At 34.6% G+C, this 70370-nt stretch overlaps 5 protein-coding genes across 11 annotated transcripts; 2 read left to right on the top strand and 3 right to left on the bottom strand.

The window, feature by feature from the left end:
* Positions 1-25399: 25399 nt before the first annotated feature.
* Positions 25400-28058, top strand: LOC141723406 (uncharacterized). Of its 2 annotated transcripts, XM_074525197.1 has the most exons (4): positions 25400-25780; positions 25889-26094; positions 26561-26785; positions 27807-28058. In XM_074525197.1, the coding sequence occupies exons 1-3, from the start codon at positions 25770-25772 to the stop codon at positions 26755-26757; spliced, it is 414 nt and encodes a 137-aa protein (XP_074381298.1). In that variant the 5' UTR covers positions 25400-25769; the 3' UTR covers positions 26758-26785; positions 27807-28058. The 2 variants fall into 2 exon arrangements, with proteins under 2 accessions (XP_074381298.1, XP_074381299.1); XM_074525198.1 differs by lacking the exon at positions 27807-28058 and having other exon boundaries at positions 26561-26786.
* Positions 28059-28380: 322 nt separating this feature from the next.
* LOC141660347 (uncharacterized) lies at positions 28381-29208 on the bottom strand. The gene has a single exon (XM_074467325.1). It carries the CDS (start codon positions 29206-29208, stop codon positions 28381-28383), a length of 828 nt encoding a protein of 275 aa, XP_074323426.1.
* A 6472-nt stretch (positions 29209-35680) lies between these two features.
* On the top strand, positions 35681-38431 carry LOC141724437 (uncharacterized). 2 transcript variants are annotated; one of them, XM_074526593.1, is made up of 4 exons: positions 35681-36070; positions 36179-36384; positions 36851-37075; positions 38099-38431. In XM_074526593.1, the coding sequence occupies exons 1-3, from the start codon at positions 36060-36062 to the stop codon at positions 37045-37047; spliced, it is 414 nt and encodes a 137-aa protein (XP_074382694.1). In that variant the 5' UTR covers positions 35681-36059; the 3' UTR covers positions 37048-37075; positions 38099-38431. The 2 variants fall into 2 exon arrangements, with proteins under 2 accessions (XP_074382694.1, XP_074382695.1); XM_074526594.1 differs by lacking the exon at positions 38099-38431 and having other exon boundaries at positions 36851-37076.
* Positions 38432-41777: 3346 nt separating this feature from the next.
* On the bottom strand, positions 41778-44058 carry LOC141661498 (uncharacterized). Of its 2 annotated transcripts, none has more exons than XM_074468521.1 (3): positions 43926-44058; positions 43058-43743; positions 41778-42734 (listed from the first exon to the last, which is right to left on the bottom strand). In XM_074468521.1, exons 2-3 carry the CDS (start codon positions 43221-43223, stop codon positions 41815-41817), a joined length of 1086 nt encoding a protein of 361 aa, XP_074324622.1. In that variant the 5' UTR covers positions 43224-43743; positions 43926-44058; the 3' UTR covers positions 41778-41814. The 2 variants fall into 2 exon arrangements, with proteins under 2 accessions (XP_074324622.1, XP_074324623.1); XM_074468522.1 differs by having other exon boundaries at positions 41778-42731.
* Positions 44059-56649: 12591 nt separating this feature from the next.
* On the bottom strand, positions 56650-60870 carry LOC141724436 (uncharacterized). 4 transcript variants are annotated; one of them, XR_012576665.1, is made up of 4 exons: positions 60740-60869; positions 58221-58313; positions 57663-58111; positions 56650-56927 (listed from the first exon to the last, which is right to left on the bottom strand). XR_012576665.1 is itself a non-coding variant. In XM_074526592.1 (4 exons), the coding sequence occupies exons 1-3, from the start codon at positions 60794-60796 to the stop codon at positions 58060-58062; spliced, it is 225 nt and encodes a 74-aa protein (XP_074382693.1). In that variant the 5' UTR covers positions 60797-60870; the 3' UTR covers positions 56650-56927; positions 57663-58059. The 4 variants fall into 4 exon arrangements, 3 of the variants coding, with proteins under 3 accessions (XP_074382693.1, XP_074382692.1, XP_074382691.1); XM_074526592.1 differs by having other exon boundaries at positions 58198-58313; positions 60740-60870; XM_074526591.1 differs by having other exon boundaries at positions 56650-57005; positions 57663-58121; positions 60740-60870.
* Between the last annotated feature and the right edge of the window lie 9500 nt (positions 60871-70370).

Below are 70370 nucleotides of genomic sequence, written 5' to 3'. Positions count from 1 at the left end.
AAACACTTAAGCCCACTATAACCCAAAGCATTAGTTTTTAACCTAAGGTTCTCTAATGTAAGTTCATCGAAAGAGTCGTAAACAGTGAGTTGGCCCCCAACGTATTCACTAACATGGAGCCAATTCAACTTTCCACCATAAAATATCCTAACACTAATCATCTCATCACCTACATATAAAAACAAAACAAATAATATATCGAAATAATTCAGTATATTAAGCTTTTACAGACATACCCATAACGCAAATATGCATAAAGTACTCATAATTAATATGCAAGAACTGAAAGATAATATGAAAAATACAAGATTGTTCGATGATGGGTCAAGGTTGAAAGTACCCGGAGGAATTTGATCACCCATGAAAATACACCCAATTCTATCCTTAAAACTCAAAACTATGCCTTGTTCTTCATAGTTTGTCTTTACCTTTTTAGCTTAGGGTTTTAAAGATTACTGATATTTGTTATCTTAAGTACTGATATTTGTACAATTATTGGCGTTAAGCTGCATGGATACATGGCACTCTGTTAAGCTGCCAATTACAATTATCAGTTACAAGTTCATAACTTGCTAAAGAGGTTTGAACTAGAAATCTTGACCCTCCTGACCAAGTGACATGACCAGTAAGGCAGCAACACCTTTCTTAAGTTCATTGTTTATATCCCGTCTATCAATAATTCTTCTCTAAATCAAAGGCTAGTATTAATTCAGCTAGGAATCAAGGTGAGCTATAAGATTCTTCACATGCCACCTAAATCAATATCTAAATATTTGGATATTATTATGAATTAATTTTAGGAAATTAGGTATTTACTCGTATTGTCAAGAAACAGATTGCAATCGCAGGATCGTAGGGGATTCCTGGATACTTTTGTAACTACTTTACTTTTTTAATTACTAAATTTTTGTATTCGACTGCGGGCATGTGACTTCAATGTTGCTATTATTTATGTCAAAAAAATGTTAGCTTTGATTTTAAATTCATTTTAAAAGCCTACTTATTTAACCTATTAACCATCCTATAACTTTTATTTGCACATCTAATTGCATAAATACAAATTCTAATTAATATCTATAATTCTCGCTGAAAGACATCTTGAATTGGCATTTATTTAATTTTTTTGTAATAAGACTAATTATGTTATTAAAACTATAAATTTTAACACAAATATATAAAAATAAAATATAAAATATTAAAATGCAAACAAAGTTTTATATTTAAAACTCACCCAGTATTGTACACATTTATGTACAAAAACTAAAAAAACAAGATTATATAAATGATAAGAATTTACGCTTTATTTTACACCAAAATCAAAATTAAAAATAGGATAAAAGGAGAAAATATGGGTTATGTATTTTTTTTAAATCAACAAAAAATCAATTTAGCTCAATTCAATGGTTATGAACTAAATTGTCTAAAAGAGAAATGTTACGTTCCCGAAACGTCTTCGAATGATTAGTTTTTTTTGAAAATAATTTTTGAATGATTAGTTGTGATCGTGCAATTGAACGTAGACTAATATATGAAATGAACCTCTCGTATGTTAGTATATTAATATGAATTCCATGAATTAAAAGTGACAACTGTTATATTGAAAAAGTTGTTGATAATTTTTTTGGGCATTCCGAAAAGATATTACCCCTTGCTAGCACATAGCATCTCCAAGGGCATTAGATTAACTTGTTGCTAAGATTTGTTTAACGTGTAAGTATTTATGTTCCTATGATATTAGGTATATTCATTAGTTATATCCATTTTTTTTTAATTTTAAATATATAATTAAAATAAATTTAAGTTAGTTATATTCAATACAATTGAAAATAAAATAAGTATTTAAATCAAAGATATTTAATGAAAATTATTTTTTTATTTTCATGGAAATATTTTAAAATAAATATTATAAAATCAAAAATTATTTTAATTATAAATATAATAACATATTTAAAAATGACAAAAATAAAATTAACAAACATTACCTACATATTTATAAAATATTTAACTGAAGCATAGTTTATTAAATTATAATATTATAATTTTTAATTTTGGTTAACAATTAAATAGTATTTAAAATTATTTAAGGCAATATGTTATTTGTTATATAAAAAAATTAAAAAGAGGATCTAGGATAGCATTACGACCATATTTCAATCGGGAGTGTATTGATTTAGATGATGAGAGTAAATTCAATAAATGTAGCGTGCTATTTTCCCGTCATCTAAAAATCTAGCTCCTGTCTCGTTGAAATGAAGGTTGTTAGGAGCCGAGAAATTGAACCCGAGTCTTTACATTTACAAACACATCACATTATCACTACATCACACTGTTACTTAAATTTTTTATCATACGCATAAAATGTGAGTGTCGTAAATAGGAACAATTTATTTAACTTTAAACATGATTACTAAAATATTTGTAGAGTTAATTTTAAACAATTAAATTTAAAATATAAAGTTAAGCATAGCATATAAACAGATCATTCCCTTATTTATTAAACAATTTTTAATTTGAAAAGTATGTCTCATACATTTTTAATATATATTTTTAAATAAAAAATATATTATACATATAATTAATTTTTTTATATGTTAAAAAGAGACACACTTACATAAATAATATATATGTGTACTACATATTTTGATAAGTTATAATTAGCGTATTTCGATTTATTTCGAATTCAAAATTAGAACTTGACCCATTTTTTTAAAAAATACTCGAAATTTGACTAAATGACCTGCCCGTAAATACCACTTCACTACCTAGGTTTAATTTAAATTACGAGTTCGACTAGAAAATCTTACCAACAAAGAAAAGTTTTGTGATCTCTTATATTGGTAAAAATTAATATCTTTGAGATTTTAATAGAATCAAGTCAATTGATAATATGTATCAAAATTACTAGCTTCAAAATCAGAATTTTATCCATTTTTAAAAAATACTCAAAATTTGACTACATGACCCAGCCGAAAATACATCATCACTATCTAGGTTTAATAAATTTAAATTACGAGCTCGACGAGGATATCTTACCAATAAGGATAAATTTTGTAATATCTTATATTAATAAAAATTAATATTTTTGAGATCTTTATACGATCAAGTCAATTAATATTATGTATCAAAATTACTAACTGATTGGTTTTACATTATTACATCTCGAACTTGACCCAATATTTAAATATATTCAAAATTCGACATGAGATGTCACAAGCTCCGTTAAAACTACAAAGATATACTAAATCGATTTATTTATTAATATTTCACTTTAAAAAAATTAGGTTTAAAATATTATTCAATGATGGTGAATTTATAAGGAGGTGCTCCTAAAGTCCTATTTTTTTCATTCTCTTTAGAAAAAATTAAACTACAACTATAAAGTAAAATTAATAATTTTCTTTAACATGTTATTTGAAAAATGGTAAGACATTTGATACTTCTTCATAAAAAATAGTTTATTTATTGTACTATTTGATAAAGATATATTTATATTCAAATATTTATGTGACAAATCCTAAATTTTATAATATTCAATTTGATATGGTTATTATAAGTAATCATATACATAAAAATCATATACATAAAGTCCCTTTTTTTGTAGAGTTCTCGAGTCTAAATTCTTAACTTTATATTACAATCCAATCTAATGGTTCAAGTTTTATGTTTCTAATAATTTAAAAACTAAAATAATAAACTACATGATATATAATTAATGTTCAACAAGTTGAATATTTACGTGTTCTACAACGTGAATACGTATGTTTTTCATATGATCATGTTTCAAAAAATCATATAATCTACAATCTTCAACTTGTCAAATGTATGATATTTGCAAGATATTTATTAAAATAGTAATATTTGTAGAACATGATTCACATTATATTACATTTTACAAAAATTTTTATACTATTTTACTTGCAGAACATATATGAACTCCTGTACTCAACTAAAAACAAGAACTCAATAGAACTTAACTTATATATATATATATATATATATATATATATAAGAAACTTGAAAAATTATAGAATTCAATATTTTGAAAAAAAAATATTTAAAATTAATTATAATAAATTTATAAAATAAATATTTAGTGTTGGAAAATATTGTACAACTATTTTTAATTATTTAAAAAAAGGTTAATACTGTAATATATTGTACTATTTGATTTAATCCATGTTATGTTATCTAAATAAAAAAATTAATATTATTCGATATTTAGAAATGATTAACAAATTCAACTAATATTTAAAACAAATCATCAAACTGAAAATATTTAATTTTAGAAAAATAATATATAATGTTATCAAGAAGTTACTACAAAAAGAAATATTAGAAACATAAATGAAAGAACCTTCAAAATTGATTTGAATGATGATATTAGTACAAATTTATCTTCATATTTTTGTAAAACAAATTAGTCTTTACATATATGAATTATTTTTACGTCACATCCATGACTAATTCTCTGTTGAGTAAAAATAGATATTATTTGATTTCCATTGCTACTACGATTACGATATATAAATAATTGTAATTTATTTATTATATAATTACAATTTTTGAATAATCATAAATACATGTTATTTGAGTAATTTACTCAATAATAATTAGATATATACATGACCAAGATATCTAGCATATAAATAAACGAGACCAACATAATTTACTGGAAAATATAATAAATAATAATTTACATACATACACACACATGTGACTTTATCTTTACCAATATTAAAAAAATTAATTTTAATGGTGTATTTCAGAGTTATTGATGTATATACTAAAAGAAAATAACAATACTCTTTTATATTCTGAAAATAAGAATGATCAATTAAATTTAAGTTTTTTCAATGTGTTAAAAACTAAATATATTATGTCAATTTTAATTTATGAATTATCTGACATCATATAAAATTAAATTTGTATAATTGAGAGGATTAAAAGCCAAGTACACGGCTGAGATCAACTTTAGTTAATAAATTAAGACATTAGCAATGATATTAAATCAACATAAACATTGAATTAAAAAAATAATATTTTTCTTAAAAAATAAACTTATATTAATTGTAGTGTAAATTATACTTTGTTGAATATTATGATTGCACAACTTTAATTATGCATTACTAATTCTTTTAAATTAAGCAAGCTAATTGTAAATTAGTAATGACTTTAGTAATAAAATATCTCATTACTCCCGGTTTATTTGACCAAAACTCAAAAAATTTACTCGACTCTGCAATATACATATATGTTAATTTTTAGTTTTTTTATAAACATATTGAAAATATTTGATAGATTAACTTCAATCTTTTCCTTTTACACGACCCTGCTTATATTCATTGAGTAAATACAAATTACACGACACAAATAAGAAAATATGTATTATGATTAATGAGATATATTAAAAAACGTTATGAACATTATTAATGTTTTACATGAAAATTATACACATTTATAAATACTCAACTTGTATTTGATATATTTTAGACGTTATACAATATTTATCAATAAGAAAATGATCAAGAATTTTACTAATATATTTATATGATGTACAAGAAAAATTTAGAAAATGACATGTGACTCGCACAAGTTATTATGCTAGTTAATATGGAAAAGGTAAACATGATTCTTTTTAAATAAATTATTTTTTCAAAAAAGTGTTTTTAAATAAAAATTTAATATTTAAAGTTTAATAAAAAATTAAAAGTTAAATTACAGAATTATATTTTCTATTTACCTTAAAATACCTATCTAGTGTTGAAATAAGAGAAAAATCCCAGTTGCCAAAACATCAACTAGTGCGGCCTATGATGGTCCCCATCGGCTACAAGTAAATTTGTAACTAACAGTAATAAAAAGGGGATTTGTATAATATATCCCAAATTAGTATGGTACTTTACAGATATATCCCCTTTTGTTTAATAATTATTAAAATATCCCCAGGTTAATATCTAACTCTTATATAACTCATATACATATAATTAGTTTATATATTTGTTTACTTAAATTAACTAATATATCCCCAACATTTTACAGATAAGTTAATAAACTAGAGATTAGTTTTAAGTAATCACGTAACATGACCCGCCAAAATTTTTTATGTTAGGTGTCTACTCCCGCCTTTACCAACCACTTATTTTTTTTATCAGGTGTCTACACTCCCGCGTAACACACATCCCCTACCTCCACTCAGTATTTTCTCATCACTTGTGTTCTCTCATAATTATGGAGAAGGAGAAGAATCAAGAGATTATATCATCCAATCCTATGAGGTAATATTTCTTGATTGTTTACTTGTTATTCTCTTTTTTAAAATTTAACAGTTCTAATTGATTTAATAATATAATTGTTTTTTGTTAATTTTAATAGAGATTCAAGATCAACCTTGATCTGTAACCCACAAATTAGGTGTGTAACACCTAATAAGTTGATTTGTCAACCATCCACCAAAGTATACACTCCAAGAAAAAGTCCACGTTTGATTGAAAAGGCTAACATACTAAAGCAAAATATTTTAAAGATGGTGGGGGATTTTGAAAGTCATGTTGAAAAGTCCAGTCTAATGTCTGAAACTCGTGTTGCGAGTAATCAAGATTTTATGAATATGGATGTTGATGGCCTAGATCCGAATTTCTGGAATTTGGTCTCTGAAAAGTTGATAATGTTGAAGAAGCATTCAGTGTATTTCAAGAACCAATTATACAACTTGAGAATTTTGGAGAAGATGATTGTCATCCTGAAGATCAACCATGGAGCCAACCACTTATGTCTAGTAAGGGTGAAGATGACAGAGAGTGGGATGAGTTTCTTCATCATTTTAGCATGAAAAACAGAAGTGATGATGAAGATAATGAGAAAGAAGTTGAAGGTAATATTCCTACTTTAACAAATCATAATGTTATAGTTAATGACAATGTGCCATCTGAGAACTTTTCTAATATTCCAAAAAGTAATGTAAGTATTGGGCCATTGTTGAATGATAGTGATTTTGATGATTTTTTTGCTGCTGATTTGGTGGATCCCGAGTTGTTTTCTAAACCAGAAAATAATGAACAAGTTATTTATGATAAAATTGAAGTAGGTTTGTAATTTTTGGACAAGACTGATTTTCAAAAAACATAAATATTGTGTATCTAATAGGATAATATGCAAGTTCATAAATATGACAATATTAGGATCAAGGCTGTGTGTCAAAATTTTGGACAACCGATCATGTGTCCCTGGTTTGTATACGCACCGAAGATCCCTGGTGAGCCAAGGAGTATAAGTAAAATGCGACCTACATCACACTTGTGTTGGAGATCCTAATGGAAAGAATTCAAGTGCAAATCATGAGTTTGTGGCTGCGTATTTGATTGAAAAGATGAAGAAATCACATAACAAAATTATACCCAAACCTAATGAGATTGCTGATGAGTTCTGGGCTAGTCACAACACCTTAATTCCCTATTGCATGGAAGGACACAAACAAAACAATGTTTTGGAGAAAATTAATGGCAGTTATGATGAAAGTTTCAAACTAGTACCAAGCTTATGTTAAATGATTACCAGAACCAATCCAAAATTAATTGCAACTTACACATATAACAATTACATTTTTTAGTTTATGGTATTCTCTGTTTTTAGTTTATGATAATTAATACATATATAAGTGTTTAATACTGATTTAGTTTTAAAATTAGTAGATACTTTTTTTTCCAGACAAATTAACTTCAAATATTAGTACAATATTGTTGTAACTTTTAAATTTTATTACATGTTTTTTCCATGCAAATTAGTATATATGTAAGTGTTAATATTGCTCTGGTTTAAAAAAAATTGTACCTATTTTTTTTCTTTTTCACTAACTAACACATGTTGTAGTATAACACTACTTTAGTTTTAAAGAATATGTACATATTTGTTACTAATAAATTATCACGTATTTAAGTGTTGATAATATTTTAGATTTAAAAACTAGTACATAATTGTGATTTAGCATTCAAAATTAATAAATATTTTTTTATTTACTACAAAATAATATATATTTAAGTATTTAATATTGATTTAGTTTTAAAATTAGTAAATACTTTTTTTCTTTCAGACAAATTAACTGCATATTTTAGTACAATATTGTCGTAATTTTGAAATTTTACTACATATTTTTCCATACAAATTAATATATATATATATATATGTAAGTGTTAATATTGCTCTGGTTTTAAAAATTTGTACCTATTTTTTTTCTTTTTAATAAAAAATAAATGTTGTAGTATAGCACTAATTTAGTTTTAAAGAATATCTACATATTTGTTTCATATAAATTAGCACGTATTTAGTTGTTGATACTAATTTAGATTTAAAAACCAGTATATATATTTTAGTATAATTGTGATTTAACATTCAAAATTAATATATATTTTTATTCTTTACTGCAAAATAATACATATTTAAGTGCTTAATATTGATTTAGTTTTAAAATTAGTAGATACTTTTTTTCAGGCAAATTAACTTCATATATTAGTACAATATTGTTGTAATTTTAAAATTTTACTGCATATTTTTCCATACAAATTAATGTATATGTAATTGTTAATATTGCTTTGGTTTTAAAAAATTTGTACCTGTTTTTTTCATTTTTACTAATTAACATATGTTGTAGTATAACACTACTTTAGTTTTAAAGAATATGTACATATTTGTTTCATATAAATTAGCACGTATTTAAGTGTCGATACTACTTTACATTTAAAAACTAGTACATATTTTAGTATAATTGTGATTTAGCATTCAAAACTAATACATATTTTTTTTATTTACTACAAAACATTACATATTTAAGTGATTAATATTGATTTAGTAGATACTTTTTTTTCTTTCAGACAAATTAACTGCATATTTTAGTATAATATTATTGTAATTTTAAAATTTTACTACACATTTTTCCATATAAATGAATATATATTTTTAGGTAAAGTTACTAATACTCATAACTTTAAATTATGTGTGTTTTAACTTTTCTTTTTCTTGTTTATAAAACTTTTGAGTCTGTAACAATATCTTTTGATGCACCTATAATGATTGTAGAAATGTGGTTGGTCGTGACGGATGTCACCTTAAGGGGAAGTATGGTGGTTGCTTATTATCAGTCACTACTCTGGATGGACAAAATGGTTTGGTGTCTTTAAGAATCATGATTTGTAAAAATGAGTGTGCTGACAACTGGTTCTTGTTTTTAAAACATCTAAAGCCGAGGTTGGATGAGCATCCGGTAGAGGCCATCAACTTCATATCTGACAGGCAAAAAGGATTGAGGGAAGTTGTTCATAAGTTATTCCCCACTTCATCACACAGGTTTTGTTTTAGTTTTGTAACTACATTTTGATATTTCTTGTTACCTAACCCTTGTAATACGATTTTGTAATAATTTTTGAATTGATCACATACATATGTTTAAGAACTTCAAATCACATTTCAAAGGTTCTAAGTTTCACACTATGTTCAGGAATGCTACCAGATCTTATAAAGCTAAACACTTAGAGGTGATGTTCTTCATTGATATTTTATTATGGATTCTAATAGTTTTCATTAATTAAAGATTGCTAGATAAATACTTTTAATTATAGGCACACATGGATAGTATGATGGTGGAAAATGTTAATGCTTTTGAGTACTTGATGGGAAAGAATCCTAAAAACTGGTGTAGGGCTTTCTTTGATCATAACAGCTCTTATGAATACTTGAGCAACAATTTTTTTGAAAGTTTTAATAATACGATTACGAAAATTAGGGAGAAACCTGTTTGTACATTGATATTAATGTACGGTCAATTGGTCATGGGGTTGTTTTTCAAGAGAAGAACTGCATATGTTGGTTGAAATTCTGGAGATTTGGTTCCTAGCGCCAAGAAATTACTAAAAATAATGTTCAAGAAAACAGGAGAGTATAAAGTAGCATGTGTGACACCCCCAAATCCGGGGTCAGGATTGGGTGTCATTACACAACTTTAAATAATAATAAAAACCTGTATATTAAAATAAATATACAGATAACCCCTCATATTCAGGATCACTTACAGTTTATAGTATGAAACAAGAATCTAACCTTCAAAAATTTACATTGTCTAAATACAATTTCATTACCTCATTAATAATTTCCTTGTATTGATCACTCCGACATCTCCAAATTTCTTCAGCTGGAATCTCACCACTTTTGCTGTCTATTAAAAGCTATTTACTTTGCCCTCATTTGATACTGAAAGAAATAAGAGTTCACAAAGCAAGAGTGAGCCAAAAATGCCCAGCAAGTATCGTAAATGGTTTCCAGGTATCAGATCAGAAAACTCCTGGAAACGATTGTTGAATGATTTTTAAAACATCTTTACATATTTAAATAGTTGAGTGACTAAAACATCGGCCCTCATTGGCCTTTAATCATAAATCACATTTTTCCGTAGATGGACAATAATCGTATTAATATTTCATCCTTTTGAATTAAATCTTTGTGTGAGTTTGTAATTATGAACTACTCGGAAATGAATGCCGTTAATGGTGATCAACAATAAATTAGACTGGACACTATAAACCAACATATGCACTATAACCTGCTGATCAGTCAGGAGATAGTGCGGATCTATACCCAACTGCATAGACCCAACCAACATATGGGGTACCCAGGCAACTATGGCCTAAGGGTCCGGTCCATCTCCGGCCCATAGGATCCAGCTCATCACTGGTCCTCATAATAATCGTCCAGCCCGTAGAGTATTTTGATGTCAAATCATTTTGATTTCAAAACATCCCTAATCAGGGTTCGCAAATAACCCGAACGAATGGGTATTTGCTCAAGAGAGCAATCAATAATATAGGAACAATAATGAAAAGAACTGGCATAATAAGAGTAATTGTAGCGAAATATAAAACAGTTAACTATTCTGAAATTAGAATATGAGCGAATAAATATTTGCAGTATTTTAGGAGAAAGGTTAGGAATACTTGCCTTGATAAGCTATAATCATTGTAACAGGTTGACTTCGGTCCGACCTGAACGTTCGACTTTATCGTCAAACCACTAGCCTATCCTGGACACAATTCTATCCCTTTATATCCTTCAATTGGAATCTTGCTAGCTTGATGACTAACCACTAGATCGTTCTTAATCCGATGTCAATCCTCGGGTCTTCCGACTAGGACCATGAATCAGTCGAGAGAGAAACAATAAGGGAAGGGAAAGAAGATATATGGGCGAGAGAAGAGATTGGTGAGAGGTTGAGAAGGAGAGTTTAAGAGAAAATATAAGAGAGTGAGAGATGAGAGAACTGTAAGAGAGAGATTGGAGGTCGATTGGAAAAAGAAAAAGAAAAGGGTTGAATTGGGAGAGGAAATGATAGATTTCATTGTAATTATCCAAATTCAACACCGATATTTTGCGTTTTAACGAATAACTCACGAGTAAGGATAGCTCGAAAATTCGCGAATATAATTTTTAAAATCTGAGGTTAATATAAAACTATTAATATAAAATTCTCGTGATTTTTGAATTATTTTTATGTCACACAACGGACCCGCGTTTTACAAATTAACGAATAGACGGGCGGCTAAATAAAAGCTGAAAAATTTCCGAAATAATTTTAAAATTGTCGAAATATTCAGAATTAATAAAATAAACTTTTCATGATTTTTGAGGCATTCTGGAATTAAATACTGATTTTATAATTTAATGAAATCAGAAAATCATTTTAGGTTAAATAATTAATAAAATATTGATTTCTAAATTTTATAAACCCCTAAAAATAATAAATAAAATTATAGAACAACAAAAATAATTTTAGAAATAATTTTAGCAATTATTAGAATAAATATTCAATAAAAATCACTTTAAAAACAAATTAAATTCATACAACTCGATAATTAATTATACAATTAATCTCCATACCCAACCAATCACACACAATTAATAATACAGCAACGCATAGCTGACAGAACCATCACATACTTTATTTATTTAATAATTCAATAATTACAATTACATATCGGATCCGAAAATAGGTTACTTAGCCGCTAAGTAACTAAAAAGATGATACGATTTTAATACCAGATTTGGATAATTATCAAAACAGAGCTTCCTATAAAACACTTTATACGAAAATAAGATAATAATATCTCGCCTTTTGAGAATAAGGATTTTTTTATCGATCCATAAAAGCGTATTGAAAACTACACGCCGGGACTCGTACAGGTCAAACCGTACCCCGGATCGAAAAAGTCAAAACATGAAAAGTGTTCAGAATTATCAGATTAGGTTAAGAAGGAGTTTTCGGAAGAGTTTCGGGTTGTAAATACGTAAAAACGGTGGAATGATTTCCGGCTTTATAAAATAATTTTTTTTTATAATTATTCAGAAAATAATTAATAAATTCATAAATCATTAAAAAATCATATAACACTCCATAAATTACCAGAAAAATACCTTAATTATCTATATTTTATTCTGGACATATTAAAATTAACATACTCGCATTTTATTATATACAAATATCCAAATATTATTATCAATAATCAGATAATTCACCAAAAATCCATATAATATTCACATAATAATCATATATTGATACAAATAATTACACGATATTTCCCGGATGTTATAGCAGGAGCTGTTGCTGGCAAGGTTTATGAAGTTAGAAGCATTCACTCTTCAATTTTCACCGTTGATCTTGATAAAAAAAACATGTAGCAGTGGCAGTTGAGAGGTTTCCCTTATTAACATGCAATATTGTTATGGATTAAAAACTAATATATATAATTGCTGTATTTAATACTAAGGAACGTGAGCTTCAAGGTTCGATTTTGACTGCTCTTGTGTTTCGTGACTCAATCTGCCTTCACAAGATGCCTACGTACCTTGCTGATTGCCAATGATCAAGTCAAAAAATGTAGTTCTGATTGGTGGTGGTGAGACCCCTTATATAGATGTTGGGAGTCCTTGAATTGGACTTGGTATAGGAGACTTGGTGGGCAAGTCTCATAATTAGAATGGATTTTGGAGTCCTAGATAGTAGGAAACTGATTCCTTATCCTTTTAGGTCCCCTTGAGGCCAATCTACAAGGATTCCCCAATAAGACTTATCTTAACAGTTGTTTTTTTCCCTTATTTATTAATTACGAAATTAATAAATAATTAGGGTTTTTGGGCCTTCTTTGTCCCATCAGGCCTGATCTGATCCATCAGGCCTGATCAACATGTTAACCTTTTTGGTCTGAATGTCATAGGCCTTGCAGTCCAAACTGTAATAACTAACTATGTAATCAGGATTTATTTATCCCTATCATTTGCCCCCCAACTTTTGAGAAACCGTATAAGATTTCGCGAAAGTTAAGTTCATTTATTCCCTTACTGGGTATCGTTTTGCGTAAAGTGTGGAGCGACCTACACGTTTACAACGATTTACTTTTATTCCCTTTATTCAGGAATTATCTTAATTTCCAGGAATTTTTCCCTTGACTCCGGGATTTTTTCTTAATTTTCTGGATTTTTCCCTTAATTTCTGGAATTTATCCTTATTTTTCTGGGATTTTTCAGATTTTCAGCCCTTTTTCGACCAGGATCCTAGTCGAAATTTCGACCTGGATCCTAGTCGAAATATGGGTCATCCTTGCAATCCTGGTCGAAGGAGTTCGACTAAGATCCACGACCTGGAATTCGACCAAGATCCTAGTCAAACTTTTGACCTGGATCTAGGTCGAAAACTTACCCTTTTTTCAATTCCTGGTCTTGAACTTCTCGACTAGGATTTCGACCAGGATTCTAGTCGATGTTTCGACCTGAATCCTGTTCGAAAATTCTCTGTTTCTCATGCTTCCTGGTCGAAGGATTTCGACTAGGATTCACAACCTGGTTTTCGACCAGGATCCTAGTCGATTTTCGACCTGGGTTTTAGTCTAGGTTTTAAACCCCATTCTTTAAAAATGCTTGGTTCATTTCGACCTTATTCATGGTCGAAGCTTCGACCTCAATCCAGTCCTGTTATTCCCGTTGTTTTCGTGTGTTTGGTCAAAAAATTTCGGGCAGGATTCACGACCTGGATTTCGACCTGAATCCTGGTCTTTTTTACCCGTTATTTTCTGGTGCCTGCTCGAAAGGTTTCGGGCAGGATTCACGACCCGGAGTTCGACCTGAATTCTGGTCTTTTTTACCCATTATTTTCGGGTGCCTGCTCGGGGTGCCTGCTCGAAAGATTTCGGGCAGGATTCACGACCTGGAGTTCGACTTGAATTCTAGTCTTCCACTAGCTAACTTCATTGGGCCTTACAACTTTTAGGGCTACAATTTAGGTTATTGCATTTTCCAAATCCTAATTGAATTTGGGCCTAGCCTTCTTTATTGGGCCTTATTTTACTGGGGCCTCTTTGTTGGGCCTTTAATATTTATTGGGTCTCTTTATTGGGTCTTAAATCTTATTGGGCCTTAAATCTTACTGGGCCTCTTTATTGATTTGGAATTCTCTAGAATTCCTTGGAATATTCTGGAATATTCTTTTTTCTGGGCTTTTTTTTCTTTGGGCCTCTATCCTTAATGGGCTTTTTGTCCCTTCAACTTTCCTTTTCCTCTTATATAAAGGAGTGAGGAGAGGCTACTACTGCTCACTTTCTCATTTCCAAGTTTTTCTTCTTTCTCCTCCTGCTAAGATTCTCAAAGCAATAACAGCAAGTCGGAGCTCAAAGCCTTTTTAGGAGCGCTTCTTCAGGTAAAATCCCTCCCTTTACTTCTTGTGTCTATTTTTTCCATTGTGTGCCCTTCTTTTAAGATAACCTGTCTATGTGCCCTTTTTTCAGATGGCTGACAAGAAAATGACTCGCTTGGCCAAGATGAACGTGGCTAGAAAGTCCAATGAATTCCCTATTCGATCGAGGTACACTTCCTTAATCGACATGATCAACACTCGAGGGGACGAGTACCCGTCTGATGCGAATCTGGACGCGCACGACCATATTAGTGCTTTGCGGGATCCCAAGGAGCTGGAAAAGTTGAGCAGCTGCTTCAAAATCAAGGAACCTTTCAAGCTGGTTCTTGCAGGTCCGGCCGATAGGGCCTGCAAGTGGAAGAAGGACGCATTATGCGTCTATTGGGATACTCTAAGGGTAGGTATCAGACTCCCTTTTCATCCGTTCATTCCTCTCTTACTGGCTGATGTGGGCATCGGCCCTTGCCAACTCCCCCTAATTCTTGGAGACTTATTCTGTGCTATCTGTTACAATGTGCCAAGCACAATGTCCCCACTTCCGTTGTCATTTTCAGAAAGATTTTCCAGTTCAAAAACAGCCCTGATAAAAGTCCGGGTTGGATTTCTCTAAACCAGCGCCCTACTATTCCCCACATTGTGAACGGGAAGTCCATCCCTGATAACAACTTGGGGTGGAAGAAAGATTTTTTGTTCGTCGTTTGGGAGGGTGGAGATTGGGGCACCCTATTTCGATCGTCCTTTGGGCTTGCCGTCGATGGGAGCCCAAACGATATAACTTTGTCTGAGGAGGAGGCTAGAGCTTTCAACCTCCTTACGCAAGATAATGGGACTTCCCATTCTTGGGACCTTATCCGGGAGACCATTCTTGTAGAACGCGGCCTCTCTCCCGTCCCTAAGAAAAGTAAGTTTCCTTCCTTATATCTCTTTTTTATTTCCTTCATTTTCTATTCCGCTGATTCTTCAACTTACTTATCTCACTTGTTGCAGTGGTTGAGAAGATTGAGGAGGCTACCAAGCCTAAAGACCTGGAGACAACCAGGATGAAGCGGGCTGGAAAGGTCTTTAAAGACCCGCGCCTTGGTGATCGCTTCCCTGAGTTCCTCCTCCAAGCAATGGAACCAGGCGAGGAAGGCCCCAGCCAAGTTTTGCGTACCAAGCAGAGGCCAGGGGCCTATTTTCAACCTGCTTGGGGGATCCGGGGCAAGGATTCAATCGTTGGCAGCACGGCGCTTGCCAAGGAATGGTCTAAGAATTCCATCTCCCCGGTGGACTATCAAGACTTTGTCCTTCAACAGGACTTAGAGGGGAACGAGCTTTTCAGAGCCCAGGCTTTAGCGACGGTACGCCCTTTTCCTATGCCCTTCATACTTGCCTTTTTACGTTTCTTTTCTCATACTTTTGCTGCTTCTCTTGTAGGCTAACGCCCACTTCCAAGGGGCGATTCACCAAGCCAAGGTTTGGAAGGTTGGCCTGGAGGATGCTAACAAGATGTTGGAGGAGGCCAACCAGAGAATAGAGGCCCTTGAAGCTCAACTTGCCTCTTCCACTTCTGACCTGGAAATGGCCCGGGCTGAAAATGTTATCCTGAAGGCTCAGAAGGATAAAGCCTTTGATGGCTGGATGGACACTCAGGAGTTCAAGGACTTGATGGTGGAGCACGATGCCCTCCTACACCCAGTTAGCTATAAAGAAGGATGGGATGCTGCTGTGGAGGCCATCCAAGATGAATTTCCAAAAGTCCTCGAGCAGTCCTCCTTTCCTTGCCCTGTGCGAGTTCCAGAGCTTGGGGGAATTACTGACAAGCTCACTGATCTGATCAAAGACGGCCCTTTAGGGAGCCAAGGCCACAAGAGGAAAGAACTCGAGTCCAGCTCTAGGGAGGAGGAGACTTCTTCCGAAGAAGATTCTGAGCCTGATATGAAGAAGGTCAGGGTGGAAGAGCCTCCAAGGGCTGCGCCTCAGAATCTAGTGTCTCCTGCTTCATCCAAAGCATCCGAAGGCAGTTCTGATGGAACCACTACGGGGACTTCTGAGGGGATGACTGAGACGTCCGAGGAGACTTCGGATAGTGGTTCCGAAGAATCCCAGCCTTCCGAGGCCTAAGTTTTTTTTATGTATATCTTCTTTTTAGACAATATGTGAACTTTGTTAATGTCAGAACTTGTTACCCTTCGGGGTTATTTCATATGCTACTTTCCTTACTTGCCTCTTTCTACTTTATCTTTCCAATACTTAATATGCATTTGAACTTTAAACATCCATAGGTTGAAATAATTTCAAACTCTTTAATATGAAGTCTGGTTTTCCAAAACCTTACATAGCATGGGTTCGACCCTAATCAATAATAACTAGACAATATAAATTATACTAGAATATAAAATCCTACGCAAATAAAGCTTCAAGGTGCTTTTAAACCTACTTGTCATAATGACAAGTGAGAATCGTACTTCGACTATCTTACACATAGTAAACCTTCAGGTTTTGTGTATGCCAGGTTCTCGGGACTTCAAAACCATCCATAGTCTCCAGCTTGTAGGATCCTCTACCCTGAACGCTCTTGACTCTATACGGCCCTTCCCAATTTGGGGCAAGTTTCCCTTTCTGTCCAACACCAGAAGCTTCCACTTTCCTTAACACCAAATCTCCTTGCTTGAAGAATCTTTCTTTAACCCTTAGGTTGTAATAAAATGAAGCTTTTTTCTGGTATTCCACTATCTTTGCATGTGCCTCACTCGCACTTCATCGATTAGATCCAGGGCTAACCTATGCCCTTCTTCATTTTCTTCTGCATTGAAAGCCTGAATCCTTGGAGAGGAATGTGATATCTCCACGGGAACTACTGCTTCTGCCCCATATGCCAACATGAAGGGAGTTGCTCCTGTCGTGACTCTACAGGTAGTCCTATAGGCCCATAATATGGGAAGTATCTCATCCACCCAATTATTTCTTGACTTCTCGATCCTCTTTTTTAGTCCATCCAGGATTATTCGATTTGCTACTTCCGCTTGCCCATTGGCTTGTGGGTGAGCCACAGAGGTGAACCGTAACTCAATTTCATTTTCTTCACAATACTTCTTGAATTCCTCGTTGTTGAATTGTGTTCCATTGTCAGTGACGAGGATACGGGGAATTCCATATCGGCACATAATGTTTTCCCACAGGAATTGTGCAACCTGCTTAGTTGTGATCTTGTCCAAGGGTTTGGCTTCAATCCATTTGGTGAAATAATCAATGGCTATAATCAGAAACTTCCTTTATGCCGTGGCCATAGGGAAAGGCCCTAGAATATATATCCCCCACATAACAAAGGGAATGGGCGAGTTGATAGAGGTCAGCATCTCGGGGGGTTGTCTAACAACTGGTGCATGCTTCTGACAGCGATCACACTTCTTCACATATTCTTTGGCATCAACCATCATTTCTGGCCAATAGAAGCCTAAACGGGTTATCTTATGAGCCAAGGCCCTGCCCCCCAAGTGTTGTCCACAAATACCTTCATGCACTTCTTCAAGAGCCAAGCATGCCTCATCGGACCTGAGACACCTCAAGTAGGGAACCACGAAAGATCTTTTGTACAAAATCCCATCGATCAAAGAGTACCTTAGTGCCCGAACAGCTAACTTTCGTGCTTCGGTTGCATCACTTGGCAACCAACCGGTTTGAATGTGAGCCTTAATAGGATCAATAAATGACGTCCCCAGGCCTATAGGAGCCACAAGCTTAACATCTACGCTTCTTGTCTTCAAAACACGGAAGTACACACTTCCTGAACTTTCTTCTATCTCAGATGAAGCAAACTTTGATAACACATCTGCCTTAGCATTTTCTTCCCTTGGAATGTGCTCAACATGACATTCAATAAATTGGGTCATCACAGCCCTTACTAGGCGGACATACTTAGCCATCGTATCATCCCTTGCCTCTAATTCTCCCTTTACCTGGGATATGATCAGCTTCGAGTCCCCACAGACCTTTAAGTTTTTGACTCTAAGTGTTCCAGCTAGGCCAAGGCCAGCTATCAGGGCTTCATATTCAGCCTCATTGTTTGTGGTTGGGAAGTCTAGCTTCATAGTATACTCAATTAAGAACCCATCAGGGCTTTGCAAAACCAATCCTGCTCCACTGGAGTTTATTTTTGATGCTCCATCAAAATAGAGAACCCAATATTCTTTCTCCTTGTCATCCTTCTCTTTGTCCCCATTATCGACTCCCTTGTCTTGTGGTGTGGTATCTCCCTGCCCCCCGACTTCTTGGTTGAGTATGGTACACTCCACCACAAAGTCAGCTAGCGCCTGGGCTTTTATTGCCGTTCGCGGCTTATACTTGCGATCGAACTCTCCCAGCTCTATTGCCCACTTAATCAATCTCCTACTTGCCTTGGGACTGTGAATGATATTTCTCAGTGGCTGATTTGTTAGCACCTCAATCTGATGAGCCTGAAAATAAGGACGCAGCTTTCTCGAAGCCATTACTAATGCTAGAGCAAATTTCTCAATAGTTGAATAATTCAATTCAGCACCATGCATAATTTTGCTGATATAGTATACGGGTTTCTGGACTTTCAGTTCCTTCTTAACCAACACTGCGCTCAAGGCACTCTCTGAAACAGCCATGTACAAGAATAAAACTTTACTCAAAACTGGCTTGGCCAACAACGAGGCCTGCGCCATATATTGCTTCAGTTCTTCGAAAGCCTTCTGGTTTTCTTTGCTCCATACAAAGTCCTTAATATTTTTAATGACTTAAAGAATGATAGGCACTTGTCTCCTGACTTGGAGATGAATCGTCCCAGTGCAGCAACCCTTCTTGTGAGCTTCTGAACATCCTTAACAGTTTTTGGTGGTTCCATGTCCAGGATTGCCTTTATTTTATCGGGGTTAGCCTTGATTCCTCTTTTTGAGACCATCAATCCCAAAAATTTTCCAGATCCTACTCCGAAAGCACACTTCGTAGGATTCAACATCATCTTGTGGTACCTCGGGACCTCAAAAGCTTCCCTCAAATGGGTTATATAATCAGTCTTTACTAGACTCTTGACTAACATGTCATCAACATAGACTTCCACAGTCTTACCAATAAGATCCTTAAAAATTTTATTTACCAACCTTTGATAGGTGGCTCTTGCATTCTTAAGACCAAACGCCATAACAAGATAACAATAAACACCAAAGTCGGTGATAAATGATACCTTTGGAATATCATCCTTGTGCATCTTAATCTGATTATATCCGCTAAATCCATCCATGAAACTCAGCATCTCATGCCCAACAGTGGCATCAATTAAAGTATCAATCCTTGGCAATGGAAAACAGTCTTTAGGGCATGCATCATTCAGGTCAGTGAAGTCTATACACATCCTCCACTTCCCATTAGCCTTCTTCACCATTACAGGGTTTGCTAAACATTCCGGAAATTGAATCTCCTCAATGAAACCAGCCTCTAAGAGCTTTTCTACTTCCTGTTTTATAGCCTCTTATCTTTCGGGGGCAAAATTTCTTTTCTTTTGTTTCACTGTCTTCCTTCTTGGATCCACGTTTAACTTATGAGTAATCAGCTCCGGGTCTATGCCTGGCATATCAGCTGCTGACCATGCAAACACATCACTATTTTCTTGCAAAAATTTCACCAACTTCCCTCTAAGGGGCTCCTCTAATATGGCTCCAATAAAAGTCATCCTCTCAGGATTCTCGGGGTCTAAAGGAATCGAAACCAAGTCTTTTATTGGTTTTCCTCTCTTCTCATCATTTTCTCGGACATCCATATCTTCAATAGGAAGAACCTGCCCCCCGACTCCATCTGCCCTCAAAGAGGCCACATAACAGCTTCTTGCCATTTTTTGATCTCCTCTTTCTTCTCCAATCCTATCTCGAGTCAGAAATTTCATAACTGAATGATAAGAAGAAGGGACTGCCTTAAAGGCATGTATCCCTGTTCCTCCCATGATAGCGTTGTAGGTCGAACTAGCCTTCACCACCACAAAGTCCAACATCTGAGTTGCTTGCCTTGGTTCCTGTCCTATGGTTGTGGGCAACTTGATTATTCCTTCTACGGGGCATTCCACTCCTGCGAATCCATATATCGGCATGTCGGTTGGGGTCAATTGGGAGTCATTATACCCTATCCTTAAAAAGGTATCATGGAGTAAAATGTCCACTGAAGCTCCATTATCCACAAGGATCCTTCTTACCGGGTTGTTCCCTATTATCGGGGTTATGACCAACGGGTCGTCATGGGGAAATTTCACACCCTCCAGATCAGAATCATCAAAAGACATTGTTACTCCTGTCTTAGCCCTCTTCGGGGCTTCCCCGACAATATGCATAACTTCTCGAGCATACGCTTTCTTGGAGTTCTTGGATAACCCTGCAGCAGTTGGTCCTCCAAAAATTATGTTGATCACAGGCCCTTATGGACGTTGTCCTCTGAAAATTGAATTTATCACTGGTCCCCTAGGTTGGGGATTTTGCCCCTGATCTTCTTGATCTCTCCTTCGGTCATCGAAGTTCCTTCTCATATTGTTGTTTCTATCCCCTCCTTCTCCAGTATACTTGTTCAATCTTCCTTTTCGAATCAGAAACTCAATTTCGTCTTTCAATTGCATACACTCATCGGTGTCATGGCCAACATCTTTGTGAAATCTGCAATTCTTGCTCTTATCTAGCTTGGCGGGATCAGCCTTCAAGGGCTTAGGCCAACGAATATCTCTATCTTTCTCAATCTCCATCAAAATCTGGCTTCTAGGAGCATTCAACTTAGCGTATTCAGTGAATTTTTGCCCAGGTCCTCCCTTCTTGGGGGTTGAATCAGAATTTTGTTCGGTTTTAGGATACTTGTCCTTAGCAATATACTCCAAATCAGTTTTCCGCTTCTTGCCTCCAGTGGGCTCATTACTTACTACGGTCTTCCTCATGCTCTCTTCAACCTTGATATACTTCCCTGCCCTCTCCTAGAGCTGCTAAATGTTTTCAGGGGGACGTTTGGCCAAGGACATCTTGAAAAACTCATCCCTAGTTCCTTGTTGCAGTGCTATCATGGCTACCTTATCATCAAGATCTAGGACTTTTAAAGCCTCCTTTGTGAAACGATTCAGGTAATCTCTCAAGGATTCCTTTGCTCCCTGCACAATACTCATAAGAGATGCTGAACTTTTCTCATGGACTCTCCCACTGATGAACTGCTTAATAAAAGCCTGACTTAACTCTCTGAACGACCCAATGGAGTTTGGGGGCAAGCGACTATACCACCTTTGAGCCATACCCGACAGGGTTTGAGGAAAAGCCCGACACTTAATAGCGTCATTCACGGGTTGCAGCAGCAGTGCATTAGAGAATGTCCTAACATGATTAGCGGGATCTCCCGTGCCATTATAGGCTTAGATAGTTGGCATCTTAAACTTCCTTGAGATATGGGCATTCATTATTTCTTCAGTGAAGGGCGGAGTAGGATCATCAGGATCTCCAAGGGGAAGGAGATTGCTTGGATCAGTTCTTGGGACAACAACCCTTCTCCGTACCGGACCATCCAGGTCTATGACAGGAGGAGGAATTCTCCCCCTAGGAGGTATCTGGGGTCTGGTGTCCTGGTGAGCTTCCAAATCGCGCCTCAGCCTTTGGATCTCAGCCTCATGAGCCTTGATCCTTTCCTGCACTTCTTGGGGATTCGCCCTTTGGGTGCTTTGAGGGCGTTGTCTTCCATCGGCCATCGGCTCTTTGCCAGGACGCCTCCTTCTTGGAACCACTTCATCATCCGAAGATTCAGAGTCTCTCTCAGTGTAAGGACCAGAAAATTCCCGATCCTCGGGGATAGGAGCCAAACCTCGTATATAGGGGGTGATTGCCCTCGTGCTTCACTTCGCCCAGCATGTCCACTTCCTCCAACCTCGGGGTAAAGGGGCATCCCATAGGGGGTTAGTAGTAACAACAGTTGAATATTGATACCCGACAGGTCTAGAATTCACAGGTACATGTACTTGTTGAACTTGAGGATTCGTACCTTGAATAGTCGGGGGAGTCGTCCCTTGTGGTTGAGGTTGAGTTGCCCCTATCTGGGCTTCCGCTTGAGTAGATGTATAAGTTGAGTGGGGAGGAATCTCCACGGTTGATGAAATCACCTAGGTTGTCTCTGATGGTGTTCCTTCCTCCAGAGCTCTAATTGTTCTCCGTGTCTTCGCCATGGTTGTTGTTGTGCCTTCCCACAGACGGCGCCAAATGTTATGGATTAAAAACTAATATATATAATTGTTGTATTTAATACTAAGGAACGTGAGCTTCAAGGCTCGATTTTGACTGCTCTTGTGTTTCGTGACTCAATCTGCCTTAACAAAATGCCTACGTACCTTGCTGATTGCCAAAGATCAAGTCAAAAAACGTAGTTCTGATTGGTGGGGGTGAGACCCCTTATATAGATATTGGGAGTCCTTGAATTGGAATTGGTATAGGAGACTTGGTGGGCAAGTCTAATTAGAATGGACTTTGGAGTCCTAGATAGTAGAAAATTGATTCCTTATCCTTTTAGGTCCCCTTGAGGCCAATCTACAAGGATTTATATCCCCACTAGGACTTATCTTAACAGCTTTTTTCTCCCTTATTTATTAATTATGAAATTAATAAATAATCAGGGTTTTGGGCCTTCTTTGTCCCATCAGGCCTAATCTGATCCATCAGGCCTGATCAACATGTTAGCCTTTTTGGTCTGAATGTCATACATCTTCTTATTGGGCCTTGCAGCCCAAACTGTAATCACTAACTATGTAATCAGGATTTATTTATCCCTATCAAATATGTACTTTGCAACATATCAGACCTAATTGGGTTGAGTAAGTATTCAATTAAATAAATAAATAATAAAATAGTTGTTAATACATATCGATATTATTAATTTATTTTTGTGGATTCTCAGGTATTGTGCTAGATATTATTATGTGGATAATTATAAGATAACATATGCATCAGAGATGGTACTATTGGAAGGTTTTGATGTTTGGGAAGAGGTATTTATATTAAAGGGTTGCTATATTAAATCATATAAGCAATTTTTTAAGATAACTAATAGTCATTATATTTATGAATTTAAGACTAAAGGTTATATATGTCATACAAAAATGTTAAATAGTAAAGTTAACCATGGTTAATATAAAATTGTTAAAAAAATTGAAAATAGGATATATTTATAAATAAAATTATAAATAGGACATATTTATAAATGAATATTTAAAGTGGAACATATTAATAAAAAACTCTAATAAAAATCCCAATTCACAAGATAGAGGAACGGCAGTGCGGCTTATGATTGTCCCACATGGGCTACAAGTACGGAGATAAAAGTTATCCCCGAATATTAAATAACTGTAACGATGCTATAATGTAACGAGGATCAGCGGAGTACTAAATTTGTGAACAATCCGAGTCCGTCTACGAATCGAAGTTGGGGTGTGTTAAATGTAGCAGGGTCCTTTTACTAATTCAATTCACCCTCGAAGCTTTTTGATTTTACGGTTTCTGTTCGAAGGGTATATATTAAAAACAAATTTTAAGATAGATGAGAAGGCCACCAATATGAAAATTTACTTTTGTTTCGAAGCTACGCAGATTCATGGTCCCCATGTGTATCTATTGTATTCTTCTCGAGTTGGTGATTTGATGTCATGTACGAAACCAACCTTGATCCTCGAATGTGTCATACCTGGTGTTTCAAACGTGGGTTGTGGTGTTTTTGGTACCAAAATCGTTCTGGCCGGCGGACTCGTAGATGTAGGTGAACACGTACGCTGTACATAATTACAATCTCATCTCTTATGATATCACCACCAAACGTGTTACACTTGACGACTTGCCTCCGCTGTCTTAAAATAAGCTCAAACCTTCGGTAATTCAGCTTTTTAAAAAGCTCTATGTTTTCAATACCAGTGACTACGCTGTTGATCACTCTTTCGAAGTTTATACTCCTAATGAAAACCTTTGGTCCCAAGCTGGGTCACTCTGGACCAAAAACGATTTGGGGTGGAGAACAACTCAACATCTATGAAGTTGTATGTTGAGTAATAAATTTGGATGTGGTCATTTGGAAGAGGTGCCGGATCCCCTAAAGAAATAAGGAAATGGGCGACGACTTGGCATCAGATATCAGAAGGTGTGGAAAGAGCAGCTGCGAGCAGCGGAAAAACCATATATTTGTTGGAGTGGTTTGGTAATGAATGTAAAACAGGAGATGGGTCACTCTTCTGCAAAGAGTTTGGTGGAATTGGAGGAATCCTACAGTACCAGCTTGATATGCGATCATTGGATGACGATGATGGCGATAATGAAGGTGGAATTTTTTAAGATTGCAGACTGACCAGATTTTTCTACTGCCGTGCAAAGACTGTGACAGATTCCAGATTGGAATTCTAGTTTCTTTTCTTCATGGTTAATATTTAAATTTAGTTATCTCGTACTACCAAAGACTCAGGAGTTATAAACTGTACATCCTACAGTCTTGTTTTTCTCGTGTTTAATTTATATTAGGCTTAATGACCTTTTGGTCCCTAAAATCAGCCTAAAAAATATGAAGTCATACCTTTTAATATTGAGGAATAAAATACAAGGGTAGTTTAGTCTTTATAATTGAGTAGGTACTGGGCTCTATATAAAGCCCCACTTTGTTTCATTTTAGTAGCAGGAGATTCACGATGTAGTCCCCTTGAGACATCCAGTGTAAACATACCTTTTTCATTTGATCTCCTTTGTTCTTCTTGTTAAATTTAAACAAACACTTACTTAAATATATGAAAGTTATCATTTAACCCATGTAGTATTAGGTATCTTTCCTTTTAACCCTTTTCCGAGATAAAACGACATATCGACCAATATCGGAGGGGAAAAACGTCTTTTACTAAGGAAAAGGGATAAAATATATGAAGTTCGATACTATAGGGGTCAAAAGGTGTGACTTCATACATTTGATACGTTTCTAACTGGATGTGTAAATAATAGCTAAAACACTTTCATGAGGTTTATAAACTTGATATTAGAAATGCTACTGGACCGAAACACAGTATTTACAAGAAAAGATGGGATTGAGGTAAGTTGTATCAACATATTGTACCTGTTATAAATATCTCAGTTCTCTATCGTATATATTGTGAGTTGCAGCAAGTTTAATGCTTGATTGTTAACTTTGGTTCTGTAGGTTCCTTTCTCGAAAAAGAGTGATAGTTATTTTTGAGAGGACTAATGATAGTTGTTTTGGAGATATTAAATTCCTGGAGATGTTGAAAGAGATGTATCTTCTTTGGAAGGGTACATGTAATGAGTTTGAAGTTATCCATTCAATTCATAGACGATCAGAATCATCTCGAGCTCTTGGAGATTTGCCGTGGATAGTAACGGATTCAAGTGAGCTGTTGTTACCAGTCTATTTCTTTTCCTTTTCTTCGTGTCGATATTACATATTCTTTTCATATGTTTTCTTTGATCGAGATGGAAAATTGATTAGAAAAACGATACGTCCTCTTAAAGGATTTAAAACTTTAGAATTCCCCTTTTCTGGGGATAGTTTAGAAAATGATGCTTGGGAAAAATTATACAGGACTTTCCTTCCATGAGTGCAACAGATTGATTCACCGGACAAGATGAATGCTCCCGCAAGTGCAAGAGCTTAAAAAGAAACACCAAAGCTTAGATGTAACCTTTGTGACATTATACTTATGATTTTCCTTCCATGTTATCGTCAAACAATTAGTTTTCTATTAAGAAAAATTGCATTTCTTTCCCAAATTTTTGTATTTTAATATCCTGGCAATGGTTTCGAGATTGTTTCGTCGCTCCTAAAGATGTTGGTGACAAACATGTTTTTTCACAGAGACTCTCGAATACAATATGGATAGATGTTTTCTCCTATGCAACGTGATTGATATGCTTAGACCACTCTTGAACTTGATAAAAGGATCCTCAAGGAATCTTTTTAGTGATGAAAGGATATTCAAATCGATATCAGATGATGATGATTCAATTGTTAAGCCGTCCTTGCACACTCTTCTGGCCATCAGCTCATCGTGATAATGTGATCTCCGACGAAGGAGACAAGGTAAATCCATCTACTCTTTGATTACTAAAATTGTCATAACTAAACAGCCATGCAGAACAGAGAATTTATAGAGGTAAGAATATTGGCGACTTGATGATCGAGCGTTCTATAAAGAAAAATAACGTATATTCATAAACTAAACCATTAAACCAAGACATTGTGTAATGCCTACTTGATTAAAAGATTATTACAACTCCAGATTACAGCCATTTTATTATTGATCAACTCTGCACTTGATTCTGGGCAATCTAATTAACAAAGTATTGAACTGCATGAGGAGTCATTGAAGGACATGAGATCATCATCGCTAATTTCATTGTCTTTATTCTTCAAAACTGTTGTATCAAAACCATTCCTTGAACACAAACCAAAATAGGTGTGACAAAAGTGTCGTTTAGATAACCGTAGTTGTAAACTTTTAAATAGAATCATTCAAGGAAACATATGGCAATGATAAGAGCAGTTTGTAAAGTTTTTGAGGAGAACTTTTGATATCCAACTGATAAAATGGTTTTTATTCGGAATCTGAAAACTGATGAAGTCATACCTTTTGACCCCTATAGTATTGGTCTTCGTACATTTTAACCATTTTCCTCAGTAAAAGACGTATTTACCCTCCGATATTGGCCAATATGTCGTTTTATTTCCGAAAAGGGCTAAAAGGAACGATACCTAATAATACTGGGGTTAAAATATATGATTTCATACTTTTGGGGCTGATAGGTATAACGGTCCATACTTTAGGGTCCAAAAGGTCATTAAGCCTTTATATTATTAAATTTGCTTTGGCTATAATTTGTTTCCTACATACAGTACTCCTTAAAATGAATCATGGTTTTTTGTTATTTGATTACAATTGGTTTCAGATAGTTAGATATCAATGATCGTTTAAAGTTTTGAAAGTATCTATTATTTGTCTGAATCACAAAGGGCAATATAATTCTACGCAACTACATTACTCTGATTTATCCATTAATGAATTCAGTTAAAAAAATTTAATATACGTTCTTGGATTGTCAAGGAACAAAAGGCAAGGCATTGAGATAGGGTGATCAGGCTCTTTAAATATGTCACCGGAAGTGGTTCGCTGCATAAATTGACAGGGAACTCATATTTTGGACACCGGGTTATAAAAATACTGCATTCGCTTCCGTTGGTTAATTACTAAATATTTGTGTTTAGAGTGCTGAATTTGTGACTTAAAGGTTTAGACGGATACTCATATGATCTGCAAATGTTTGTAAACGAATTAATACCAACCCTCCTCGTAACAGAGGGCCACACAGCTAAAGATTTTGCACCTGTCCGCTTGTTAGTGTGATTTTGCAATTTAGTTCTCTGCTTCCAGTTCTGAAGTTCCCTTAAAACTTTCCATAACTAAATAATTGGTGAGAGCTTAGTGGTCCTGTACACAATTGCTCTACTGTAGTGGTAGTTATGGTGCTCAGGTGGGAACTGGAAAGCTTAGAAAAAAGCTATATATATCTTGTTGGTAATAAGCAAAAACATTTCTGCTAAGTTTATTGGTTTATGTCAAAAATTAATTTCTGCCTAAATCAAAGCTAACGAATAATTCCACTCCTAGTTAAGGAGTCCTACAAAACTGGCACTTGAAGCGATTCTCTTTGCGAGTAGTTTAGGGGGTATGAGAATGGCAGTGAGTTTTTATTTTCAGGAGCATTATTAAACACGTCTTTTATGTATGGACTATGACTTGTAAGAAACTTCAAAACTACAAGAAAGTTACCTCTATTTCTTGATGTCTCAGATTCATCATGTCCTCGGAAAGCCAAGCCTTGAATTAAAAGAAGTTTGACACAATCAATGGCAACGGCTAATTGAATTCGATAATTATGTTTCAGCTGATCTGACTGATTCACAATGGCAATATCAACATGTTGTTTTCGGTTCATAAGATCTTCACAAGCTTTCTGACATTGACTATGAATGTTATTATGCTTTCCAATGTGATCTCCCAATCTCTCCGGCTTCTTCCAATTTCTATAGCCCTTATTGACAAATGTCTCATTATTTCCTCGAGCGCCGCACTCATCTTTAAATAGGTAACAATATAAGCAAAATGCAGCATCTTTTTTTATGCTATATTCCAGCCAACTAGCATAATCTTTAAACCAGGAAAATCTAAACCTTCGCTTTTTCTTTCCAAATAATGTAAATGGAAATACATGGCTAACAGGTTGGAATGACCCTCTTAACAAATATGCTCGTCGAATTCTATCTTTCTCATTCGGAGAAATTTTGTTGATAGGTTTTCTTAATCCCGAATCAACTTCAGTATCAGACACATTAACTTCAATAAGAGGAATTGTTGCTTCAGGTTTATTAGATATATTAGCTTCCATAACTACTTCTACTTCTGGATCATTATCGGATGGTTTAAGTCTCTTATAAAATCTTTCCATGGCTGATGACTGAAATAAATAGTGAAAATTTATCAATTAAACTATATTTAGCCTGTAGAAAGAGGGATTCACGTTCACGAATTTGGGATTTTAGTTAAGAAACTAGGTTTTTGAAATTCAAAATTGAAGTACACAAACAAAGTCACAAACACAAAAATTAACATATAATTCGGAAGCACAGAGAAACTTCATATGAATATATGATATCCGGATGCTCTTCAATTTACAATCTTTATCTTCTTCTTGTTTTTGAGTTTTAACCCCAAATAGTCAGACCCAAATTGATTTCCTGTGTTCACGTGTTTGCCCCGGAGACATTATCTATTACTTTTTTAATAAAAGATAGGGGGCAAATACAGATTTATATGTACACAAAAGTAAAAAAATTAAAATATTAAAATATTATATGGGCACGTGACCCAGGGGCCTTTCTGTATATCCGCCTCTGGCCACAGCTAAAGATTTTCACCTTTCCGATTGTTTATGTGATTTTTGCAATTTAGTTCTCGCTTCCAAGTATATTTTAGGTTCCCTTAAACTTTCCAAAACTATCTTTCTTGTTTGGCGAGAGCTTAGTAGTCCTGTGTGCACAATTGCCCTACTATTAGTTATGCTGCTCATGTGGTTACTGAAAAACTTTAAAAAAACAGATGCTCTGCTGAAAACTTTCATTTTCTTCGCATTTTCTTATAATACTTCAGCCTTGTTAGGCTTCTTTTTAGTAATATGGACACTAGAATCACCTTCAAAGTTGTCTTCGATTTTCCGGAACTTCAATAATGTTCTTGAGAGGTAATTACATATTTTTTTATTTTTATAAGATGCCACGTTATAAAAAACTAACGGCGTTACCTAAAATTTAACGAAACGACTGCGATGTAGAAAAATTCAAAAGTTGGATTACTTGTAAATTTACCTTTATAGTTCAATGACCTAGAAAAAAAGTGCATATAGTTCAGGAACCTTAAAATTGATTTATCATATTAAATTTTATTAAAATTTTAAGCAATATAAAATAAAAAAATATTAATAAAGATCGCACGGGTTGTAAAGCTAGTATCGTCAAAATCAAGCCTCCAAAGAGAAGAGAGGGGACTAAAAAAACCAAAGACTAACATGTGGATACCAGGCATAGTAGAGGTTGAAGAAAAGATGCCATGAGTTTGTTACAAATAAAACAGAAGAGGGTTGTTCAAACTGAAGAAGGTACTCATTCTATAGCGATATTGTTGACATTCGTAGAGAAACTAAGTTACTAGAAATCGAACTGTGAGCTGCTACCAACATTGAACATCAAGCTGGACATCATAGGAGCCTCAAGCGTGTCGCCAGGAAATCCAAACCCAGACCTCCAAGGTTCACTGTGCCAACAGAGGTTGTTGTCTGCTTTCCACTAACCGGGAGAGTATACATTGAACCATCAGAGTTGACATATAAATCCTCAAACATTTTTCTGTTGCTCTTATCATGATTCTCAAGCAGCCGAACTTCTTTAACCTGGGTTGATTCGCTGGGCTCCCTGGTATTAGCCTTTGGAGACCCTCCGAGTAGCAGAAGAAAAAGCTGGAGCCCTTGTGACCCCGACAGATAAAGTCTGCAAATCTGGAGTTTAAAAACCAGACACCATCACGAGAGCATTAGCAGCAAAAGGCATGTGCAAAGCACCAGAAGGGTGAAACCCTCAACTTGAAATACTGCAGAGAAAAACGAAGATGAACAACTAATATAGGTAAATTTGTCTGATCAGAGTGATAATGCGTTCTCTATCAATGCCCAACTGTTCCTTCTATTAAAATTAAAAGGTTTCACGAGGCAAAAGAAGATTTTCACTACTCTATCAACATTTCATTTCAGATTAAACCACATCGTATATGCTCTGTATTCTTCTAAAAGTTGTTACAATGTCAGATTGTTCATAAATTTCGTGTTAATCTTCCTAATAAACAAGGTAAAGGAGGGTAATCAACGGAAAGACTTAGACGCATACGGGTCCAGGAACGCCATAACTGTGTCATGAAGTCAGCTGAACTTGCTGTACGGTTTTTTGCTAATCCTGTTACAAATGGCAAACTAGATGAGGTTGAAGACAAAATGCTGTTGCAGTGGTTTGTTAATGATTATAAAAGGTTTGGGTACAAATAACAAAACAGAAGAAGAGTCACGCTTTTGCCAAGGGTTTGGGTATGCGATCATTGGATAACGATGATGAGAATTTTTCAATGTGGTAGCCTGCCTACAGCTGTGGTTTTCTCTTCTTTAATTTTTATAATTTAGTTTGCTTTGGTTATAATTTGTGTCCTATATTATTCTATAACATTTCTAATCAGAATTAAATTAAAAGGGTTTTTCTTATTGAGTAGAGCCCAAATTAGACTATCTTAACTAAAAATTAATTAAACATGGTCATTTATCCCACATTGTAGAGTCCCGAAAATTACGGTTCATTTCAAACATAAATACCAACTTTAGTAATTAATTGAGCATCATTAATAACGTCGACGGGCGTTATTAGAGATGCCGACGGGCGTCAAGTTGAAATTTTATAGCTATAGATATATATTGTTCGCAAAGAACAAGAATATCTTAGCTAAGTTCTTTGTTTATATCAGGCCTATCAATGATTCTTCTCTGAATCAAAGGCTAATAATTGATTCCGCTCGGAATCAAGGTGAGCTATAAGATTCTTCTCAGAATCAAAGCCACCTAATTAATCGATATTCAAATGTTGTTTTACCTGCATCATGGATTGGTCATTTTTGTTTATATTGAATTTGGTTCAGACAAAGAGTCTGATCAACTCTACATTGAATTATAAGTAATGTTCCTTTTGATCATAGAGTCTGCTTTTCTTGGTTGCTACTGTTCTACATTATGAGTTACATTTGATCCTGGATTGGTCATTTTTGTTTATATTGAATTTGGTACTATTTACTCATGCTGAATTTGGATCAACTCATGCTGAATTCTATTTTTTTTTCTTGATTGCTACTATTTACATAGAATTATGTATATAGTAGCAATCAACTATCGCTTGTAGAATTCTGATCATCACTAAATAATGAGTCTTTACAAAGATTCTGATCAACTCTATTGAATTGTTTTTCTTGATTGCTACTATTTACAAAGAGTCTGATCAACTCTACGCTGAATTATGAGTAATGTTTATTTTAGTCACAGAGTCTGCCTTTCTTGATTGCTACTTTTCTACGTAATGAGTTGCATAGAATTATGACGAAAAAGAATGAATTCTAGTTTTTTCTGATTTTGGCCCAATGTCAAATTTGTAGAGGAATTCTAGTTTTTTCTAATTCTGGCCCAATGTCAAATTTGTAGAGGAAAACTGCTTATTAAGCAAGAGGAAATCAGGCAGGATAGTCTAAAGTATGTTTACAGAGTAGATGACACTTTAAAAGCACTTGAGATGGGGTTACTGATATTATAATTGTTTGGGAAGATATTGATATCAACTGGTATGTATTTATAAAGCTTATTAACCTTTTAGCCCTTAAAGTATATGCGATTGTACCCATAAATCCTGAACACTGCGAGTGTACCTTTTGTTCCCCAAGGTATACATTTTCATACTCTTTAGCCCTTTTTACCGTGACGGTAAAAAATCGGAGGGGCAAAAAAGACATTTTACCCTCGAGTTGTACCGTTATAAGGGCTAAAAGGTACATCTCGTACCTTGAGGGTGAAAAGGAACACCGTAACATATTTTAAGGCTAACAGTTATTTACCGAAGTGACTTAGTTTCTTGCTTTAAGTGCTTCTCATACTGTACTTTCATTGAGCTCTCTAAAGCTTATAATCTTCATTACCTGAATCATTAACAGCCCTCGTGTTGGGCTGATGTTCCTTGTGCTGACTGATTTATTTTATGAGAATTGTTTTGAAATCCGCAGATTCACTCTTATTTTTTTGCTCTTGCGTTGGCAGAATGATTGTGGGTGCATTAGCAATTACGAAATTGAATGTAGTGAATATGCTATTGTCTTTGCAATGGTTTTCTCTGCGTTTGTAGTCACCTGAACTATAGTAACAAATATAGAACACTAGACTTCTAAAAGCTTGAACCTGGCTAGTAAACTGATCTGCCAAGAAAACAACCTGCATTCACATAAACAGAATCATATAACTGACTGTGTTCATATAAACTAATTATATAATTTAAGTCGGTTTAGACCCAAAAATTAGGTACTGCTGATGTTTTCACCTTTTTACTGTACCTTGTATAGAGGAGCACATATACAGTGGAAGATGCATGTGAGCAAGAAGTATCGACTTGTATATTATGTTTATTGGAAAGATCAGTACTGCACATATTAGCTACAGAAAAATGAACCCGTAGTAAATTATTATTTTGTAATCAACTGGAAGAAGTATGATAAATAATATAAGTTTAATGAACTTACAATTACTAATCCTAAAGGGAGAAGCTCAGTAACTGCCGTGTAGTCACCTGTTTTGGGGTCCATTTCCATATCAAGAATAGCTAGCACACAGCCTGTTGCTAAAGCTGCGAGGCCAAAGGCAAGCAATAGAACTTGTCGATAGCCTAGTGCAGTTCTTTGATTGAACCCAAATATAAAAGTATAATTTACTCGATATCGTCTCCAGAGGTATATATTTGCAGCATACATACTCATGTGCAAGATTAGACGATGAAGCCAAACAAGCTACGACAATTAAACATGCCAAAAAGACCTTAGTTTTCAAATATCATAATGAGGATAGGTTAGGTAAGAGGAACAGGTTCAACATTAGTTAAGATCAATTGCAGGGTTACATGTACAGAGGAAACAAGGTGTTCATGTATATATTTCTGCCATTCTTTTGTAATATCTTACGAGCACGTATAATCAGAAAGTTTGAGAAGAAATTGGAAAGAAGGTCAAACTTGAGAGCTAGTGATGATGATGAAGATGGACTTACTAGAAAGAAACTAGTAAGAGCTCGGCATGATGATCAATTCCATACCTAGCAAATTTTTGAGTTATATTTTGAGGAAGAAAAAAGAGCTTTAAACTAGAAATGTGGGTTTGATGGTTCCGGTGAGTTAAAACATTACAGGCAATAGTTGAGATGAATTATCCAAGAAGACAATCAGTATCAAAATCAAGTTCAAGTAACAATAGTTGGCTTCTCCTCAGGTCATGTCTTTATATTACATTGTTGCATTTTTCTGCGGTAACAGATTGCCCTTAAAGTATAGTACGGTGTATCTTTTCACCCTCAAGTTATGAGATATAAACCTTTTAGCCCTTATAACGGTAACTCGGAGGTCAAATATTTTTTTTGCCCCTCTGATTTTTTACTGTCTCGGTAAAAAGGGCTAAAGGGTATGAAAATGTATATCTTGGGGGTCAAAATGTATGCTCGCAGAGTTCAGGGGTTTATGGGTACAAACCCATATACTTTAAGGGCTAAAAGATTAATAAGCCTATTTATAAATAGTATAAGATACATGAACAAAGATAAGAGGCCGATGAGACTAATTTTCGAGAAATGAAAGGTGAACTAGAGTTTGAAGAAAAAATGCCATTGTTGGAGTGGTTTTCTGATAAAAATAAAAGGTTTGGGTGCATGCTCAAGTTCGTTACAAATAAAACAGAAGAAGTGTTAAGGTTTTTCTAGGAAGCAAGGACACGGTGCCGGAGTGTGAGTGCGACGATACCGGAATTCGACAAATATAATAATATAAGAATACGGGTGTGGGGCACGGAAAAAATAAACAAAAAAATTATATATATTTGATGTTAATCAAAATTAATCTACTAAGAAATTCACAATTTGCATGAAAAATGAATCAAATGCATCATTTATTAATTTAAAGTATAAAATTTCAAGTAAAATCTTTTATTTTATACAAAATTGAATATGATAATCAACATTTTTGTAATAACTAAAAGACATGAATTTTTAATTATGTGAATGTAGTTTGCTACAAATAGATTTTGAAAACAATTTGTGAAAATAAAATTTTATATTAATATAGAGAAAGAATTCGTGTGTCCGACACGGGAATACATGTATCCAAGTACCCAATACAAGAATTCGCATGCGTACACGGCATGCAACGCAAGTGTCTCTGCTGCTTTGCTGCTTCTTAGAGCTTTTGCAAAGGGTTTGGTGGAATAGCACCTCCTATGTTACCGGCCTGATATGCGATCATTTCGATGACTATGATGGTGACCATCAATGAAGGTGGCTTATTTTAAGAAATCATATTATCGGCACTACAAGAAAAAAGGCTAAAAGCTGTACAACCTACAGTCTTGTTTTTCTCGTGTTTAATTTATATTAGGCTTAATGACCTTTTGGTCCCTAAAATCAGCCTCAAAAATATGAAATCATACCTTTTAATATTGAGGAATAAAATACAAGGGTAGTTTAGTCTTTATAATTGAGTAGGTACTGGGCTCTATATAAAGCCCCACTTTGTTTCATTTTAGTAGCAGGAGATTCACGATGTAGTCCCCTTGAGACATCCAGTGTAAACATACCTTTTTCATTTGATCTCCTTTGTTCTTCTTGTTAAATTTAAACAAACACTTACTTAAATATATGAAAGTTATCATTAACCCATGTAGTATTAGGTATCTTTCCTTTTAACCCTTTTCCGAGATAAAACGACATATCGACCAATATCGGAGGGGAAAAACGTCTTTTACTAAGGAAAAGGGATAAAATATATGAAGTTCGATACTATAGGGGTCAAAAGGTGTGACTTCATACATTTGATACGTTTCTAACTGGATGTGTAAATAATAGCTAAAACACTTTCATGAGGTTTATAAACTTGATATTAGAAATGCTACTGGACCGAAACACAGTATTTACAAGAAAAGATGGGATTGAGGTAAGTTGTATCAACATATTGTACCTGTTATAAATATCTCAGTTCTCTATCGTATATATTGTGAGTTGCAGCAAGTTTAATGCTTGATTGTTAACTTTGGTTCTGTAGGTTCCTTTCTCGAAAAAGAGTGATAGTTATTTTTGAGAGGACTAATGATAGTTGTTTTGGAGATATTAAATTCCTGGAGATGTTGAAAGAGATGTATCTTCTTTGGAAGGGTACATGTAATGAGTTTGAAGTTATCCATTCAATTCATAGACGATCAGAATCATCTCGAGCTCTTGGAGATTTGCCGTGGATAGTAACGGATTCAAGTGAGCTGTTGTTACCAGTCTATTTCTTTTCCTTTTCTTCGTGTCGATATTACATATTCTTTTCATATGTTTTCTTTGATCGAGATGGAAAATTGATTAGAAAAACGATACGTCCTCTTAAAGGATTTAAAACTTTAGAATTCCCCTTTTCTGGGGATAGTTTAGAAAATGATGCTTGGGAAAAATTATACAGGACTTTCCTTCCATGAGTGCAACAGATTGATTCACCGGACAAGATGAATGCTCCCGCAAGTGCAAGAGCTTAAAAAGAAACACCAAAGCTTAGATGTAACCTTTGTGACATTATACTTATGATTTTCCTTCCATGTTATCGTCAAACAATTAGTTTTCTATTAAGAAAAATTGCATTTCTTTCCCAAATTTTTGTATTTTAATATCCTGGCAATGGTTTCGAGATTGTTTCGTCGCTCCTAAAGATGTTGGTGACAAACATGTTTTTTCACAGAGACTCTCGAATACAATATGGATAGATGTTTTCTCCTATGCAACGTGATTGATATGCTTAGACCACTCTTGAACTTGATAAAAGGATCCTCAAGGAATCTTTTTAGTGATGAAAGGATATTCAAATCGATATCAGATGATGATGATTCAATTGTTAAGCCGTCCTTGCACACTCTTCTGGCCATCAGCTCATCGTGATAATGTGATCTCCGACGAAGGAGACAAGGTAAATCCATCTACTCTTTGATTACTAAAATTGTCATAACTAAACAGCCATGCAGAACAGAGAATTTATAGAGGTAAGAATATTGGCGACTTGATGATCGAGCGTTCTATAAAGAAAAATAACGTATATTCATAAACTAAACCATTAAACCAAGACATTGTGTAATGCCTACTTGATTAAAAGATTATTACAACTCCAGATTACAGCCATTTTATTATTGATCAACTCTGCACTTGATTCTGGGCAATCTAATTAACAAAGTATTGAACTGCATGAGGAGTCATTGAAGGACATGAGATCATCATCGCTAATTTCATTGTCTTTATTCTTCAAAACTGTTGTATCAAAACCATTCCTTTAACACAAACCAAAATAGGTGTGTGACAAAAGTGTCGTTTAGATAACCGTAGTTGTAAACTTTTAAATAGAATCATTCAAGGAAACATATGGCAATGATAAGAGCAGTTTGTAAAGTTTTTGAGGAGAACTTTTGATATCCAACTGATAAAATGGTTTTTATTCGGAATCTGAAAACTGATGAAGTCATACCTTTTGACCCCTATAGTATTGGTCTTCGTACATTTTAACCATTTTCCTTAGTAAAAGACGTATTTACCCTCTGATATTGGCCAATATATCGTTTTATTTCCGAAAAGGGCTAAAAGGAACGATACCTAATAATACTGGGGTTAAAATATATGATTTCATACTTTTGGGGCTGATAGGTATTACGGTCCATACTTTAGGGGCCAAAAGGTCATTAAGCCTTTATATTATTAAATTTGCTTTGGCTATAATTTGTTTCCTACATACAGTACTCCTTAAAATGAATCATGGTTTTTTGTTATTTGATTACAATTGGTTTCAGATAGTTAGATATCAATGATCGTTTAAAGTTTTGAAAGTATCTATTATTTGTCTGAATCACAAAGGGCAATATAATTCTACGCAACTACATTACTCTGATTTATCCATTAATGAATTCAGTTAAAAAAATTTAATATACGTTCTTGGATTGTCAAGGAACAAAAGGCAAGGCATTGAGATAGGGTGATCAGGCTCTTTAAATATGTCACCGGAAGTTGTTCGCTGCATAAATTGACAGGGAACTCATATTTTGGACACCGGGTTATAAAAATACTGCATTCGCTTCCGTTGGTTAATTACTAAATATTTGTGTTTAGAGTGCTGAATTTGTGACTTAAAGGTTTAGACGGATACTCATATGATCTGCAAATGTTTGTAAACGAATTAATACCAACCCTCCTCGTAACAGAGGGCCACAAAGCTAAAGATTTTGCACCTGTCCGTTGTTAGTGTGATTTTGCAATTTAGTTCTCTGCTTCCAGTTCTGAAGTTCCCTTAAACTTTCCATAACTAAATAATTGGTGAGAGCTTAGTGGTCCTGTACACAATTGCTCTACTGTAGTGGTAGTTATGGTGCTCAGGTGGGAACTGGAAAGCTTAGAAAAAAGCTATATATATCTTGTTGGTAATAAGCAAAAACATTTCTGCTAAGTTTATTGGTTTATGTCAAAGATTAATTTCTGCCTAAATCAAAGCTAACGAATAATTCCACTCCTAGTTAAGGAGTCCTACAAAACTGGCACTTGAAGCGATTCTCTTTGCGAGTAGTTTAGGGGGTATGAGAATGGCATATAGTAGATGTGTAGTTTGGGGGTTCAAGTTCATACAAGCAAAAGCAACTGCATGGAAACATGGCACTCCACTAAGCTGCCAATGACATATGTCTGTGCTTCCATACCAATTACAAGTTCATGACTTCCCAAAGATGTTTGAACTAGAAATCTTGACCCTCCAGTAACAGGCTTTCTTATTTGCCTAATCACAAGTGTTAAATGTTATATCTAATCTTATTGGCAACAACATTTGTAATTACACTTACTCATTCAGGTTGTCCTATGAGTTAGGACAAAATTGGCTTAATTATAACTTGAACCTCAAAGTATGATCATGTGTACACATAAACCCTTAAAGAAAAAAAACATACACTCCAGCCCTTCGTATATGAAATGTATATATTTTCACCCTTCCTCTTGAAACTAAAGAATTGTTGACTAGGCAACTTAACCCATGAGGGGTATTGTAGGCAGAAGTAAAACCTTCCAAAGTTCTTCCCCATTTCCTTCAGCCCTTCAACTATATATTCAGGTAGTATATACACAGAACATTTTATATCCACACATTGAAGATGAATCCTAATTATTAAATTTCACTGCATTTTTTAAGTATTTCAGTAAGAAATGCATTAAATTAACATAATGTGCAACATAGACATGTGATAATATTAGTAGAGCTACAGAGCAGTGTCTTAAAGTTAAATACGCAAAAATGAAATAAGTCATATTACAAATATTGTCTGGAATAAGATCATAATATTAAAATAAGCATGTGGCATGAGCAAGTTCTAAAATTAAGCCAACAAAAATAAGCATCCATGTGATTTTCATGTATTTTCCCCCTTGTTTGCACTTTCTTTCTCCTTTCTGGCATTCAATTTTGCATTTGTAGCAGCTTTGTCAACCGCTCCAGAAGATATCATCATTTTCAAAAGCTATTAGTTCAGTGTCATCATGCTTGATATAAAGGTCAATCATGTAGTTATTTTGTAAGGCATGTGCTTTCATGTTTATAACATCATTCTCTTCCATGATCAAAACTAAACCTTGTTCAAGAGGCAATATAGGAATCCTATAGTACAAACACTTAAGCCCACTATAGGGCATTAGTTTTTAACCTAAGGTTCTCTAATGTAAGTTCATCGAAAGAGTCGTAAACAGTGAGTTGGCCCCCAACGTATTTAGTAGCAGGGAGCCAATTCAACTTTCCACCATGAAATATCCTAACACTAATCATCTCATCACCTACATATAAAAACAAAACAAATAATATATCGAAATAATTCAGTATATTAAGCTTTTACAGACATACCCATAACGCAAATATGCATAAAGTACTCATAATTAATATGCAAGAACTGAAAGACAATCATATGAAAAATACAAGATTGTTCGATGATGGGTCAAGTTTGAAAGTACCCGGAGAAATTTTATCACCCATGAAAATACACCCAATTCAATCCTTAAAACTCAAAACTACGCCTTGTTCTTCATAGTTTATCTTTGCCTTTTTAGCTTAGGGTTTTAAAGATTACTGATATTTGTTACCTTAAGTACTGATATTTGTACAATTATTGGCGTGATATGTACCGGCTTTTCTTTTCTACCATGATTACCCCTCCGCGTTAAGGTGCAAGTGAACGATTGTTTTGTTTTTGAAAAGGCAAGGGCGGGACTATACACAATGCATACATGAAGGGTTGATGTGTATTCTTTTTTTCTTTAAGGGTTTATGTGTACACATGATTATACTTTAAGGTTCAACTTATAATTAAGCCGACAAAATTTTCCAACCCACGTTTCATCCTTTAACAACTGAGTGGAAAGTATGTTTGCGTAGTGGATGACACTTTGAAAGCACTTGAGATGGGGGTTATTAATATTATAATTGTTTGGGAAGATATTGATATCAATAGGTATGTGCTGACAAATAGTACCACATCTGAGGTTGTGATTAAGTACATGAACAAGGATCAAGAGGCTGTGATGAGACTAATTTTCAAGAAACGAATGGTGAACTAGAGGTTGAAGAAAAGATGCCATTGCTGGAGTGGTTTGCGAATGAATATAAAAGGTTTAGGTGCATGCTACAGTTTGTTACAAATAAAACAGAAGAGGGGTCACGCTTTTGCAAAGGGTTTGGTGGGATTGGAGGCACATCCTACGCTACCAGCTTGATATGCGAGCATTGGATGACGATGATGGTGATAATGAAGGTGTAATTTTTTAAGACTATAGAGCTGACCAGATTTTTCTACTGCAGTGCAAAGACTGTGACATATTCCAGCTTGGAATTCTAGTTTCTTTTCTTCGTGATTAATAATTAAATTTACTTATCTCCTGCTATCTAAGACTTAGGAGTTATATATAAACGGTACTCGTACTACCTACAATTGTGATTTTCTCAGCTTTAATTTATATTATTAAATTTGCTTTAATTATAATCCTTCTCCTATATTAGAATGCTCCTTGAAAATTAGGAGTGGTCTATAGTACTACCTGGAATCATGGTTTTTTGCTCTTTGAATGCAATTGGTTTCAGACATTAAGATACCATTGATCATCTGAAGTTTTGAAAGTATCTATTATTTGTCTAAATTACAAATGGCTCTATAATTCTAGGCAACTACATTATTCTGATTGATCCATTCATAAATTCAGTTAAGTTTCTTGTATTGTCAGGGAACAAAAGTTTAGGCATTTAGATAGGGTGATTTGGCTGTTTATGTATGTCACTGGAAACAACTCCAATTCAGATTCGGTGGTTCACTGCACAGGTCTGAACAAACTGTCAGGGAACTCATATTTTGGACACCGGGTTGTAAAAATACTGCATTCGCTTCCGTTGGTTAATTACTAAATATTTGTGTTTAGAGTGCTGAATTTGTGACTTAAAAGTTCAGACTGATACTCATACGTGTTTGTAAACGAATTAATACCATCCCTCTTCGTAAGAGACAGCCACAGCCAGTGGCGGATCCAGAAAGTTTTATACTAGGGGGCACAAAAAATTTGAACAAACATATTAACACCAAAATATAAAATCAAATGTACTAGTTCAGTAAGAAAAACATGGTTCATGGCTTAAACATATAATAATCACAACGCGACTCTTCTAGTCTTCATTTCTTGAAATTGTTTGATAATTTCTTCGGTCGAGACCTCTACAAATATTTCCTTCTCAATGTAAGTAAATAAACAATCATTCAACCAACGATCTCCCATTCGGTTTCGTAATGATTGTTTGACAATTTTCATTGATGAAAAGGCTCTCTCAACGGTAGCGGTAGCAACCGGCAAAGTTAAAGCCAACTTCAAAAGATTAAACACCAAGCCATTTTCCCTCAAATTCTGAAATCTGATCTTTGCTGCTTTGACGAGATCCATGGCATTCAAAAGGTCCTGGTCTTTCCTCTGCAAAGCTTGTGATAGTTCATTAGTTATACCTAAGACATTTTTCATCAGATGTAGTAAGAAACCAAATTCAAAATATTGAATAACATCTAGAAGATCATTTGCATCGGACCTTTGATTCGAAAGTATGCCATAATTCTCTACATATTCTAGTAAATTAACCACAGAAGGATACATGCTAATCAGATTCACTATAACACCATAATGTGATCCACATCTTGTATCAGCAGCTCGTTTTAGTAAAATTTCTTGATTTAAACCACGCCCGGTAGTAAGTTCACCACTATTAAGTTGTTCAACTACTTTTGCTAACCGTTGTTCTCGAAGAATATCTCTGCATTTACAAGATCCCCCAACCACATTTGTCAAATTTGCAATACAATTAAAAAAAGATCCAAGTTTCTTGTGATTTTTTGCAACAACCACAAGTGTTAACTGGAGTTGGTGTGCAAAGCAGTGAACAAAGTGGGCTGATTTATTTTCTGCTAGTAACAAACTTTTAAGTCCATTGAACTCTCCCCTCATATTACTTGCCCCATCGTAACCTTGACCTCGTATCCTTGTTATGCTCAATCCATATGTTTCCAGTAATGACTCAATAGCTGCTTTTAGAGATATAGCAGTGGTGTCAGTCACATGTACAATACCAACAAACCTTTCAACAACACATCCTCTTTTATCCACAAAAACGTAAAACCACAACCATTTGTTCTTTATTTGATATATCACGAGCCTCATCAACTAATATAGAAAACACTCTATCATCGAGTTCTAAAGAATTGCATTTGTTGTTATAATTGCACAAGCATTGGTTATATCTTTCTGGATTGAGGGTGCAGTGAGTTTTTATTTTCAGGAGCATTATTAAACACGTCTTTTATGTATGGACTATGACTTGTAAGAAACTTCAAAACTACAAGAAAGTTACCTCTATTTCTTGATGTCTCAGATTCATCATGTCCTCGGAAAGCCAAGCCTTGAATTAAAAGAAGTTTGACACAATCAATGGCAACGGCTAATTGAATTCGGTAATTATGTTTCAGCTGATCTGACTGATTCACAATGGCAATATCAACATGTTGTTTTCGGTTCATAAGATCTTCACAAGCTTTCTGACATTGACTATGAATGTTATTATGCTTTCCAATGTGATCTCCCAATCTCTCCGGCTTCTTCCAATTTCTATAGCCCTTATTGACAAATGTCTCATTATTTCCTCGAGCGTCGCACTCATCTTTAAATAGGTAACAATATAAGCAAAATGCAGCATCTTTTTTTTATGCTATATTCCAGCCAACTAGCATAATCTTTAAACCAGGAAAATCTAAACCTTCGCTTTTTCTTTCCAAATAATGTAAATGGAAATACATGGCTAACAGGTTGGAATGACCCTCTTAACAAATATGCTCGTCGAATTCTATCTTTCTCATTCGGAGAAATTTTGTTGATAGGTTTTCTTAATCCCGAATCAACTTCAGTATCAGACACATTAACTTCAATAAGAGGAATTGTTGCTTCAGGTTTATTGGATATATTAGCTTCCATAACTACTTCTACTTCTGGATCATTATCGGATGGTTTAAGTCTCTTATAAAATCTTTCCATGGCTGATGACTGAAATAAATAGTGAAAATTTATCAATTAAACTATATTTAGCCTGTAGAAAGAGGGATTCACGTTCACGAATTTGGGATTTTAGTTAAGAAACTAGGTTTTTGAAATTCAAAATTGAAGTACACAAACAAAGTCACAAACACAAAAATTAACATATAATTCGGAAGCACAGAGAAACTTACATATGAATACATGATATCCGGATGCTCTTCAATTTACAATCTTTATCTTCTTCTTGTTTTTGAGTTTTAACCCCAAATAGTCAGACCCAAATTGATTTCCTGTGTTCACGTGTTTGCCCCGGAGACATTATCTATTACTTTTTTAATAAAAGATAGGGGGCAAATACAGATTTATATGTACACAAAAGTAAAAAAATTAAAATATTAAAATATTATATGGGCACGTGACCCAGGGGCCTTTCTGTATATCCGCCCTTTGGCCACAGCTAAAGATTTTCACCTTTCCGATTGTTTATGTGATTTTGGCAATTTAGTTCTCGCTTCCAAGTATATTTTAGGTTCCCTTAAACTTTCCAAAACTATCTTTCTTGTTTGGCGAGAGCTTAGTAGTCCTGTGTGCACAATTGCCCTACTATTAGTTATGCTGCTCATGTGGTTACTGAAAAACTTTAAAAAAACAGATGCTCTGCTGAAAACTTTCATTTTCTTCGCATTTTCTTATAATACTTCAGCCTTGTTAGGCTTCTTTTTAGTAATATGGACACTAGAATCACCTTCAAAGTTGTCTTCGATTTTCCGGAACTTCAATAATGTTCTTGAGAGGTAATTACATATTTTTTTATTTTTATAAGATGCCACGTTATAAAAAACTAACGGCGTTACCTAAAATTTAACGAAACGACTGCGATGTAGAAAAATTCAAAAGTTGGATTACTTGTAAATTTACCTTTATAGTTCAATGACCTAGAAAAAAAGTGCATATAGTTCAGGAACCTTAAAATTGATTTATCATATTAAATTTTATTAAAATTTTAAGCAATATAAAATAAAAAAATATTAATAAAGATCGCACGGGTTGTAAAGCTAGTATCGTCAAAATCAAGCCTCCAAAGAGAAGAGAGGGGACTAAAAAAACCAAAGACTAACATGTGGATACCAGGCATAGTAGAGGTTGAAGAAAAGATGCCATGAGTTTGTTACAAATAAAACAGAAGAGGGTTGTTCAAACTGAAGAAGGTACTCATTCTATAGCGATATTGTTGACATTCGTAGAGAAACTAAGTTACTAGAAATCGAACTGTGAGCTGCTACCAACATTGAACATCAAGCTGGACATCATAGGAGCCTCAAGCGTGTCGCCAGGAAATCCAAACCCAGACCTCCAAGGTTCACTGTGCCAACAGAGGTTGTTGTCTGCTTTCCACTAACCGGGAGAGTATACATTGAACCATCAGAGTTGACATATAAATCCTCAAACATTTTTCTGTTGCTCTTATCATGATTCTCAAGCAGCCGAACTTCTTTAACCTGGGTTGATTCGCTGGGCTCCCTGGTATTAGCCTTTGGAGACCCTCCGAGTAGCAGAAGAAAAAGCTGGAGCCCTTGTGACCCCGACAGATAAAGTCTGCAAATCTGGAGTTTAAAAACCAGACACCATCACGAGAGCATTAGCAGCAAAAGGCATGTGCAAAGCACCAGAAGGGTGAAACCCTCAACTTGAAATACTGCAGAGAAAAACGAAGATGAACAACTAATATAGGTAAATTTGTCTGATCAGAGTGATAATGCGTTCTCTATCAATGCCCAACTGTTCCTTCTATTAAAATTAAAAGGTTTCACGAGGCAAAAGAAGATTTTCACTACTCTATCAACATTTCATTTCAGATTAAACCACATCGTATATGCTCTGTATTCTTCTAAAAGTTGTTACAATGTCAGATTGTTCATAAATTTCGTGTTAATCTTCCTAATAAACAAGGTAAAGGAGGGTAATCAACGGAAAGACTTAGACGCATACGGGTCCAGGAACGCCATAACTGTGTCATGAAGTCAGCTGAACTTGCTGTACGGTTTTTTGCTAATCCTGTTACAAATGGCAAACTAGATGAGGTTGAAGACAAAATGCTGTTGCAGTGGTTTGTTAATGATTATAAAAGGTTTGGGTACAAATAACAAAACAGAAGAAGAGTCACGCTTTTGCCAAGGGTTTGGGTATGCGATCATTGGATAACGATGATGAGAATTTTTCAATGTGGTAGCCTGCCTACAGCTGTGGTTTTCTCTTCTTTAATTTTTATAATTTAGTTTGCTTTGGTTATAATTTGTGTCCTATATTATTCTATAACATTTCTAATCAGAATTAAATTAAAAGGGTTTTTCTTATTGAGTAGAGCCCAAATTAGACTATCTTAACTAAAAATTAATTAAACATGGTCATTTATCCCACATTGTAGAGTCCCGAAAATTACGGTTCATTTCAAACATAAATACCAACTTTAGTAATTAATTGAGCATCATTAATAACGTCGACGGGCGTTATTAGAGATGCCGACGGGCGTCAAGTTGAAATTTTATAGCTATAGATATATATTGTTCGCAAAGAACAAGAATATCTTAGCTAAGTTCTTTGTTTATATCAGGCCTATCAATGATTCTTCTCTGAATCAAAGGCTAATAATTGATTCCGCTCGGAATCAAGGTGAGCTATAAGATTCTTCTCAGAATCAAAGCCACCTAATTAATCGATATTCAAATGTTGTTTTACCTGCATCATGGATTGGTCATTTTTGTTTATATTGAATTTGGTTCAGACAAAGAGTCTGATCAACTCTACATTGAATTATAAGTAATGTTCCTTTTGATCATAGAGTCTGCTTTTCTTGGTTGCTACTGTTCTACATTATGAGTTACATTTGATCCTGGATTGGTCATTTTTGTTTATATTGAATTTGGTACTATTTACTCATGCTGAATTTGGATCAACTCATGCTGAATTCTATTTTTTTTTCTTGATTGCTACTATTTACATAGAATTATGTATATAGTAGCAATCAACTATCGCTTGTAGAATTCTGATCATCACTAAATAATGAGTCTTTACAAAGATTCTGATCAACTCTATTGAATTGTTTTTCTTGATTGCTACTATTTACAAAGAGTCTGATCAACTCTACGCTGAATTATGAGTAATGTTTATTTTAGTCACAGAGTCTGCCTTTCTTGATTGCTACTTTTCTACGTAATGAGTTGCATAGAATTATGACGAAAAAGAATGAATTCTAGTTTTTTCTGATTTTGGCCCAATGTCAAATTTGTAGAGGAATTCTAGTTTTTTCTAATTCTGGCCCAATGTCAAATTTGTAGAGGAAAACTGCTTATTAAGCAAGAGGAAATCAGGCAGGATAGTCTAAAGTATGTTTACAGAGTAGATGACACTTTAAAAGCACTTGAGATGGGGTTACTGATATTATAATTGTTTGGGAAGATATTGATATCAACTGGTATGTATTTATAAAGCTTATTAACCTTTTAGCCCTTAAAGTATATGCGATTGTACCCATAAATCCTGAACACTGCGAGTGTACCTTTTGTTCCCCAAGGTATACATTTTCATACTCTTTAGCCCTTTTTACCGTGACGGTAAAAAATCGGAGGGGCAAAAAAGACATTTTACCCTCGAGTTGTACCGTTATAAGGGCTAAAAGGTACATCTCGTACCTTGAGGGTGAAAAGGAACACCGTAACATATTTTAAGGCTAACAGTTATTTACCGAAGTGACTTAGTTTCTTGCTTTAAGTGCTTCTCATACTGTACTTTCATTGAGCTCTCTAAAGCTTATAATCTTCATTACCTGAATCATTAACAGCCCTCGTGTTGGGCTGATGTTCCTTGTGCTGACTGATTTATTTTATGAGAATTGTTTTGAAATCCGCAGATTCACTCTTATTTTTTTGCTCTTGCGTTGGCAGAATGATTGTGGGTGCATTAGCAATTACGAAATTGAATGTAGTGAATATGCTATTGTCTTTGCAATGGTTTTCTCTGCGTTTGTAGTCACCTGAACTATAGTAACAAATATAGAACACTAGACTTCTAAAAGCTTGAACCTGGCTAGTAAACTGATCTGCCAAGAAAACAACCTGCATTCACATAAACAGAATCATATAACTGACTGTGTTCATATAAACTAATTATATAATTTAAGTCGGTTTAGACCCAAAAATTAGGTACTGCTGATGTTTTCACCTTTTTACTGTACCTTGTATAGAGGAGCACATATACAGTGGAAGATGCATGTGAGCAAGAAGTATCGACTTGTATATTATGTTTATTGGAAAGATCAGTACTGCACATATTAGCTACAGAAAAATGAACCCGTAGTAAATTATTATTTTGTAATCAACTGGAAGAAGTATGATAAATAATATAAGTTTAATGAACTTACAATTACTAATCCTAAAGGGAGAAGCTCAGTAACTGCCGTGTAGTCACCTGTTTTGGGGTCCATTTCCATATCAAGAATAGCTAGCACACAGCCTGTTGCTAAAGCTGCGAGGCCAAAGGCAAGCAATAGAACTTGTCGATAGCCTAGTGCAGTTCTTTGATTGAACCCAAATATAAAAGTATAATTTACTCGATATCGTCTCCAGAGGTATATATTTGCAGCATACATACTCATGTGCAAGATTAGACGATGAAGCCAAACAAGCTACGACAATTAAACATGCCAAAAAGACCTTAGTTTTCAAATATCATAATGAGGATAGGTTAGGTAAGAGGAACAGGTTCAACATTAGTTAAGATCAATTGCAGGGTTACATGTACAGAGGAAAATATGGGTATAAGTCCCATATTGGTAAGTCATATTTTTGAGCATTATGACTAAAAGATGTGTGAGATATGATGATATTCTCTTAATAATGGAAATTATTATTTTCCATTAGAATTTGGCTCAAATATTATGGCATAAATTAATTTGATTTTGTTTCAGATTAATTGATATGGTGTATGTCTTGATATATTCAATCTGATTCTGTTTCAGATTATTTATGGAATAGAGTAGCTTGCAAGTATTACACTGATTCCATAATTAATGATATTTAATTATGGAAAAGAGTAGCGCACAAGTCTATCTACACCTATATAAACACCTCTAAGGCGTTAGGGTTAGACACACCAAAAACATATTCGTCTCTAAACACAAATCTCTCTCTCTCGGTGATAGTTTCGTGCCCGTTCAAGCTCGCTGAAGGTGCTCGTTATCCGTAACGCCGCCGCTACCTCGTTTTATCCTGGGAGGCTATCGACTCGCACATACGGTGAGAGGCGAAATAGCTTTAAGGAGACAGTTTCAACTGGACTCGAGGATCTCTCTTCTGTTTATATCTTTTCTTCCTCCGTTTGATTTCATTTACTCACGCACACACTTGTTTGATTATTTGTATTAATCGCAGATTGTTTTCACAATCTTAAAGCTATTTATTTTATATACATCTGTGACTGATACATCTGTATCTGCTTGTTTTGTTGAGTAACAGATCGATGGAGAACCAAACTGTGAACGATTCGATGAACATGACGGTTGATCCCAACGCACAGATCACTGGATCTGATGGGGTTCACCAGCAGCCGATTAACCCTAACGCACGGATCGTACGATCTGATGGGGGTCAAACTCCTGTTGGACATGTGCCTTCGGGACATGTGCCTTCGGGACATGTGCCTGTGGGACACACTGTCATTGGACAGTTTAGTGTTCCTCTTGGACAGATATCGGCAGGATTCACTCCTCCGATCATACCTGCGGTGCCTACTGGTGTGCATACACCTGTAGTACAGACGCACATACCATCTGTTCCACCCGTGGTGCCTGCTGCACCTGTTATGCCAACTGTGCCTGCTGCACATGCTGAAAAACCTGAGAAGTTCAACGGAACGAACTTCAAACGTTGGCAACAAAAGATGCACTTTTATCTGACCACGTTGCATATGGATCGCTTCCTTAAGGAAGAACCACCGTTGCTCACTGCTGAGAGTAACATGCAGACTGTGTATGCTGCTGATGCTTGGAAGCACTCCGACTACATCTGTCGGAACTATGTGTTAAATTGTTTGTCTGACTCGTTGTATAACGTATACAGCGCAAAGCCAACAGCTAAGGTCTTATAGGAGTCACTTGACCATAAGTATAAAACCGAGGACGCTGGGGCAAAGAAGTGGATTGTTGGCCGCTTTCTTGATTATAAGATGGCAGACTCTAAGACTGTGGTCAGTCAAGTGCAGGAACTGCAGGTGATCATTCATGACATTCATGCTGAGGGAATGGTCATAAGTGAGTCTTTCCAAGTTGCTGCTGTTATTGAAAAGCTTCCACCTGGATGGAAAGATTTCAAGAACTACCTTAAGCACAAGCGAAAGGAGATGTCTATGGAGGATCTTATTGTTAGACTTCGTATTGAAGAAGACAACAGAGGGTCCGAGAAGAAAGTTAACGTTGCCACTGAGAAGGCAAACATGGTGGAGCATGCTCAAAGCTCCAAGCCCAAGAAGGCTAATTCTGGTAAAGGGGCAAAGCTGGCACCCAAGGGAGGGATTTCGAAGTCGAAATTTCAAGGGAAGTGCTACAACTGTGATAAAGTTGGTCATAGGTCTTCTGACTGCAAGAAGCCCAAGAAGCCCAACAAGAAGAAAGAAGCAAACATGGTAGAGAATATCTCCAAGGAGATGGGTGACATAGACCTCTGTGCTACGGTCTCTGAAGTGAACCTGGTCGGTTCTAATCCACGTGAATGGTGGATTGATACTGGTGCTACTAGGCATGTTTGCTCAGACAAGGCGGTTTTCTCTAGCCTCAAAGCTTCCGATGCTGGTGAGAAACTCTACATGGGGAATTCAGCAACTTCTACCATTGAGGGTGAAGGCACGGTGATCCTGAAGATGACCTCTGGGAAGAATCTGACTTTGAAGAATGTACTTTATGTGCCTGATATTCGCAAGAACCTTGTGTCTGGTTCTCTGTTGAATAAGCATGGCTTTCGCATTGTAATAGAGTCAGATAAAGTTATTTTGTCTAAGAGTGGTATGTTTGTAGGCAAGGGTTATTTAACTGATGGGCTTTTTAAGCTCAATGTAATGTCCGTTAAGGACGATAATGAAATGAAGAATTCTTCTGCTTACTTGCTTGAGTCTCCTAATTTATGGCATGCTAGATTAGGACATGTAAATTATGACACTTTACGACGTTTAAGTGCAAAAGAATACATACCTAAACTTACTATCGATCCAAAACATAAGTGTGAGACTTGTGTTGAGGCAAAATTAACGAGATCATCATTTAAACGTGTGGAAAGGAACACCAAAGTGCTAGACCTAATACATAGCGACATATGTGATTTAAAATTCGCTCCAACAAGAGGAGGAAACAAGTATTTTATTACATTCATTGATGATTGTACAAAATACTGCTATGTATATTTGTTGAAAAGCAAAGACGAAGCTATAGATAAATTTAAAATCTATAAGGAAGAAGTTGAGACACAACAAACTGAGAAAATCAAAACGATACGAAGTGATCGTGGAGGTGAATATGTTGAACCATTTGGGGAATTCTGTTCACAACATGGTATAATCCATGAGGTCACTGCACCATACTCCCCTCAGTCAAATGGTGTGGCTGAAAGGAAGAATCGCACTCTGAAAGAGATGATGAATGCGATGTTGTTAAGCTCTGGGCTCCCACAATCGATGTGGGGAGAAGCCATCTTAAGCGCAAATAATATTTTAAATATTACGATGCGCAAGAATAAGGATGTAAGTCCTTATGAAATGTGGAAGAAAAAAAAACCAAGTTACCAACACCTGAAAGTGTGGGGGTGCCTTGCAAAGGTACTGATCCCTACACCGAAGAAGGTGAAGATAGGTCCTAAGACTGTGAATTGTGTCTTCATCGGATATCCTCCACACAGCACTGCATATCGGTTTCTTGTTCATGAATCCAAGATTCCTGATATTCAAAAGAATACCATTATGGAATCAAGAAATGCCTCATTTTTTGAGACGATGTTTCCCTGTAATCCAGGAAACCAACAACCTACGACGTCTAAACGATCTCATGAGTCTGTAGATGACGATAATGAGAGTGACGAAAGTGAAGACGAAAATGTGGGGGTAGTGAGAAGGAGCAAAAGACAACGAACGGAGAAATCCTATGGGTCTGATTTTATGACCTATTTGCTCGAAGAAGGTGACCCAAAAACTTATAAGGAGGCGGTTACCTCACCTGATGGACCTATGTGGAAAGAGGCCATCAAGAATGAAGTTGATTCAATTATGCAAAATCATACTTGGGAATTAGTGGACTTGCCAACTGGTTGTAAACCATTAGGTAGCAAGTGGGTTTTCAAGAAGAAGTTGAAAACTGATGGCACTATTGATAAGTATAAGGCCAGACTTGTAATTAAAGGATACAAGCAACAAAAAGGCCTTGATTACTTTGATACCTTTGATACATATTCTCCTGTAACGAGAATAACGTCCATAAGGATGATGTTTGCTATTGCTGCAATGCGTAATCTAACTGTACATCAAATGGATGTGAAAACAGCTTTCCTAAATGGAGACATAGATGAAGAAATCTATATGGAACAACCTGAAGGGTTTGTTGTCCCAGGACAAGAAAGGAAAGTGTGTAGATTGGTGAAATCATTGTATGGTTTGAAACAAGCGCCTATGAAATGGCATGAAAAATTTGATGAGGTCGTGCTGGCCAATGGTTTCAAAATCAATGAATGTGATAGCTGTGCCTATTACAAGGATAACGAGAACAGCTATGTCAAGGAGAATGACAATGGCTATGTCATGATGACACTATATGTAGATGATCTACTTATTGCTGGAAGCAATGATAAAGTTATCAAATCTACAAAGGACATGTTGAAATCAAGGTTCGACATGAAAGATATGGGACTAGCAAATGTAATTCTGGGAATTCAAATTTCTAGAACATCAGAGGGTCTCGCATTAAGTCAACCACATTATGTTGACAAGATCCTTGAGAAGTTTCTTAAGGATGACTTTGAGAAAGCTAGGACACCTGTAGATATGACTTTGCACCTATCCAAGAACAAAGGTGTAGCTGTTTCCCAATTGGAATACTCGAGGATAATTGGTAGTCTGATGTACCTCATGAGTTGTACAAGACCAGACATTGCATACTCAATTAGCAAGTTGAGTAGGTTTACGAGTAATCCGGGAGCTGATCACTGGAAAGCGATTATAAGGGTACTAAGGTACTTGAGGGGAACTCGAGACTATGGACTGCACTATGGCAGATACCCAGCAGTATTAGAAGGATATACTGACGCAAATTGGATATCTAGCAAGAAAGCACTTAAGTCTACGAGTGGCTATGTGTTTACATTAGCTGGAGCGGCGATATCATGGAAATCCTCAAAACAAACGGTGATAACTCATTCCACGATGGAAGCTGAGTTTGTGGCACTAGATAAATGCGCCGAAGAGGCTGAATATCTACGTCAGTTTCTGGAGGATATTCCAAGATGGCCAAAGCCTGTAACTGCAATAGGGATTCACTGTGATAGTCAATCCGCTATTGGCAGAGCACAGAGCACGATGTATAATGGAAAGTCTCGTCATATACGACGACGACACAGTTCCATTAGACAATTGATCTCAACCGGAATTATCACTATTGACTATATACCGTCAAAGGATAATATCGCGGATCCACTAACCAAAGGGTTATCAAGAGAAGTGGTTGAGAAATCATCGAGAGGGATGGGCCTTAAGCCTATTGCTTAACGGCATCATGGTGGACACCCAACCATTGCTGACTGGAGATCCCAAGAACTTGGTTCAATGGGACAACTAAATCATGATGACCAAATCACTGTGGGGGTAACCCCTGGCCTGTTCCTATGATGAGGAAACAGTGAGACCCGTAAGGTACGAGGTTAAGCTTTGAGCCTTTAATGATCTTTGATGAATACGTGGAGCTCAGGAGTGAACGCATGGAATTCAGTTGAGTAAACGCGGGTTACTCTATAAGATAAAGATCACCTATGTGGGAGAGAAGTGGGGCCGCTTCAAAGGAGAATTGCGAGGCACAATTCTTTAGAAACTTCTGCAGAACCAGGACGATGTTCCATGGCCAAAACGGACATACTCATGAGAGCTGAACGAGTCAGAAATGATATAGTGATAAGTATATCATCGTTTACATAAACGGTCGAACAGTTCAAGGACAAGCACGTCTACTGTCTACCAGTAAAGTCGGTATGCTTCCTCGAGCGAAGGTTCAAGGAGCATTCTCTACCTATCGTATGCTATATCTGATCGAAGAAACTATCACCAAGTCAAACTCCGTGTCTGTCTGTCTGTCTGGTGTGTGCTACTAATTTCCAATCTCACCCATGTGGGGGATTGTTGGAAAATATGGGTATAAGTCCCATATTGGTAAGTCATATTTTTGAGCATTATGACTAAAAGATGTGTGAGATATGATGATATTCTCTTAATAATGGAAATTATTATTTTCCATTAGAATTTGGCTCAAATATTATGGCATAAATTAATTTGATTTTGTTTCAGATTAATTGATATGGTGTATGTCTTGATATATTCAATCTGATTCTATTTCAGATTATTTATGGAATAGAGTAGCTTGCAAGTATTACACCGATTCCATAATTAATGATATTTAATTATGGAAAAGAGTAGCGCACAAGTCTATCTACATCTATATAAACACCTCTAAGGTGTTAGGGTTAGACACACCAAAAACATATTCGTCTCTAAACACAAATCTCTCTCTCTCGGTGATAGTTTCGTGCCCGTTCAAGCTCGCTGAAGGTGCTCGTTATCCGTAACGCCGCCGCTACCTCGTTTTATCCTGGGAGGCTATCGACTCGCACATACGGTGAGAGACGAAATAGCTTTAAGGAGACAGTTTCAACTGGACTCGAGGATCTCTCTTCTGTTTATATCTTTTCTTCCTCCGTTTGATTTCGTTTACTCACGCACACACTTGTTTGATTATTTGTATTAATCGCAGATTGTTTTCACATGTACAGAGGAAACAAGGTGTTCATGTATATATTTCTGCCATTCTTTTGTAATATCTTACGAGCACGTATAATCAGAAAGTTTGAGAAGAAATTGGAAAGAAGGTCAAACTTGAGAGCTAGTGATGATGATGAAGATGGACTTACTAGAAAGAAACTAGTAAGAGCTCGGCATGATGATCAATTCCATACCTAGCAAATTTTTTAGTTATATTTTGAGGAAGAAAAAAGAGCTTTAAACTAGAAATGTGGGTTTGATGGTTCCGGTGAGTTAAAACATTACAGGCAATAGTTGAGATGAATTATCCAAGAAGACAATCAGTATCAAAATCAAGTTCAAGTAACAATAGTTGGCTTCTCCTCGGGTCATGTCTTTATATTACATTGTTGCATTTTTCTGCGGTAACAGATTGCCCTTAAAGTATAGTACGGTGTATCTTTTCACCCTCAAGTTATGAGATATAAACCTTTTAGCCCTTATAACGGTAACTCGGAGGTCAAATATCTTTTTTGCCCCTCTGATTTTTTACTGTCTCGGTAAAAAGGGCTAAAGGGTATGAAAATGTATATCTTGGGGGTCAAAATGTATGCTCGCAGAGTTCAGGGGTTTATGGGTACAAACCCATATACTTTAAGGGCTAAAAGATTAATAAGCCTATTTATAAATAGTATAAGATACATGAACAAAGATAAGAGGCCGATGAGACTAATTTTCGAGAAATGAAAGGTGAACTAGAGTTTGAAGAAAAAATGCCATTGTTGGAGTGGTTTTCTGATAAAAATAAAAGGTTTGGGTGCATGCTCAAGTTCGTTACAAATAAAACAGAAGAAGTGTTAAGGTTTTTCTAGGAAGCAAGGACACGGTGCCGGAGTGTGAGTGCGACGATACCGGAATTCGACAAATATAATAATATAAGAATACGGGTGTGGGGCACGGAAAAAATAAACAAAAAAATTATATATATTTGATGTTAATCAAAATTAATCTACTAAGAAATTCACAATTTGCATGAAAAATGAATCAAATGCATCATTTATTAATTTAAAGTATAAAATTTCAAGTAAAATCTTTTATTTTATACAAAATTGAATATGATAATCAACATTTTTGTAATAACTAAAAGACATGAATTTTTAATTATGTGAATGTAGTTTGCTACAAATAGATTTTGAAAACAATTTGTGAAAATAAAATTTTATATTAATATAGAGAAAGAATTCGTGTGTCCGACACGGGAATACATGTATCCAAGTACCCAATACAAGAACTCGCATGCGTACACGGCATGCAACGCAAGTGTCTCTGCTGCTTTGCTGCTTCTTAGAGCTTTTGCAAAGGGTTTGGTGGAATAGCACCTCCTATGTTACCGGCCTGATATGCGATCATTTCGATGACTATGATGGTGACCATCAATGAAGGTAGCTTATTTTAAGAAATCATATTATCGGCACTACAAGAAAAAAGGCTAAAAGCCACCGGTCAAAAATCGGTTGCTTTTAACTATAAACGATCGTAATCGGTGGATTTTGTTATAAAATCCACCGTTCCCTGTCGGTGGCTTTTAACCTGATCGAAATTGTGTTCAGCGGTGGAATTTATATAAAAGCGACCGCGTTTTCGGTGGCTTTTATTTTAGGTCAACTTTCCTGTTTTTCCCTTGAACATTTTGGTAAAAATTTGAATCTCCCGCTCTTAATTTTCGTTGAAATTTAAACTTCCTGCTTATAGACTAAAGACACCAAAGTCGGTGGCTTTTATATGGTCAAATATTTCAACCAAAAATGACCAGGAGCCTGCCTAATTCTTACAAACAAAATCAGATCTAATAAACAGCCTAAACACAAAAAATGGGAAACAAACTTAAATAAAAAAAAGTTAAGCATCAAAGCTTAATTGCATTCATTCCCCACAAATCTGTTTAAAAAAATATCACACAAATACCAAAATATTACATCAAGGTTAAGCTAAATGTTCCATAGTTTGCTTAAAAGCCAAGTACCAAAAGTGACTGACTAATGTTCAACTAAATACTACTCATACAGAGGACAATAAAACAGATTCGGGTCAAGGTCCCGCTCGTCGTCCATCTCCAGTAAAAGTCTTGTATGCTCCCCTGGAACCCTTTCTGGCGTACCAGCCTACATCAACAACACCACAATTCGAACAATAATGACGCTTGTATGCTCCAGTAATATAATGAATTACAATATGATTAACTGAAAAATTTGGAACAATAAAAAAGTTAAAGAAAGTAAATTGATATATAAAACAAATAAAACAAGACCAAACATTTAAGCAACAAGAAGAAACACATATATATTATTAGTTGGCAGTTGGTGTGTTCCCCACCTTAAACAAATACTTACATGATTATCAAACATTCATCTACAAGTTTTTCATAATATGTGTATGAATCATGAAAGTTGTTCCATTGCAAAGCTAGAACTAATCAAAACTAAAAAAAGATACTATATTTAAGAAAAATTGTAAGTAAATATAAATAAAAATTAGAACTTGAGCAGTTCTGCAACATTTATTACAACCCAATTTATAGACACAAAAATACCCATTTAAATACAAAGCTGATCCAAACAAGAATCCAATAATTAAAAATTAAAAATGTCTACAATTAAAAATGTCAAGAACCCTGGACTCAAATTAAAATTAATACCAGATTTCCCTCGCTCTTCTAATCCCAACAAAAAAAAATTTTGAACATATTAAAACAAGCTCATTTATAAATGAGTCTGCTAATATAAATACCAAATCCAGCCGCAAAGAAATAAACTAGACATTTGACCAATTTGTAACATTTACTAGTGGAAAAAATTAAACTTGAGAGAAAAGAATTAAATTATATATATATATATTACCTCCAGGATAACTTTCTCAAAATTCTGCATCACTTGATCAATAAGCTCAGTCCCAATCCGCATATATTGTTCCCATGATGCTTGTTGTACCGGATCAGTTTTGTCTGGAAAGGCTGCAGCGACTAATTTTTCTATCATTTCATTAAGCTCTGCACGCGCCACTCGATCGATTCCCTACAAAGACTTGACCACAGCGGACACCTCAGATAGAACCCTTCGAATAAGGGAGTATGCATCATCCGGAATGCTTGTTTGAGAGGCCTGCTGAGACATGTTTAATTTAGCTGCCTCATCTGCTCCTACTAACTCCGATAGTGAATTTCGAGGATACAACACGAGCCTATTTTTCTTTGGCATTCTGGCCTTTACAAGGAGAGCCAAGTCTCGCTTCCTTTGGCTAGCCGGAGAGAGAGGTACCTCGGGGGCTGGTTGAGTGCTCATCATGGCCTCTAAAGATTCATATCATACATTTTGTAACAAATAGACAAACAATGAATAAAATATCCTAAGCTTACTAGTTAATTAATTCAATGACCTTGGATAAAGTTTGAAACAAACCATTATCTTTTTAATTGTTGGCTCGTCAATGTTGTAGACATACTTAAAAAATTCCAGATCAGTCATAGGGTTCTCCAAGTTAGCATCCAACTCCTGTAGACAAGTAAACATTATAAAATGAGTAACAAAAATTATTAGATGCCGAATTATAAAAGGAGTAATAAAAGGAGTAATTTGAGTGTTTGTCTATTACGAATAAGAAACTAAGAATTAAAAACTAAGAATTAAAAAACACCAGTATCGGCATCTTGAACTAAGGTTCAAGATGTCATTATGAAACCAGAACATTCTAAACATGACACTGTTGTGTTAAAGAAAACACTTTTGTGCTCCTACCCAAACATGCCTTTTAAAGAAGCAATCAAAAAAGAAAATGAAAAGCTTCATCTTGAACTACAAAATTCTCAAGCTCATTTGGGTGTGAGTGTGTGAGGTGATTCAGCATCTGATTGATGTTACAGAGCTACATACTGATGAATAAAAGAAGACTGACCTGACGACTCAAACTTTTACATGGAGCAAGTAGGACAGCTACATCACATATCTATGTCCAACTTTTATCTTGTATTAGGCTACTACCTAATACTACAGAACAGGGTTTACAAAATTTAGTTCACATTTCAGAAATAAGTTGTCATTGCCTAGGTCGTTCTTTACTAATGCTAATCTAGTAAAATTTAGTTAGTAAACATAACATGTATAAGATAAATCTGTGATCCTCGATTTAACATGTAAATTAAATGAAAATAGTGTTTGTTATTTTTTTGGTATATATAAAGAAAAACATGTGAAATAAATAACTGAATTGATGTTTAATAACTAAATTAGCTCTTAAAGCATGTAATTGCTTAACTAATGTATGTTCTTTTTGGCATCATTCAGAATTTAATCTGCAAAATATCGAATAAAAAAGATTTACAAGTTTGCATCACTTAAAAACACACTTGAAGGGGATTTCATTATAACAGATAATCCTTTTGCGGAGAAATACAGGTAGGACAGACAAAGTCTTCACCATCCTCTAGCATTGCAATTATCTTATTCAGCAATTCTGGGTTGTTGGACACATATGCTTGCATTCATTTGTTATAGTAAGCGTTATCATAAACACACAATTTAGAAGTTAAAAAATGGCACCACATATTTATGATAACAAAATATTATATACCACAACAGTGAGCATACAAATGAACAAATATCTTTAATTTCAAAGACAGTGTGTTATATGAAATAAGTAAAAGGGAATAAGAACGCATGACCAGCAAAATTCACATACAGATAATTTTAAGTATAATCTTATAAGGTCCCGGATTTTCAAATCATACTTTCAAATAGATACAGTCTTTTATCTTGGATGAGAACAAAGTATCATGCTTCTAAAATCTTTCTTTTTTAAGCATAAATCTTACAGAGTTTACAAACAAAAACTTATGCTTAAATTTCTAAACAACTTTAGCTTACAAATAAAAAAATAGTCGGGTACAAAGGAACTGCAAATGAAAGAAGCTACACAGACACATCAAAATCCGGCCTGATTAAAGTTAATGGATCAGTGATGATTTTATTAGCCTAATGCCTTTAATTTATAATGCTAAGGACAAGGAATACAAGAATATGGTCAAAGTACTCACGGAGAGGTACGAAGTTGGAACTAAGTTATCTACGGATCTCAAAAATCAATAGAACATGAAGATTATATGACAAAAAAATACTTTGTAAAGAACACCATTGCCTGTACTAAACTGTGTTGTTCTAATAGGCTACCTTTATAAACTCTGAACAGAACATATCAGAACACATGTATAAATTGCACAGCTATAATTCATAACAGAGGGGATAAACAGAGCTACTAACATCACTTGACCACAAAATGCCAGCAAATTTATGGAGTGAAAATTCACAATATGTGGAAACACAAACAATCAATATTGACACTTTCAAGTTGCGACAAGAACAAAAAACAAGAAATACCTCAATAGATAGATCAAATATCTGGAGGCAAACAATACATACAACAGAACAGGTAATAGAACCAAGAAACAAAAAAAAACTAAACACTTTTTGATTAATTTCCTAACAAATGACATATGTGCATATGTTGTTACTTCTGAAACAGAACAATTCATTAAATATATACAAAAACACAGCCAATATATACATCAATACCAGCAATATCAAAAGATATGAAAAAAATAAACAACGCTTACCATATGAAAAATATAATTAAGTTTTACATATGAAAAATATAATTAAGGAAAAATCTAATAACCAAACCTATAAACCCTAATCTCGAAATCTCAATCCCAAATCTCAAAACCCTAATCCCCAAATCTCAAAACCCTAATCACAAAAACTCAAATCCTTAATCTATAATCTCAAAAACCCTAATCCCCAAATCTTAAATCCTAACTGAGAGAGAAGAAAGATTTTAATCCCCGAATATTTTAACCACCCTAACCTCTTGTATGACTAAAAGGTTAACAAGAAGCGAAAATTGATATTAAAATCAGTAGGCTAACCCGAGAGTACAGAGAGGTGGGAGCATCGATTTTCGCCGGATACACTTGACCCGCCATTGCTTAGCCGAGAGAGATAATAGCCAAAAGAAATAAAAAGAAACGTGACTTCTTGTATATATGTACCTAGCAACTTTAAAATCGACCGATTATAGTCGTTTTTATTAATTTAATTTCGACCCATGCCGGTCGTTTTTAGTTTAGTGTATTTGTCCAGTTCCAGTAGCTTATGCCTCTTTTTTTCCTCTCAAACTGAACTCCCTAACACATTATATAAAATGCATAAAAAATCAAGATAAAAAAGATTAAATTGAATATTACATTAATATAACTCAAATAAAATATGATACATAAATTCGATATAATTTCAACTTTAATACAACAAAAATATTAATCATCATCGTCGTCATCATTGTCATCACTTTTATTTTGTTCGTCATCACTCATGTCTTGGTCATTTTGTTGTTCAATATCTTCATGTATAGAGTAATCATCTTCAAAACTTCTCAAATCAATAAAAAAAATTGAAGGATCACGAATAACCACTCTTTCAACTTGTGATGATGAAGCATTTGACACATCATTTTGAAAAACATCATCATCAAATATATCTTCTTCGGTTGACGGGAAAATTTCATTTACTTGTCGACTCTTTGTGGTGAGAATTGTGTACCATGACGACTTTGCATTTGTAATACTTGGTGCATAATATACTTGATGAGCTTGACTAGCTAACACGAACACATCTTCGGCATTCAACTTTGATTTGATATCAACCGTAGTAATTCGGTTTCTATCCACTTTGACGTGTGTTGTGTGATCAAACCAATGACATTTGAATAAGATAACATGATGACCATTGTAGTAGTAGAGGTCAAGTACTTCTTGGAGTCGTCCGTAATAATTTCCAAAATTTTCTTTGTAAGAACTTCCTATAAATTAAACATAGGAAAATTAAATACAAATGATACAAAATCAATATAATTTCTCTTTTAGTAGTTTTTTTTAATCTCTTACCAATGACAAGTACACCGGAATTGGGAGAAGTACGTTCACTAGAATTTCCACAATCAAATTTATAACCATTACACTTGCAACCTTTGTAAGATTCCACTTCATGTGATGGCCCTCTTATTAGGTCCTTGAATTTGTTTTTAAGTTCAGTGCCATCTTTTACCTAAATTATTTTATAAATGAAGCATATTAATAAGTATAAGAGTAATAAGATAATGTCACAAAAATACACACTTACATATTTAAATATTTATAAACGTACCCTTCTTTCAAACCAACCCGCGAATAGTTCTTTTTGCTTCCCTTCCTTTTGTGCATCATTCAAATTCGGGTGATGCCGACGTACCAAGCTTTGAAACTCCCTATTATTTAAGAATTTATTAAATTACAATTTACTAACTTTAAATTTGTTAAATCTAAATAAATAAAAGTAAGGAATAATATAATACCGTAAGTAGTGTGCAACCTCCGGTGAATTGATAAGGACATAGTATTTCACTAGTCTATGTTCAGTACTACTCAAAAGTCTACGCCCATTACGTAGTATAGGTTGTGTAGGATACCTATAAACCTCCAACAAACTCGGATCAAGAAACCTTTTAGGAACCTCATTTCGACGAAGTCGATTATGCACTGTTTCATATTTGGATTCAAAATACAACTCACAAAAGTGTACAGCTTCCTCCTCAATATAGCGCTCTGCCATTGAACCTTCTGCTCGTGCTTTATTTTTAACTTTCAATTTCAAGCCGTGTAAGTATCTTTCAATAAAATACATCCATCGATGATTAGATGGGCCTCCCAGCTTACACTCAGTAGCCAAATGTAGAGGCAAATGCTCCATGGGATTAAAAAAACCTGGAATATAGATGGTTTCGAGCTTAGACATTATCTTTACTATATCTTTTTCCATCTTCTCCAAATCTGTGTATTTCAAATTTGCTGAGCATAAATCTTGAAAGAAGTTAGACAACTCAATAAGAACATCAGCTACATTCTTTGGTAGCAAGTCACGACAAACAATGGGCAATAGCTTTTGCATGAAAATATGGCAATCATGTGATTTCATCCCGCGAATACATCTTTTTTCCATATTTACACACCTAGATATATTTGAGACATACCCATCTGGAAGATTCAAACTTTTAATCCAATTGAATAGCTTATTAATTTGCTCTCTCCCAAGCACAAATGGCGCAGTTGGCATCGTGCCATCATCTCGAATCCACAACTCACGGTGTACACCTAACTCCTTACAATCATTTCTTGCATTTGAGTTGTCTTTGGTTTTTTTCTTATCACCAAGCATTGTGTAGAATATGTTATCAAAGATATTTTTCTCTGTGTGCATAACATCAATATTGTGACGAAGACTCAGTGTCTCCCAATATGGTAGCTCAAAAAATGGAGAATAGTGTGTCTAATTATGTGTCACGCCATAATCCCTCGGCTTTTGCCTAATAGTTTTTCCTGGAGGAGGAAACTGTATATGCTCACAAAGTATCTTTGCCCGTGATCCTGAATGTCGAGTTGTGACTGAATGTCTCTCACATCGTCCAAACTTTGTGCTTCTCCTTAGTGGATCATCTTCTTCCAAAAAATAACGAGCTGTGCCATAAAAAGTCGATTTACCACCATGCTTGAGTTGCTTTGCCTTTACCAATCCCATACATACCGGACATGCCAATTTTCCCTTAGTCGACCATCCACTAATCATACCAAGTGCTGGAAAGTCATTTATTGTCCACATCAATGCTACTTTCATAGTGAAATTTGAACGTGATACTCTATCATATGTTTCCACCCCAGTACACCATAACATCTTCAATTCATCAATTAGTGGTCGAAGATAAACATGAAAGTCTTTTGTCGGATCATTTGGCCCGGAAATGAGAAGAGGCATAAACATGTATGGAGCTTTTGTACACATCGATGGTGAAAGATTGTAAACAACAACAATCACAGGCCATACTGTATATTCCCTTGCATGTGCATCTTGAAAGGGATCAAATCCATCACTAGCAAGGCATATTCGGACATTCCGAGTTTCTTTTGCAAATCGAGGAAATCTATGATTGAAGTGTTTCCATTCATCTCCATCAGCTGGATGACTTAATTGACCCTTAACTGCAGCTCTATCATGATACCATGTCATACATTTGGCAGTCTTCTCGGACATGAATAATCGTTGTAGTCTCAATGTAAGAGGAAAGTATCTCAAAATCTTCTTCGGAATCAACTTTTTCCTAGAATCCTTCTGCATCTTGTATCGATCTTCATCACATATGTCACAACGTATTTTCTCACTATTTTCTTTGTAAAATAACATATAATCATTCACGCAAGCATCAATTTTTTCATATCCCATGCTCAACCCACTTACTAACTTTTTCACATCATAATATCTCAGGGGCAACTTGTGATCTTCAGGCAGCACCGATCCAATGAGTTCAAGTAGCTCATCAAATCCCTTATTACTACAACCATGTCTGTGTTTGAACTTAAGTAGTTTACTCAAAAATGATAATGTTGTGAAACTTGTATAATTAGGATAAAGTGGTTCAGAAGCACTATCAAGCATCCTATAAAAACTTTTTGCTGTTGCATTCGGCTCTTCATCCATATTTTCAAAATTATTATTTGCCTCGGCAAAATCTCCAAGCATTTCACGTGCATCATAAAAATTATCATGCATGTTATCAATATTCATAGAACTCGTTCCAATGTCAACCCGCGATCTAACACTCTTCTCATGAAAATACCATGTTGTATAAGCGGGCATTATGCCATGTCGATATAAATGTAATATCACATCATCGGGATTTTTTATATAAAAATTTCCACATTCATTACATGGACATCTTATTCTCCCCTTTGAATCATCCGTATTTGCAACGGCAAACTTAATGAAACCATCACCACTAATTTTGTACTCTTCCGTTATATTTTTTCTTGCATCAAATTGACGATTCATCCAACTACGATCCGATGTCATCTACATGTATAGATACTATAATTAATAATCTATTACTAATTAACAAAACATACCTAAATAAATTCATTATATGTACAAGATATTTAGTGAAAACAAATGAACCATAAATATTTCATTTTTTTTAAATTATTTCAATGATTTAATTCAAATTATCTTGTATCAGACGGAGAAAGTTAACAAATATATTAAACTCTTTTAGTTTTTAAAGACTACATTTAAATTATTAACAATTATAATTTAACATTTCATTTAAATTATATCAATTAATATTACATTTATGTGAGAAATAAACAAACAACAATCATGATAAACAAGGTATAAGTAGTTCAGAAATTGTACTTACTTGACTTGAAAATAGTAGATATTCGAGCTTAAAATGGAAGGAAAATGGTAGAAATTTTGAAGGAAAGGAAGTGGAGATGGGGGAAAAAGAAAGTATGGACAAAATCGAGAGGAAGAGGATAAGGCAGAAGCTGTTCAATTTTTGGAGCCTAAATTCCACCATTTTCGGTCGCTTTTATAAAATCCACCGTACTCGGTGGATTTTATTAAAGCGACCAATAGCGGTTGCTTTTATTAAAATGGCCGTTTTATTTTTTTTAATATTTTTTGGTAATTAATTTAAAAGCGACCGTCCGGTCGCTTTTATTTTCTAATTTCAGGCTTCATTTTGGCGGCAATTTTCCCACCAAATCTTGAAACCTTAAAATCGACCGCTCAAAAATAGGCGGTTGCTTTTGTTAATAAAAGCCACCGACTAAAAGCCACCGGCCGTAAATTCCACCGACTAAAAGCCACCTCTTACAAAATCCACCGATATCGGTCACTTTTATGCGCGGTTTTTGGTCAAGTGAGATTGACCTTAAAAGCTACCGTTTTTGGTGGAATTTATAGTTGGTCGCTTTTGTTTGGTCGCTTTTACTCTTTTTTCTTGTAGTGCGGGGTTTAAAAAATTTATAATAAAAATAAAAATAATTAATTGAATTTGATGGTGTAACGAGTTTTGGTTGAAATACATGGGTCGGCATTGGTTAAAACACAATGTAAACTATTAATCAGGGCCTTGATTAAAACATATCAATGTAAATACTTAATCCGGGATCAAACACAAAAATGTAAATTCTTTATTCGTGATAAAATAAAATTAATATAATACTAATCATAATTTGTATATTATTGATCTGAATTAAACTTAACTTTTAATTAAATCTAAATATTTTTTGTAAACACACATTGAAATATAAATAAAACTATGTCATTCATTCAGTTTTATTATCTTTTTAAAATATTTCTAATTAAAATAAAATATGAACATATACATGTATTATTATATTTATCATGAAATTATATTATTTAAAAATTTATTAAACAAATTTAAGTAAGTTATATATATATATATATATACAGAGTCGCGCTCCAGTAACAATATTTTAAAATGAGAACTGTGAGAATCAGTGATTGTTGTAGTTGAAATGGGTGATTTTTTGAAAAGTTAAAATTTTGAATTCGGTAAATTGATAATTTTTTGCAAAACAAAACTTTTAAATTTTGTAAAATTACCAATTTTAACTATGAAAATCACTCATTCTCACGATTCTCATTTTAAGTTCTCATTTGAGTAAAAACCAATATATATCTATACTATATTATTATAAGTGTAACATGCTTTCGTTTGATCGGTTGATTAACATCTTCCTAAAAGTATGTTAACACATTCTAAAATAAAGTTTAAACAAATATAATTTATTTAAAAAAATAAAATCATGTATCCAATATAACTACAAATTCAATAAATTATTATCCAACTTAATTTTTAATCACACTCTACTTCTTTTTTACCTCTTTTGTAAGGAATCAAACGCTTCCAATATAATTTTAGTAATTCAAATTATAATATAAAAAATAATTATTAAATCAAGAAAAATGGAAAAAATATTAAAAAACAATACCAAATTTTAACTATCTAAAATTTGACTACTTCAACAATATAATATATACAAAATAATATGTAAATATTTAATTTCATTAATCTCAATAATATGTAATTATTATTTTTTAAATTTTACTTTTATAAAATAATAAAATTATAAATATTGTAATCAGTTCATATATTACACAGTTTATATATTAGTATATAATATAATAAACGAAATGAAGTATAAAAACGGTGTTTAATTTGAAACGTGAAATTAAATTCAATCATTAAAAAAAATTAAGGCGCGGGGCGGTGGCTGTAACCAAAGACGAAGGTGTCCCACATCGCCTACATATTTACGTTAAACCTTTTTCCCCCGAAATTAATAGCATTAATGACGTAATATTAGAGGATAAATTAATTAATTAATTAGGCGGGTTGCTCTATCTTTCAGCAACAACTAGTTATACCACATCGGTCGTTACGAGTTCACGACAAAGTGGCGTTCCAGCTTAAATACTTCTGGGTTCTGAAATATTTGTTTAATTTTTTTGCAAAATTTTGTGAAATTTTAATTTAAAGACTACTTTAAAATCTGTGTCACCCATATTTTCTTTCTTTTTTCTTTTTTTTTTCTTTTTAATTTAATTTGAATTAAAATATTTTATTATCAATTTGAAATGAACGAGTACAATGACATATAAATATTTAAAAAAATTTATTCGTGAAAAAAATATATAATATAAATTAAATATACGTAAGCAATAGAAATAAATTATTTATAATATTAATTTTTGTCGCCGAGGTCGTTCTAATTTAACAATAATATCGAATTATTTGAAGTGAACAATGTAATTTTTTCTTTCATGACAATTGGTATCCAACAACATTATTATTTCATATATTAACGTAAATATGAAAAATAAAAGTAATTTACTTTGTGTATTTAATGATTTACCTTGTGTTCCTAACTGTAGAACTTGCAAACCAAACGAGGCCCATATATGCCTGTACAAAGCCCCTGGAGTAACCCCTAAATTCATCACCAGAACCATATCATTTATACTCTGTTTTCTTCTAAAAGTACAATTTCTGAGACTAGTAGAACCATTGAATTGTGGAAGATGAAGAAGCGTATCAAGGTCCTTGAAGCTGCTAGGGGAAGTGGAACTAGCATGTTATCTCTACTCCTCGTGTTCATCTCACAAAGATGCTCATGCATGATCATGGAACCTCGAAAAACATTAAAAAAAAACAGAGGTAGTTGTGTGTTTGTTTTATCTGCAACAAGGTTCCTCCAAATGGTCTTGTGATTTACGTCGTAACTATTGCTGCTCACAATGGAAAACAAGAAAAGGAAACAACTGATTTTGAAACCTTCAACCCGATAAAAACATCTGCTTATTAAGTCACAATCTATCCTCAACTTGTGGAATCTGACGATAACTTTGGATTTATTGTCATGGATAGGGATTACACACTTTTGGGGACATTGAATGGCAATCAGCGCAGAGATTTAGTCGTATACAGGTTGGGAAACACCATAATTATAAATCATGTCATCAAGTCAGCTGAACTTGCCACAGTTTTTTTGTTAATCCTGTTAGTAGTCAGCCATCCATACTTGCAGGATCTGCAGACTTGATGGCTGAACTGAATCAGCATGTTTGACATGTCTCGGTGTTAAAATATTATAACTTGTTGATGATTCTCATGGAGGAGAGAGGGTTTTCAAACCAAGCCATTAAGCTTTCGTACAAATAAAAGCCACTGTTGGAGTGGTTTGGGAATGAATAGAAAAGGTTTGGGTGCATGCTACAGTTTGTTAAAAATAAAACAGAAGAGAGGTCACACTTTTGCAAAGGCTTTGGGGGAACTGGAGGCATTCTACGCTACCAGAGGTGACCACATTTTTCTACTGCAGTGCAAAGACGGTGAGCTTGGTAGCCTACCTACAGCGGTGGTTTTCTCTTCTTTAATTTTTATAATTTACTTTGCTTTGGTTATAATTCGTGTCCTATATTATACTATAACGTTTCCAATCAGACCACATGATTAAATTAAAAAGGGTTTTTCTCGTTGACTAGAGCCCAATTTAGACTATCTTTAAGTCAAATAAATTAACATGGTAATTTATCCCATATCGTGCAAGTCCCGAAAATTAAAATTCATTTCAAACATAAATACCAACTTTAGTAATTAATGGAGCATCATTAATGACGTCGACGGGTGTTACTAGAGATGCCGACGGGCGTCCAAGTTGAAATTTTATAGCTAATATATATTGTTCGTAAAGGACAAGAATATCTTTGCTAAGTTCATTTTTTATATCATGATTCTTCTCTAAATCAAAGGCTAATAATTGATTTGCTCAGAATCAAGGAGAACGATAAGATTTTTCTCAGAATCAAGGTCACCTAAATCTAAATTCAAATACTTTTTTTAACTACTATCATGGAACTGGTCAGAATTATATCCAAATTCATTTGTTGAATATTGAATTTGGTTCGAACAAAGAGTCTGATTAGCTCTATCCTGAATTCTGGTGTCTTTTCTTGGTTCCTTTTGGTCATAATTCTATGTGCAACTACATTATGAGTTGCGTAGAATAATGATAAAAAATAATCAATCCTAGTTTCTTTTGAATTCCTGCCCAGTGTCAATTTTGTAGAGGAAAAGCGCTTGTTAAGCAGGAGGAAATCAGGCAGGATAGTCGAAAGTATGTTTGCAGAGTAGATGACAATTTAAAAGCACTTAAGTTATAAGTTATTTTTTTTACATAAATGAACTAAAATAAATATTTTTTTAAAAATTATCTTAATTTTTATATTTTAAGTTAGATTAACATTTTAAAAAATATATTTTACAATTAAAGTTAATAAAAAGCGAAAATTTAAAATAAGTTGAGAAAAAGTAAGTCGTTACTAACATTCAACTTATCAGCTTATAAGTTATAAATTCAGCTTATAAGTTAAATCGAAAACACTCATCGATAAGTTGTTGCGAGCTTATAAACTATAAATCTGACTTATAAAATTTTCCAAGCAAATTATAATTGTTTGGGAAGAAATTGATATCAATAGGTATGTGCTTACAAATAGTACCACGTCTGAGGTTGTGATAGGGTGAGGAACAAATATCAAGAGGCTGAGGTAGGGGTGAGCGCGGTGCGGGCGGTGCGGTTTTTTTCTCAAACCGCAAACCAAACCGCACATGCGGTTTGATCAAATTTCCAAACCGCAACTGCACCGCGTACCCTCAAAAACCGCATAAACCCCACCACAAAAGTGCGGTGCGGTGTGGTGCGGTTCACTGCGGTTTATACATTACAAGTTCGAAAATTTTGAATAAATACAAAACTTAAATTAATTAAATTTCCGAATAATATAACAAAGTCGCCAATATTCTTCAATAATACAAATTAGAAATTCCACACCGTAAAATTTACCGTATAAGCGTGGCTCGGTAATTAAATGAGTTCACTATTAAATAGGTGGCTTTGTACCATGTGTCTCATTATTTTTGAAGAAACACAAATAGGATGATCACCACGCAACAATTGATCTTGTATAAACAAGATGATTACTAAGCAAGCACTCCTAATATGTTAAATGGAATCAAACTTAATAAATGGAATCATGAAATATAACTATTATATATATATATATATATATATATTAAATATTGCGGTGCGGTGCGGTTTGAACCGC

This window comes from Apium graveolens, chromosome 5, assembly GCF_009905375.1.
Source record: "Apium graveolens cultivar Ventura chromosome 5, ASM990537v1, whole genome shotgun sequence".
NCBI classification, from domain to species: domain Eukaryota; kingdom Viridiplantae; phylum Streptophyta; class Magnoliopsida; order Apiales; family Apiaceae; genus Apium; species Apium graveolens.
This window is presented reverse-complemented; position numbering and strand designations above follow the sequence as displayed.

Coding starts and splice junctions, on each gene's coding strand:
- LOC141723406 (XM_074525197.1), top strand. Junction 26,095..26,560: donor GTGGATAGTAACGGATTCAA/GTGAGCTGTTGT, acceptor GTTTTTTCACAG/AGACTCTCGAATACAATATG.
- LOC141660347 (XM_074467325.1), bottom strand. CDS start 29,208: ATGGAAAGATTTTATAAGAGACTTAAACCATCCGATAATGATCCAGAA.
- LOC141724437 (XM_074526593.1), top strand. Junction 36,385..36,850: donor GTGGATAGTAACGGATTCAA/GTGAGCTGTTGT, acceptor GTTTTTTCACAG/AGACTCTCGAATACAATATG.
- LOC141661498 (XM_074468521.1), bottom strand. CDS start 43,223: ATGAACCGAAAACAACATGTTGATATTGCCATTGTGAATCAGTCAGAT. Junction 42,735..43,057: donor TGAGACATCAAGAAATAGAG/GTAACTTTCTTG, acceptor TATCTCTAAAAG/CAGCTATTGAGTCATTACTG.
- LOC141724436 (XM_074526591.1), bottom strand. CDS start 60,796: ATGGCGGGTCAAGTGTATCCGGCGAAAATCGATGCTCCCACCTCTCTG. Junction 58,314..60,739: donor CCACCTCTCTGTACTCTCGG/GTTAGCCTACTG, acceptor ACTTGTCTACAG/GAGTTGGATGCTAACTTGGA. Junction 58,122..58,220: donor CAACAATTAAAAAGATAATG/GTTTGTTTCAAA, acceptor AATGTATGATAT/GAATCTTTAGAGGCCATGAT.